The sequence below is a fragment of the Pan troglodytes genome, chromosome 21 (genome assembly GCF_028858775.2).
Source record: "Pan troglodytes isolate AG18354 chromosome 21, NHGRI_mPanTro3-v2.0_pri, whole genome shotgun sequence".
NCBI classification, from domain to species: domain Eukaryota; kingdom Metazoa; phylum Chordata; class Mammalia; order Primates; family Hominidae; genus Pan; species Pan troglodytes.
This window is the reverse complement of record NC_072419.2, coordinates 44,360,755-44,430,000: the sequence shown is the minus strand read 5'-3', so window position 1 is coordinate 44,430,000 and position 69,246 is coordinate 44,360,755. Positions and strand designations below refer to the sequence as shown.

The following is a 69,246-nucleotide window of genomic DNA, read 5'->3' as shown; positions in this document are numbered from 1 at the left end:
CCAGAGGGTAGAGATTATGTTCTTAGGTCTGAAGCACAGAGCATCTGGGGGCTCTGTCCGTCACTCTGTCCCAGAAGCCTGAGTAGGCAGCTGCTGGTGCCTCTAATCAGATGGGTCCGCTCAACCCACCCTCTCTGCAGAGCACTGGCCCCCTGCCCATTCTCCAGAGTCAGACCAGATGCCAAAATAGGCTAATGGACACTGTGTGCTTGGCTGGGGCAGGCCCTCGGATTCCACCCCTTTTTAGGCTAGATCAGAGCAGTGCATGGTCCACTCTGAGCTGCTGAGTAGCCATCAGAGGAATTTAAATCCCCTAAGCCCTGGAGTGGGTCAGCCTCAGGCAGCTTACTTTGCCCCTGCTCTGACTCTGACTTGCTGAGTGAGCCTGGGCAAGTCACTTCTCTCTTCTGAGATACACTCTTTCCGCCTGCATGGAGTTCTAACATTTAGGCACTGGAAGAACAAATTGATGGAAGCTGCGCTGTATCCCTATGATAACCAGAAGCCAGAAGATATCAACGATCAGCTTGCTATTGCCCTTGACAAAGGTCCACAGTGGAATGTCACGGGGCTCTGTCCCCAGCCCCATCCTGTTCAACAGGTCTATAAATCATTTTAAGGTGGGAAGATGGCCCAGTACAGCACAGCTAGGAGGGGCAATAAGGCATTGGATATCAGAACCAGGATGTCCAAAGACCCTGACCAGCAGGACCGATGGGCTGAATATAAGAAAATAAAATATAATAAGAATGGCTGGGCACAGTGGCTTGTGCCTGTAATCCCAGCAATTTGGGAGGCTGAGGAGGGAGGATCACCACTTCTGGCCTTGTCTTAAGGCCAGAAGCTTAAGACAACCCTGGGCAACATAGAGACACCCTGTCTCTACAAAAAACACACCAAAAAATTTAGCTGGGCATGTTGGCACGCACCCGTAGTCCTAGCTCCTCAGGAGGCTGAGGTGGGAGGATCGCTTGAGCCCCAGTGATCGAGGCTGCAGTGAGCTCTGAATGTGCCACTGCACTCCAACCCAGGTGACAAAGCAAGATCCTGTCTCTAAAAAGAAATGAAAAACGATATAATAAGAGTCACTGCCAACCCCTGACCTTGGACTCAAATGCCAACAACTTAGTGTGGGGTGAAGAGGTTAAGATTGAGATGGAGTGGGTTTAAATCAGTAGTTCTCTAGGGGACATTTTACATAATTCATGGGGGGTCGTTTTTGCACTGGGGGCTCTAGTGACATTTACAGGGCAAGAATTGGGAATGCTGGGCACCCCACAATAGATGGGACAGCCCCACACAACAGAAATTTGCCCCACATCCTTCATAGCTTTCAAACGTCTGCCAGATGCAAACCTATGACAACTATATATAGGTCAGCATTTAGTACATTGCAGTACTGAAAGGTTTCTACAAGAAGTTACGTGAAAAACTCAATAACTTAGAAAAAGGTTGTTATTGACAAGGACACATAAATGCAATGACAGTGAGTCAATTATTGAATAACATTCTCATTCCTCACAGCCTGTCTAGTCAATGTGTTAAACCATCGCCAACTACATATCTAGAGGAAAAGGGTTCCAGGGCATGAATGCAGTTACAGCAAAAACAGTGAAACCAACTGCAGATACTTATAATAGAGGAGATGTGTGACTCTTTTTTACAGTCTTAGAGACAAGTATTAGTAAATTAGTAGAGATGCAAGAAATCTCACTGAATCTCACAAAATGACCATAAGGATGATCATTTTGAATCTATGTTGTGAAAAAGATACATTGAGATGATGGGGTCACCATTTGTTTTCCAATCTTGCTCAGAAATTGTTTCCATAGGTGCCCCACATGGCTCTTTCACAGCGTTTTGGATTAAAGCTGCTTTCGTGATCTATCTGCATGTCGCCTCTGCCTCATGAGGGATCTGAAGGCAGAATGCACCCCTCCATTGCAGATGGGATTTTCAAGGAAGATGCATTTTCTGGGTGACCACACAGCTACCGTGGCCTGTGTCATAAAATGGGAATTCTTTATCACTGCACACTGAAGCTCACCTTCCTTATTTCCCCCACTGACAGGTGGCAGCGTGTCTTGGGGTACTCTCCTTACTCCAATTAAAGTCTTTCTTTCTGTTATCACATACAAATAAGTCAAGTCTGTTATGTCTTGCCCAAACAGCAGATTTTAATCTTCACCCTCACCTCCTGCCATTTCATTTTTCTGACTTCTTTTGTGTCATGGCGTCTGGTCTACTTACATCTCTGGAATCCAGACTTACTAATTATGGGCATACAGGGTTCTGGCATCTTCATTATGCCTTCTTGGGTCGTGGTGCCCAAGAATATATTGAAATACACATTATTTTATCATAAGTCACTTCCATTTTATGTCTCCTTTATATTAGAGACATTGCATTGATGTGTGTGTGCATTATCATCCATAAGTTTCATTTCGAACATTTAAATGAAAGAAAGCTTAAAATGTTTGATAGAGAAAGGGGGCTTGGGTAATCACACTTGTGGGTTTAAACCCAGCTACAATGTGTTCACGTGTTCATCAAAAGATATGTGGCCAGGTGCAGGGGCTCATGGCTGTAACCCCAACATTTTTGGAGGCCGAGGTGGTAGATTGCTTGAGCCCAGGAGTTTGAGACCAGCCTGGGCAACGTGACGAAACCTCGTCTCTACCAAAAAATACAAAAATTAGCCAGGTATAGTGGCACGCACCTGTAGTCCCAGCTACCTGGGAGGCTGAGGTGGGAGGATCGCTGGAGCCTAGGGAGGTAGAGGCTGCAGTGAGCCCTGATGGCGGCACACCACTCCAGCCTGGGTGACAGAGTGAGACCCTGTCTGGAAAAAAAAAAAAGATATGTGCAAGAATGTTTACAGCAGCACCATTTGTAATAGTTCCAAACTGGAAACAACATGAATATCTTGAATATCTCGAAGCTGAATGGATGCATAAACTGAGGTGAGCCACACAATGGAGCACCCACAGAAGGAAGAATCAGCCACTCACAACTACACTCGGCAGTACAGATGGGTCTCACACGAGCATAAGGTTGAGTGAGAGAAGCCAGCCACAAAAGAGTGCGTGCTGAGTGACACCACTTATAGAAAGTTCTAGAATCAGCACAACTCATCCATGCTATTAAAAGGCAGGAGAGTGATTACCTGTGGGGGATGGAGGGTGGATGGAAGCACAAGGGGAACTTCCGGGGTGATGGTCATGTTCCTGTTTCGTGATCTGATGGGTTCAGTTTGTAAAAATGTATCAAGTTATACAGTGATGTGCACTCTTCTGTATATAGGCTCGTATTAGGGTTCTCCAGAGAAACAGGGGGCAGAACCAATAGGGTGTGTGTGTGTGTGTGTGTGTGTGTGTGTGTGTAGAGAGAGACAGAGAGAGACAGAGAGACAGAGAGAGCAGAGAAGAGGGGAGAGATTTATTTTATTTCAAGGAATTGGCTTACATGACTGGAGGCTGGCAAGTCCCAAATCTGCAGGCTAGGCTGGCAGGCCGGAGACCCAGAAAAAAGCTGACATTGCAGTTCAAGTCTGAAGGCCGCCTGCTGGCAGAACTCAGTCCTTTCCTATGAAGGCTTTCAATGGATTGACCAAGGCCCACCCACACGGTAGACAGATTGCTTCACTCTGTCTGCTGCTTTACCTTCGTGATCTGCTTTACTCAATTGGGCTGATTTAAATACTAATTTCATCTTTAAAAAGATGGTGGCCTAGCCAAGTTGACACATAGAATCAACCGTCACAATGCTATACCTCAATTAAAAAGTGATTAAAGTCGGGGGTGCTTTGGACTGAGGGTTGAGAACCACTAATTTAGTTGAAAGCTCAAAAAGGGACCCACATTTTTTTTTGAGATGGAGTCTCGTTCTGTCTCCCAGTCTGGAGTGCAGTGGCGCGATCTGCCTCCCGGCTTCAAGCAATTCTCCTATCTCAGCCTCCTGAGTAGCTGGGACTACAGGCGCATCCTGCCACACCCAGCTAATTTTTTTGTGTTTTTAGTAGAGACAGGGTTTTGCCATGTTGGCCAGGCTGGTCTTGAACTCCTGATCTCAGGTGATCTGTGCGCCTCAGCCTCCCAAAGTGCTGGGGATTACAGGCATGAGCCACTGTGCCCAGCCAGGGACCCACATTTTAATTACAGTCACCAAAGGGCCAGTTCTGTATTTGGTTGCACAAGCAGGAGTATTGTAATTGGATCAAGGAAGAGGATGTGTGTTCCCCCGTCCTCCCCCCTCCCTTCTCCACCCCTCCTCCGGCTTTCTGCTGATTTTTCATCACCTGGAGAATTTTGGTCATTTCTGAAGGATATTCCTTTGTAGTGACCCAGCTTGTCATGGGAATTATGTGGCCAAGGGAGTAGCCAAGAAAGAATGACTGGTATCTCAAAGAAGCATGATTCACACAACAAAACAAAAGCCTTCAAAAAAATAGGTGCCCTTAACCTGATAAAGGGCATAGATGAAAAACCTACGGCTAACATCATACTTCCTGGCAAAAGATTAGATGTTTCCCTCCCAAAGATCAGGAACAAGACAGCGATGCCCATTCTTGCCACTTCTATTCAACATCGTACTGGAGGTTCTAACCAGAGCAATTAGTTAAGAATACGAAATAAAAGACATCCAGATGGGAAAGAAATAAAACCATATTTGCAGATGATATAATCTTTTATATACAAGAAAATGGTAAGGAATCAACTAGAAAATTACTAAAACTAATAAATTCAGCAAGGTTGTGCAACCTGTATGTAAAATCAATACATAAAAAGCAATTATATTTCTATACACCAGCAGTGCACAATCTAAAATCAAATTAAGAAAACAATTTAATTTACAATAGCATCAACAAGAATAAATTCTTAAGCATAAATTTAACAAAAGGTATACAAGACTTGTATACATAAACCTACCAAATATTGTTGAAAGAAATGAAAGATCTAAATAAATAGACAGACTCCATGTTCATGGATCAAAGGACTTAATATTATTAAGATGGCAATACTCTTGGAATTCGTCTAAAGGTTCAATGCAGTCTCTGTCAAAATTCCAGCTGGTTTTTTTTTTTTTTTTTTGCAGAAATTGACAAGATGATCCTAAAATTCATATGGAATTGCAAGAGACCCCAAATAAACTCACTACAATGCTCAGGTAATCAAGACAGTTTGGTACCAGCCTAAGGATAGACATATAGATTAAGGGAATAAAATTGAGCATCCAGAGATAAACCTTTATGCTTATGGCCAATTGCCTTTCAACAATGGTACCAAGACCATTCATTCAACAGGGGAAAGAAGAGTCTTTCAACAAATGGTGCTAGGACAACTAGATATTCACATCCACACCATACACAAAAATCAACTCAAAATGGATCATAGACCTAAATGTAAGTTAAAAGTATAAAACTCTTAGAAAAAAACACAGGATTAAACTTTCATGACCTTGGGTTAATCTAAGTCTTCTTATATATAACACTAAAGGCACAAATGGCTAAAGAAAAAAAGACTGAACTTCATTACAATTAAAAAGTTTTCTGCTGCAAACAATATCATCAAGAAAGTGGAAAGACAACACACATAAACTAAAAGAAAAAGGAAAATCACATATCTTATTAAGGGATTTGTATCCAGAGTATATAAGGAAGCTTTGTAACTCATATAAATAATAAAATGTAAGGGGCCAGGTGCAGTGGCTTACACCTGTAATCCCAGCACTTTGGGAGGCCAAGGCAGGTGGATCACTTGAGGTCAGGAGTTTGAGACCAACCTGGCCAACATGGTGAAACCCTATCTCTACCAAAAATACAAAAATTAGCTGGGCATGGTGGCTGGCACCTGTAGTCCCAGCTACTGGGTAGGCTGAGGCATGAGAATCACCTGAACTCGGGAGGTGGAAGTTGCAGTGAGCCGAGGGTGTGCCACTGCACTCCAGCCTGGGCAACAGAGTGAGACTCTGTCTCTAAATAAATAAATAAAAGTCAAATAACCTAAAAATGGGCAAAGGATTTGAAGAGATATTTCTCCAAAGAAGACATGCAAATGGCCAGTAAGCACATGAAAAGATGTTCAGCATCTTCAGTCATTAGGGAAATGTCTATCTAAACCATGAAATATGACTTCATACCCACTAGACTGGCTCTAATGAAAATGAGAGACAACATTAAGTGTTGGCAAGGATATGGAACAATTGGAAATTCATACATTGCTAGTGGGAATGTGAAATCGTGCAACAACTTTGGAAGGCGGTTCGGTAGTCCCTGAAAAAGTTAAACATTGAGTTACCATGTGATCCAGCAATTCCACTTCTAGGTGTATAGATCCAAGAGAAATGTTTTTTTCTCTGCTAAAAATTCCTTTATTAAGAAGAGGAAGACAAGTACCAGGAGATAACCAACAATAACTCCCACCACCACCCTTTTCTTTTTTTTTTTCTTTTGTTCTTTTTTTTTTTGTATTGATATGGAGTCTCACTCTGTCACCCAGGCTGTAGTGCAGTGGCGTGACCTTGGCTCACTGCATCCTCCGCCTCCTGGATTCAAGCAATTCTCATACTTCAGCCTCCTGAGTGTCTGGGATTGACTACAGGCATGTGCCACCATGTCCAGCTAATTTTTTTGTATTTTTAGTAAAGACGGGGTTTCACCATGTTGGCCAGGCTGGTCTCGAACTCCTGACCTCAGGTGATCCACCCGACTCGGCCTCCCAAAGTGCTGGGATTACAGGCATGAGCCACCACGCCCGGCCTCTTTTTCAAACAGAAGTAGTCCAATCCGGCAAAAATATCAATCCTTGGATTTGGAGACCAAACTCGTAACAGGCTTCTCTGACTTTCCCAGACATCTTCCATCCACACATAGACGGAGCCAGGGACTGTAATAAATCAACGTCAGGGGGCGGAAACTCCAAGATTGATGACACATGTGTCAGAATGTCTGAGTAAATTCCTGACTTTTCACCTGAGTGAGCTCTTGGAGGAGTAAACTGTTCTGCTGGCCAAAGGCAGGCGGCAATATCAAAACTCCATGTACCCGCTCCAGTTGACTGAATACCATGAAGCATTCTCAGCACAACAACACAGAAAAACTTCAAAGGAAGGATTCTTCCTCCAAATTCCACCAGTTACATCACTTGGGCCTGAAACCACCTTGTTAGACTACATGTTGAGGCTCGTCATTCTAGATTTGTTTGGTGCTGTCTTTGCATTCAAGTCTTGTTTTCCAGCAGAAATGCAGGCACAATCCAATTGCAATTTTATCATCATGCTTTTTGGATGTTACAGTAAGCCTCCATTCCCCTTCCTTCTCCTTCCCAAGTACCACTACAGCCTGCTCGGCCCCCGACCAACACCCCAACTTTCACTGACACAAGCCTCCCCAAGAGAAATTAAAATATACATCCGCACAAAAACACGTACACAAATGTTCACAGTATCATTATTCACAAGAGTTTAAAAGTGGAAACAAGCCAGGCTCAGTAGCCCACGACTGTAATCCTAACACTTTGGGAGGCTGAGGCAGGAGGATCGCTTCAGCCCAGGAGTTTGAGATCAGGTTAGGCAACATAGCGAGACCTTGTCTCTACAATAAAATAAAATAAGATAAAATTAGCCAAGTGTGGTAGCACCCATCTGTAGTCCCAGCTACTCAGGGGGCTAAGGTGGGAGGATCGCTTGAGCCCAGGAGGTTGAGACTGCAGTGAGCTGTGATTGTGCCACTGCACTGCAGCCTGGGCTACAGAACAAGACCCTGTCTCTAAAAATAAAATAAAAGTGGAGAGTACCCGAATGTCTATCAGCTGATGAATGGACAAATAAAATGCAGTATATTCATATAACGGAACATTATCCAGTAATAAAAAGAAATACAATTCTGATATGTGCCACGACATGGATGAACCTTGAAAACATTATGCTAAGTGAAAGAAGACAGCCACAAAAGATAACATATTGTATAACTTGATTTATATGAAATGCCCAGAATAAGTAAACCTATAAAGATAGGAAATAGGTTCACGGTTGCCTAGGACTGGGGAGAGAGGTAAGGAATTGACTCCTAATGGGCATGAAATTTCTTTTTGGGGTGAAGAAATGTTCCAAAATTAGATGATGATGATAGATCTACAACTTTGTGAATACACTAAACGTCAAATTGTACACTTTAAACATGGTACGTTCATTATGTCTCAGTAAAACTATTTAAATAAACAAAAAAAATGAATTCTTGACTTATAAGTTCCATGGTAGAGATTTAGTCTAAGGAAATAGTTGCCAACAGGCTCAAAGATGTAGCTTATATCACCCAGAGTGCAGGTGCAGGACACAGAAACCACATTCACTACTTTCAACATAGGGAGATTTAATGCGAGAAGTTGTGTTCTTGCAAAATCACGGAAAATTCTGAAGCAAGGGACCTGGGCTCCTAGGAGCGATTCTTAGAATGTCACCACTAAACTGGCCTGCCCAGGAAAGCTGCTGCCTCTGCCACCACCCAGAAGCTTGGGAACTATTGTCTTCAGGAGTTTGTCACCTTAGCTTCACTCCAGCCATCAGATGCGGCTGATGCCCCATCGCCACTTCTCAACACCCAAGAGTTGGTGACCAGGCACTGTAGACACACCTGTGGGAGGTCTCAATGCCTTCACAACCAGCAAAAGAAGGAGGATGACCTCTCTCTTACTTTTGCCTTCAAAACCTCACACAAGTGCATTTAATGGGAACTACTTAATTGGTCTCTAAACCCTAGCTGCAAGGGAGTTGGGAAATGCAATCTTCACCCTTCCAGCCCCTGCAGTTGAGGAAGGCATATAAGAGGGGGTTGAAATTGATATGGAATAAGCCAATCCACCTTATGAGCCCAAGGCTACAGGGATGGCACTGTTTGCAGTAGTGAAAAAATGGGAAGCAACCTAAATGTGTAAGAAAAGTGGGGCCTGATAAATTCAGCCATGTGATGAAATTCTTGATAACCAATAAATATGTTGTAGAAATACATGTGATTTGAAAATGTTAGGCACACAGTGAAAAAAGGCAAGGGACAAAAGAGTGCTTAGTGGCAACTTTCATGACAGTAAGAATCGCATCCTCTGGTCCACTGCCTGCCACATGCTTGGCACAGGGTGAATGTTCAACAAACATTTCCTGGACAATTGAGTGATTCCATTTTTAGAAACTAAATACATAATTATATGAGTTTGTATCTACACATACACTTAAATATGATATAGCAACACTGAACAAGATAAAACAAAATGTTAACAGTTGTTCTCTTTGTTGGTGATATTTGGATTGACTTTAACTTTCATCTTTTGGCTGTTCTGTATTTTATAAATTTTAAACAGTGAACATGTATTACGATTAATTAGGGGGAAACCACAGATGTTCTGTTGAAGCCACAGAAAGAAAACAGGCCTGCCTCATTTCTTCATCTCCCCCAGGGCCTGGCACAGAGCTGGGTCCAGAGTGGGCACCAAGCCACGCTTGGTGACCAAGTTGACCTCCGTTTGCTGCCTGAGAGATTTCAGGGTCTTTCTTCAGGAACTCCTGGGTAGAGTTGGGTTTCTAAGATAATCTAGACTCTAACATAGTAGTGCTTCTCCCCATCTAAAACTGGCCAAGCCTCAAAGCCATGTGACCTTTCCCAAGTGCCAGCCTTGAGCGCTTGCTGAGGCTGTCCCAGGGTGACTTCAAGCTCAAGGATCTTTAAGAGCTAGATCAACTACTCAGCCCTGCCCCTCCCGTGCACCCATCAGGCCCTGGGGCCATTGCTGCTTTGATCTACCAAGCCAGGCCTGACATCACTGCTCCCAGCTGTGCTCAGTCAGGCAGAGGCTTTTTAGGGATTGAGAGGAGCATTGGTCTCTCCTCTGGGGCTGCCCCTTGGTATCATGAGAAGTCTCTCAGTGGGTGCTTTGTTTGTTCCACTTTCACTTACACAGCTGTTAAGGTCTCAGGTCACACGAAGAAGGGAGTAGGGACCAGAATGAGAAAAACGAGAGTCCCAGTTGGCTCTGTGCCATCCAGAACCACACAGGCTAGTGAGGTAAATTATGAGCCTTGCTTTCCACAATGAGCTCTGCCTCATACTTTCTGCCGGTGGACAGGGCACTGATAATGGCAGACCCTCTTCTTCCTCGGGGCCTTTGGGAGAATTGGAGGAGATGCCCGAGTGCTTGATAATCAGTGCCAGCCATCACTCCATTTATCACTCCCATTAGCCAGATGGGGAAACCAAAGCTCCAGAGAGGAAGGACACAGCCAGGGTCACACAACTGGAAAAGGAATGTGTAACAGGAGAGTTTCCATATCAACCATGATATTTGGAGCCTGCAGGGCAGGTCCGAAGGGGAGGAGCAGAGAGAGGGATGTCACAGATGACTGGGAACTGGTCCCACTGAGAACAGCTCACCTCACAGGATCTGCAAACATACCCCAGCCTCAGGCTCAGCTCCACCTACACAGACCAAGGTGGGGGCAAATGCTTCTACCCCTGATGAACGGTGGGTGCCATTTCCCTTTCTGGCCTCAATTTGCTCTTCTTTTAAAAAGGGCCCAGGGATGATGATAATCACTAAATTCAAGATCTAAAATTCTAGCCAGGCATGGTGGCTCACACCTGTAATCCCAGCACTTTGGGAGGTCAAGGTGGATGGATCACATGAGGTCAGGAGTTCAAGACCAGCCTGGCCAATATAGTGAAATGTACTAAAAATACAAAATAATTGGCTGGGCGTGGTGGCGCAGACCTGTAGTCCCAGCTACTCAGGAGGCTGAGGAAGGAGAATGGCTCGAACCTAGGAGGCAGAGGTTGCAGTGAGCCGAGATTGCACCATTGCACTCCAGCCTGGGCAATAAAGCAAGACTCTGCCTCAAAAAAAAACAAAAACAAAAACAAAAACCACTAAAATTCCATGATGAACAATTCCAGCACTATCTTCCCAGAATGCAGCCTTGACTATGCCACTTCCCTGCTTTAAACTTTCCCATGGCTTTCCGTGTCCTAAACTGAGCCTGGTAGAGACGTTTGTTGTCCGAGCCCCACTAACCACTCCAGCCTTGACATTCCTTCCAAGTACCCCCAAAACCCCAGCCATACTGTTTGACTCCTTCTTCCTGTGAATTCTCTACACCATTCCTCACTTCTGTAACTTTACCCCTGTGTGCACAGACAAGTCTGTTTGCATGTCCGTTAGGCTGTTCTTACGTTGCTGTAAAGGAATGTCTGAAGCTGGGTAATTTATAAAGAAAAGAGGTTTAATTGGCTCAGGGTTCTGCAGGCTATACAAGCATGGTGCTGACATCCACTTGGCTTCTAGGGAGGCCTCAGGGAGCTTTTACTCATGGCAGAAGGTGAAGGTGAAGTGGGAGCAGGTATATCACATAGTGGGAGCAGGTGCAAGAGAGAGAGGTGGAAGATGCCGCACACCTTTAAACAGCCAGATCTCGTTAGAACTCACTCACTATCATGAGGACGGTGCCAAGGGTATGATGCTAAACCATTCATGAGAAATCCACTTTTTAAAAAAATTTTACTGTAAGTTCTAGGATACATGTGCTGAACATGCAGGTTTGTTACGTAGGTATACATGTGTCATGGTGGTTTGCTGCACCTATCAACCCATCATCTAGGTTTTAAGCCCCGCATGCCTTAGGTATTTGTCCTAATGCTCTTCCTCCCCTTTCTCCCCACCCCTCAACAGGCCCCAGGGTGTGATCTTCCCCTCCCTGTGTCCATGTGTTCTCATTGTTCAACTCCCACTTATGAGTAAGAACATGCGGTGTTTGGTTTTCTGTTCCTGTGTTAGTTTGCTGAGGATGATGGTTTCCAGTTTCATCCATGTCCCTACAAAGGACATGAACTCACTCTTTTTTATGGCTGCAGAAAAATCCACTTTTCATGATCCAATCACCTCCCACCAGGCCCCACCTTCAACACTGGGGATTACAATTCAACATGAGATTTAGAGCAGACAACATCCAAAATCTATCAGTGTGAAATGCTCCTCTTTGCCTTATCTGCATAATTCATATTCATACTGCAAAACCCACATTGTCTCACCTTCTCCATGGAGGCTGTCCTGATCTGCCACACAGAGATAATCCCTTTTTTATCTGGGGGTCTCTCAGGTCCCAAGCCTTCTTCCGCTACGACCCTGAACACAGGTTGTGAAAATTAATTGTTGTTCTTGTTTTTTTGTTGTTGTTGTTGTTGTTATTGTTTTGAGACAGGGTCTCACTCTGTTGCCCAGACTGGTATGCAATGGCATGATCATGGCACACTGCAGTCTCAGCTTCCTAGGCTCAAGCAATCCTCCTGCTTCAGCCTCCCTCAAGTAGCTAGGTCTACAGGCATGTGCCACCATGCCTGGCTAATATTTTATTTTTATTTTTGTAAAGACGAAGTCTCACTGTGTTGCCCAAGCTGGTTTTGAACTCTCGGGCTCAAGTGATCTACCCAACTTGGCCTCCCAAAGTGTTGGGATTACAGGGGTTAGCCATCACACCAGGCCAGGAATTACTATTTGCATAGTGAGCACCTTGTAATCTGTTTTGTCCACTAAGCTGAGAGTTCCTTGCCAGCAGAAACTGTCTTACTCACAGTTAAGCCTACAGTAGGAACTCAATAAATGTTCAATAAAGAAATTATTCAATAAGTAAATTAATCTTTCAAAAACCCCATAGCTCTCTCTCTAACTGTTTATGGGTCTTTGGACAATGGGACTCCTCTCTGGCCTCAATGTTCCCAGCTCTACAATGGCAGTGTTGACCAGACAGTTTCTGAGGGCATGACCACTTTCTCCCCACAAGCTACAATGAGTCAGGGACCCCAGTAACATCATCAGCTCACTTAGAGCCCATTTGGCTAAAGAGGAAATTGAGACACAGTTAAGCAATCTCCAGGGTCACACAGCATCTAATGTGTGTGGGCCAAGTCTCTGTCCCTTCATCATCAAGTTCCCTCCACACTCTCCAGAGCCTGCCATGTGGATGCAGCACAGACTTCTCAGGCGCCACACTATACCCAGGCCACCAAGTCAAAGAACAGCACTCCAGGCCGAGGGAATGACCAGTGCAAAAGTTCTAAACAGAGGACATGCCTGGCAAGCTGAAGGAATGGCAGGGAGGCCAGCGTGCCGGGGCCAAGTGAGCAGGGAGTGGTCAGAGAGAAAGTCCGAGAACAACGGGATCAGATGGTGGAGGTCTTGGGGACCTGATGAGAACTTTGGCTTTAATCAGAGTGAAGCAGGGGGTTACTGCAGGCTCTTGAGCAGAGGAGTGGCAGGAACTGACTTAAGTTTTAAAGAGATTCCTTTGGCTGTTGTGTGGAATACAGATTGGAAGTGGGGAGCAAGGGGAAAAACAGGGAGACCTAGTCCAGGTGAAAGAAACTGGTGGTTTGCACCAGAATGATGGTGGCAGAGGCAGAGGTTGTGAGAAGTGGCCAGATTCTAGAGACATTTTAAAGGCAGGGCAACCAGGATTTCCTGACAAATTGAGGTGGGATCTGAGAGAGAGGAGTCAAGGCTGACCCTGGGGACTGAGCATAGGGAATGGTGGTGTTGCTTCCACTGAGATGGGGATACTGCGGGGGAGTGAATAGCGGGTGGGGCACAGCAGGAATTTTGAGGAGGTGATTGGAAACCTGGACCTGGGATTTAAGAGTGAGGACAGGACTGAAGATGCAAATGTGGGAGCCTTCAGCACATAGATGGCATTTAAAGTCAGGGCTGGTGAGTAGACTGAAGATGATGCATGTAAATTTCAGGGCCCCTGCACTCAGTAAGCCCTTGGCAAATGATGGCCAAGCGGCCGTTGATGAGGCGGCTGTTGTCGAGACGTGATCCTGGGGTTAAGCTGTGAAGGATAAAAAAGCACAAGAAACAGTATGCACAAAGGGGTTGTGAGCAGGGTCCTCCCACCTCCCAGCCCAGCCTCCGTCCTCTTCCACCTGGACAACAATACCACCCACCTCCTCCTGCTGCTCTTCTCATCCTTACTCCCTCCCTAGCTAATGCTGGTATTTTGCAAAAAGTGGGGGCTTGGCACCTGGGCAGATCCGGTCCTGGGCAAGTGCCTCATTTTCCCCATCTGTAGTCTGTGCCAGAGCATGGGACCAGGACCCACAGGGAAGGGATCAGATCCAGTATGAATCCACCCAGACAGATCACAGGGCCCACCCCAGCTCAAGAAGTTCCCCCAGTGACCAGAGGCATGCTCCTTGCTCTCCCTGACCCCTACTCTTTCTTTCTTTTTTTTTTTTTTTTTGAGATGGAGTCTCATTCTGTTGCCCAGACTGGAGTGCAGTAGTGCAATCTCGGCTCACTGCAAGCTCCACCTCCCGGGTTCATGCCATTCTCCTGCCTCAGCCTCCCGAGTAGCTGAGACCACAGGCATCCGCCACCATACTCGGCTAATTTTTTGTATTTTTGGTAGAGATGGAATTTCACCGTGTTAGCCAGGATGGTCTTGATCTCCTGAGCTCATGATCTGCCCGCCTCGGCCTCCCAAAGTGCTGGGATTACAGGCGTGAGCCACCGCACCCGGCCTCTGACCCCTACTCTTTACATCTGGAAATTGGGTGATGGAGCCATTCATCATCTAGACATAGAACTACCTGAAAGAAGGATTAACTTACGGTCCTTGTGTGGCCAGATGCGGCTGAGAACAAACAATCAAAAGGCAATCATAGCCAGGCGCTGTGGCTCACGCCTGTAATCCTAGCACTTTGGGAGGCCAAGGCGGGCAGATCACCTGAGGTCAGGAGTTCGAACCCAGGCTGGCCAACATGGTGAAACCCCATCTCTATGAAAAATACAAAAATTAGCCGAGCATGGTGGCTCATGCCTGTAATCTCAGCTACTCAGGAGGCTGAGGCAGGAGAATTGCTTGAATCCAGGAGGTGGAGGTTGCAGTGAGCTGAGATCACGCCAATGCACTCCAGCCTGGGCGATAGAGCAAAAGTCTCCATCTCAAAAAAAAAAAAGAAAAGAAAAGAAAAAAAAGGGGGCGGAGGGCAATCACATGCATAAAGCTTCTTCACACAGAGCCTGGCACACAGGAGGTGAACAATGACCATGCTCTCTCACCTACCCTCAGAGCTGACTTGCAGGGGGGCAGTTGGAATCGAGGTCCTCAAAGCCCATAGAAGTAATTATAAGAGTACTAAAAACAGTCAACATCTGCAGCTTTTCCCTGCGCCAAACACTAAACCCTGCAATAACTCATTTATTCTTAACTACTCTGTGAGCTTGGTCCTCTCGTTACCCCCATTATCAGGGTGTGGAAACTGAGGTCAGAGACATGAAGAAATTTGCAGTAGGTTGTACAGCTAGGAGCTGTCAGGCCTTGAAACCCTCAGTCATTCTGCCTATGAGCTTCCTGATGGGCCTGGGTACTGTCCTGTGAGCCGTGGGAAGGGAGGTGACCTGGGAAGCAGGTGAGTCCGGCTCATAGGTGAGGCCCCCGTCGCTTCCTTCCTCCTACCTCTCTGTGCCTACATCTGGCTGCTGCTTAGGAAACCATAGGGTTAGTCTAATTGGAGGTTCCAGGATCGTGCACAGGGTGATTTATTTTATTTTAAAAAGCTTAAAAAAGAAACCACCCTGTCAAGTCTTGTTTAGAAAACTGGACATTCTGAAAATACTGGTGAAGAGAGGGGGCTGCACCCCTTAGAAGATTCTCAGCAGAGGGGGTGATGTTAATCCAAGGTGACAGGGGCTTTTTCTTTTCTTTTCGTTTTTTAGGCCAGAAAGGCAGGAAGTGCAAATTGCTCTTCTAGGGGTCAACCAGCCCTGGGCACAAGCTCAGGAGGCCGCCTGTGGGAACTGATTGGGGAGTAAGTGCTGGGCTCCCCCTCCCCCTCCCCCACCAGCTCCTTTTTGCTGGAATTCTTCATCCGAAAAGAAGGCCCTGATGACTCCACTTTCACAGCCACCGCATGTGAGCATCACGGACACTAGGGGCATCAGAAATTCATTACTTGGTCCAAACATGTCATTTCACAAATGGGAAACTGAGGCCCAGAGAATAAACTCCTTTGAGTGAGGCATTTATTCGATCACCCATCAGTCAATAAAAACTTGTTAGAACCTTCCTTGTGAAAGTTCCCCTCCCACCAAGGTGACTAGGAAATTAGAAAGGTGGCTGTGGCTTCCTTTGTGACTTTGATTTAGATTCGAGTACCCGATGTGTGGTCTGAGGCAGGTTATTTAGGCTCTCCAAGCCTCCGTTTCCTTGGTAAAATGAGGTCAATAATCCATAAACCCCATAGAGTCACTGGGAGAATTAGACGAGGGAGATGTCACTGTCCCATTCTTTTCCATGGGTTTGTTGATACTGTCAAACTGTCAATCAAGTGGCCCCACCCAACTCTAGTTAAGGGCAGGTCTGGGACCCAAACCTGGTTTGGGTTGCATGAATGAAAAGAGGCTCAGTGCAGCTTAACCACAACCAAAAAATTAGCTGGAAGGATATGGGGATGGCTCACAGGTATTTGCCCAAGAGAAGTGAAGACATCTGTCCACACAATGAGTGGTACCTCTATGTGCATGGCAGCTCCATTCATAATCACCTAGAACAACCCCAGGGTCCTTCAACTGGTTAATGTACAAATAAATTGTGGTATATTCATGCGACAGAATAGTACTCAGTAATAAAAAGGAATGAACCGCTGATACCTGCAACAACAGGGATGAATCAAATACATTACCGTAAGCGAAGGAATCCAGACACAAAAGGCTGTATACTGCGTGATTTCATGCCTATGACATTCTGGAAAGACAAAACCATCGGCGCAGTAACCAGATCAGTAGTTGCCAGGGGCGGAGGGTAGGGGGAGAGAATTGCCTGCAAAAGGGCATGAGGGGAATTTGGGGGGGTGACGGAAATGTTCTATATCATGATTGTGGTGTAGTAACACGACTATATATGTTTGTCGAGTCACAGAACTGTATTGCATGATATGGGAGAATTGCACTGTATGTAATACAACATGGGTGAATTGTATTGTATGTAATACAACATGGGTGAATTGTATTGTATGTAAATTTTAACTCCATAAATATGACTTTTAAAAAATCAAATAAACAGCTAAAAAGCCCAACTTTAGAAAAGATGAGAGCTGACGTAGTTCTAGACATGAACCAGCAAATTTCAACCATTATTTAGAACTTGTGTCAGAGTTGTAAGAGTCAAAGTCCCAGAAGAGCGTCTGATAGGCTGAGTTTGGGTCCCAGACCTGTCCTTAACTAGAGTTGGGTGGGGCCACTTGATTGACAGTTTGACAGTATCAACAAACCTATAGAAAAGAGCAGTCAGCCAGAGGCAAAACAAAGGACTCGCTGTGCCTACAAAGAGGACACCACCAACTAGAGATGCCTGTACATGTGTGTGGGGTTTATTATTCTGGAGACTGAGCCCTGCCCTTCCAGGACTGAGGCCAAACCTCCCGTCTCCTGTGATGCTGGCACGAGGTGACGGCAGCCCCTCTGCAGGTGCGAAGACAGGGATTTAAACTAACTGGGTCAAGCTGAATGTTCCTTCAGACCTACAAGCACTCAGTTCAGCCAGACGTCACTCAAGCAGCTCATCAGACAGGCAGGAGAAACAAGTGGTCAGTTTAGCCAAACTTGTGTTCAATTTAGTCAAACGAGCTCCGCCACTGCCCCCAAAGGGTCATTTATTTCCATGAATGAAAGTGTGTTTGACTCTTATTGACTGAACTGGGTGTGCCAGGCAGACACAGCCAATGACTCAGCCTTGTGGGAGGGATGTAGGGGAATGCTGTAGTATGCTGGTGCTTCATCCCTCCGTGTCTCCAGCAGCCCCACATGGCCATGGGAGCTTGGCCAGGCACCCACGACGCAGGCTTAATTCCCCTTGCATGATATTCCAGCAAGCACTTCTCGGCACCCCTGCTTCACCCTTTCTGAGCTGTGTGACCTTGGGCAATACACTGCACCTCTCTGAACCTTCATTGACACAAAATCACAAAATAGAAGATTTTCAAGCACTTTCCAGGGTGGTGCTGCAGGAGCACTTTGAGACATAAACAGTTTGTGAAGTAAACAGAAACTTGGTGTAGCCCTCAAAATTACGTTTCTTAGATGTGATTCAATTCTCATCTTGAATTTCTTATTTATTCATGTGCTTGTTTTTGGGTTTGGTTCTGCAAGACTGTGCCAATATTAACAAAAGTATTTTAGGGGTTGATTGTGGGCTTTGTGGGGGGCACATTCACTTTCTCCTTTATCTTCGACTTTACTTTTTTCTACCTACTTTGCCAGAATTTATTTATTTTGGAGTATCTCCTTTTTTAATAAAAGCTTAATTCTAAATGTAAAACAGGTTATTCTTTTTTGTAAAATTAATCTTTAATTACCTAAGTGATAGATAACATTATTTCTTCACAGAAGACTTTTCTCACCTTCCAGGGAATACTGAAATCACCTTTCATTACCACCGTCTGTCCCCTGGTTATGGCCCCCAATATCCCCTCCCACCCTGCCAGCAATTTGGAGTGGATTTTTCCAAACCTTCTCCTGTATGTTTACATTTATGTACTGTATCTGTTCCCATAGAAATTGAACAGTCTGGTGGAATCGTACTTCATGCAATGTCCTGCAATGTGCTTTCTTCGCTCTACATTATGACTTGGAATTCTTTTCATGTCCACACACAGGAGACTGTCTCTTCTTTCTTTCAACTGCTGAGTAATATTTCCAGGCATGGCTGCTTTATCCAACCCCGTCTACTGGGCACTTAGGTTGTGATGGGTTTTTGCCATAACAGACAATGCTGTAAAGACCCCTCCTAGAGACATCTCCTTGGGCACATACATGTGCAGCTTCTCTTAGATTTTTTTTTTTATTTGAGAGTGAGACAATATTGCAAAGACTTTCAGAGCTTTATTCCTGGCTTTTTTATTTTAAATCTTTCAAACATTTTTGAAAACCACGTTTTGAGATATATTTCACATACCATAAAAATCATGCATTTAAGTGTACAATTCAATGGCTTTTAGTCTATTTGCGGATTTGTGCAAACATCACCACCATCCAATTTTAGAATGTTTTCTTTACTCCCGAAAAGAAACCCTGTACCCATTAGCAGTTACTCCTCATTCCTCCCTCTTCCTTTCTCCCTTCCCTTGGCTCCTGACAACCCCTGATGTACCCTCCATATCTATGCATTTGCCTATTCTGGGTGTTTTGTATAAATGGAATCAGATGATATGTGGTCTTTTGTGACTGGCTGTGTTCACTTAGCGTGATGGTTTGGAAGTTCATCCTTGTTGTAGCATGTGTCAATCCATCTTTCCTTTTTATTGCTGAGTAATCAACCACCTTTATTTGAATGCTTACTGTCTGCCAAGAATGGTGATAACCTTCACAAAAATCCTGTAATGTAGGCACTGTTTTTATCACCCCCATTTCACAGAGGGGAAAACTGAGGCTTGGAGATGTGCTGTGATTCATTCAAGATCACACAGGACAGTCGATGGCAGAGCTGGATTTGAACCCAGGCCCGTGTCCTTGTAGTTGAACCTTGCTACTGCTAGAAGAACCCAGAAGGGAGTTAAAAGTGTCTTGTGGGCTTAATGTGCAAGTCACAAAGTCTCTCTACTCATAGGATGGCTCTGGGTCACCACGGCAATCATTGACAATTGCCCTGCTCTATCTGCACAGAATGAGCAGGATTGTTTATCCCAACACCAAATGACGCCATCTGTTGTCAATGTCAGAGCTCCGGTCCTGCTTGTGTGGTTTTTCTGACCCTCTCAGCACCTCCCACCTCTAGTGTTTCCTGAGCCCTAATGTCTCCTCATCTTTTGGAGTTGTCATATCAGATGACCATCTTTGTTAGGGTCGTGTGCTAGGGAAGGGATAATCGGATTGTCAGTTTGAGTCCTATGAGAAAAGCAAATCTTGCTGCCAGAGATGGCCAGAACTCTGTTCTCCAAAAAAATCCTAAAACTCCCCGTTCCCTCGGGTGTCTGGATTGCTAGGAACTGGAGCCACATCATAATAACAATAATAGAATTGACTTATTTTCCTTATCTCCCGTTTCTTCTGATCTCATCCTTTGAGCCCAGCAGGATGGCGTGTTGTGTTGAGTCCTTTTTGTAGAAGAGGAGGCCACAGCCAATAAGAGGAGGGCAAGTTGGAGCCTGGAGCTGTGGCCCCTGCCACAGGGACTCACTGCCGGTTCCAGCATCTGAGCCTCATCTTCCTTCCCACTCCTTGTTAAATGCAACACCCAATTCCAAGCTACATAAAAACAGCTTTCTCAAATTTCAAAACTTACCACTGCCTGTCCCCCAGTCATAGACTCCCATATCTCCTCCCACCACTGCCAGCAATTTGGACTGGAGTTTTCCAAACCTTCTTCTGTATGTTTATATGTATGTACTGTATGTATATTTACTTATCTGTTCCCATAGAAATTGAACAGTCTTGTGGAATCATACCTCATGCAATGTCCTGGCTGGTACAGGGCCACTACTTACTTCTATAGTGTTTGGAGCCCCACCCTGACTCTGCCCTGACTTGCTGTGTGGCCTGGGGAAAGGCTGTTGCCCCCTCTGAGGCCCAGCAGTGGGTATTCCTACTCTGCTACCCACACATCCCCAGGTCTGTCCTTTGTTTATCTCCCAATGGTTGTCCTGGGATTGTAGAAGATATGATTGGAGGGTAAGTCAGACCCAGATCTTTCATCTCTGGTGCAGACAACAAAGGCTGCGAGAGGCCCTAGCACCTCACCCTGATTCCTGGTCCTACCAGGGGCAACTGGCACCACAAATCCTATCAGAGCTCCCGGGCTAACCCCAAGAACCTGTCTTGGGCTTGAACAAGTTATCTCTCTCTCCTCCTTAGAACCCCTGGTACGGTCATTAATTCATTCAACAAGCCTTTATTGAGCAGCTACTGAGAGCCAGGTGGATGGAGGGAGACAGAGATACACAAACACTAGAACTTATACAAGTTAGGCTGTGACTATGTCCTGTGGGTGTGGGGCCAATAGAGCAAGAAGGAAGTCTCTGGGTGGGTTTCCGGAGGGTGGGTAAAGCCTAGGTTAAACTTCAATAGGTGAAGAGGGAAGGCCATCCTGGGTAGAGGGCACAGCTGGAGCAAAGCCCTAGAGGTGGGTGTTTGCAGGGCTCATTTGAGGGCAAGTACCATGCCTGGTGAGGCTGGAAGGGATGAATGTGGAAGATGTGATTGAAGGGTAAGCTGGGTCAGCCCTGCAGGGCCTTCAGTGCCTCATGAGGTCTGGGATGTGATTCTCACTTTTACAGAAGCAGAAACTGACGCTTCGGAGAAGTGAATAAAAGCGCCTGCCCATGGCCCATCAAGCTCAAGGGGCTGGGACCCCATGCCGGCTGCAGGGACGGTGGAAGGGGGATGCGCTACACCTGGAGGGTGGTACATTGTGGAGTCAGAGCTGAGGACAAGACGACCAGGTCAGTTTCTCCATCTGCAAAGTGGACACACTGGAAGAATCCTCCCTCCCTCGACAGATGCCCTGTTCTCTGTCCCCCACAGCTTGGGAGACCCAGATCCTGCCCCAGACAGGCCATTCTCTCAAAGGGCTTGAAAGGTCACGCCTGCCTCCTGACATTTTCCTTAAGTCCGCAACCTAACACCCCTACCCCACCCCATCCCACCTCAGGAGAGCCTGCCACCCTCCCTGTGCTCCCTCACACCAGACACTGCTCATCCCGGTTAGTCAGTAGTTGGTAGAAAAGCCTCCAGATGCCCTGGCACACTCCTGCCCACCCCACCCTCCCTCCCTGTCACATCAGCTGTCTACGTCTGTCTCTGGCCTGGAGGCACCTTGTCCTTGAGGAGTGGCTGAGCTGAGCCAGGGCCTGAGAGCCTGGTTATGCTGTGTGACCTTAGGCAGTTTCTCCAACCTTTCTGAACTTTAATCTTGTTTCTGTATTTCCTTCCTTCCTTCTATTCTTTCTCCAGCTGTGGGTAACTCATTCCTCCCTCAGGCCATAAACATTTATCAAGCACCCAGTGTATACCACATGCCATGTGTTAGGAGCACAGGCTGCAGTCCTTGGAGGCCTCACTTGCTGAAAGCTGTAGAACTGGACATGGCCCAGGCCCCTGAGGACTGCCCTGCAGGGCACGGGGAGACAGGACTGACCTCTGAACCTCGGCGGAGCCAGCACAGGCCCTGCTTTCCCACTTCTTGACTGTGTGGCCTTGGGTGAGGCACTTCCCCTCTCTGAACCCAGGGTTCCTCATTTAACAAATGATAAGAATCATACTGTGAGGTTTAAATGGAATATCTGGCTGGTAGTGGGTTATTCCAAAGTTTCTAAATATTCACCTTTGTCTCCACCTTGAGGCTTGAGAATCCTTGTGGAAGGGACTGAATCTCTCTAACGCTGGGATTCTAGGCATCAGTGGCTGTGAGAACAAGATTTATTTGTGAGACAGAGAGTCTTTCTGAGCAACACCCACCAAATAAATATGCTACATTGACTGCAGCCTGCTTCACCCACACACGGGGACTCTCCCTTTTCTGGAGAGGGTCCTGACTCTTGATGACATCATCATAAAGCTTAGGTGACATTTACTGAGTACTTACTATGTGACCTGTAAGCACTGTAGAAACATTATCTCTAATCCCCAGTGGCAGGGACTCTTACGATACCAATTTTATAGAGGAGGAAACTGAAGCTCAGAGAGGCCTAGCAACTTACCCAGAGTCACACAGCCAAGAGTGACCTCACAGCCCTCCTGCTCTAAGCATTGCACAACACTTCCCCTGAATAGATGACAAAGGGCCCTGATTGCAGTGTCCGGGGATCTTGAGGCCATGATCACCCTCTCTGGGACTCAGTGGAGTTTTGAAACCTTTACAGCCCCGGTGAGGTAAGACAGGGCACGGTTTCCCAGTCCCTTTGAACAAATGGGAAAACTGAAGCCCAGAGAGGGGCAAGGGTGCCTGGTCACTGGGACTGGAATCCAGGTCTCTGGGCCAAGCCTGGGTTCTGGCCTTTGTCTGCCACCTTCCTAGAAGCCAGTCCTGACCCCGGCTGGCCACATCCTGGGGTTGCTCAACGCCATGCGTCACTCAGGTGGCCATAGTTCTGTGGAATGTGGGAGAGGAAGTGGGGGCAGCTGGCTGGGTGCGGGACAGGCCTGGAATTCTGTGCTAAGCCCTGTGCTGGGATCCAGGAATAATCTAATGGGATTCTTCTCACAGCCAGCATCCATTGAGGGCTGACTGTTTGGCTGCTGCTGTACAAACTCTCCATGAATTAGCTCACTCAGTCCTCATGACACTGTGGAGTGGGTACCAATACTGCCCCCATTTTACAAATGAGGAAACTGAGGCACAGAGGTTAAGTGACTTGCTGTGTAGTGGACATGGCTACACAGTGAGGAGGCCAAAATTTAAACCCAGAGCTGCGTGACATACCCACTCTGTGTAATGAACTAAGTCCAGGCCTGCAGGAAGAGGGAATAACAATGTTCAGAATGGGGCTGGTGCTGCTGCTGATAGAACTGATGATTTCTCAAATCAAACACTTTTGGGGGCTGGTGGTGAGCCAGGCACCATGCTGGACACTGTGGTCAAGAAGAGTTTAAAAATCTCTCCTGGGCTGGGCACAGTGGTTCATGACTATAATTCCAGCACTTTGGGAGGTCGAGGCGTGCAGATCACTAGAGCTCAGGAGTTTGAGACCAGCCTGGGCAACATAGTGAGACCTCCATCTCTACAAAAATTAGAAATATTAACTGGGCGTGGTGGCGCACTCCTGTAGTCCCAGCTACTCAGGGAAGCTGAGGCAGGAGGATCGCTTGAGCCCGAGGGATGGAGGCCGCAGTGAGCAAAGATCACACCACTGCACGATCTGGGTGACAGAGTGGGACCCTGTCTCAAAAAAATAAAATACTTAGGTGGCTCCCTGTCTTCTAGGGAGCTCCCAGGCTGAGGGTTTTAAAGGAAAAAATACCTGGTAGAAAAGGCCAAACCCATCCTTTCATCTGGGGCAGGGCTAACGCCTGTGGAAACACAGCCTTTGTTCTGCAGAACTGACTGTCCCCATGCCTCCCGTCTCTCCTTGAGGTCCCGAAATAGCCAGGTGCTGGGATACTTGATATTTCCATGCCAAATCTCAGGGCCCCAGTTATTGCATGCTCACCACGTATAAGGCACCCAACCTTGGTCATTTAGATTGAGTCTTACTCAGGCCTGTGAGGGAGGGATTCTTTCCCCCATTTTGCAGAGGAGGAAACTGAGGCAAAATCCTGCCCATGGCCACACAGCTGGTCAGGGGCAGAGTGGGAACTTGAACCCCGGCCTCTTGGCCGACTTCCCTCTCGGTCGGGTGATTCTCCTCACGCTGCTCTTTCCTCCAAGCTTTCACCAGCTGCAGGGAGCAGTTTCTGCAACAATCTCTGTAAAATGGGGCAATTACGGGTCAGCTGGGCCCAACACTCTTTGTGGGTTTGTTCACTAAGACTCCAGCCAGAGCCCGTTTGACCCAGGGAGAAATATCCACTGAAGCAACACGGGTTGTTTTCCCTGAGCCATGTGTCACCTAGGAATGGAGACGGGGGCTACTTCTATCTTCCAAATTCATCAATAGATGTAGAGCTTGTTCCGGAATGTACAGCTTGTTCTGGAATGTAGAGCTTGCTCTGGAATGTAGAGCTTGTTTTGGAAAAAGTGCCAGGGAAGCCCCGTGGGCCTCTGTCTCTCCAGGAACCCTTCCCGCTCAGGGCTCACAGTGGATCCGGAAGCACAGGAGACCAAGAGACCAGAGATACCAGGATGAGAGATAGGACCCCTGGTTGCCAGGTTCGAGAAGTCCTAGGCTGAGTCCCTGGAAAGTTAGTCTTGCTCCTTTCTGGCACACAGTGGGGCCTCAAGAAAGCTCAGTGGATGGATGGATTGAGGGAGGGAGGGAAGAGAAGGCAGAGGGAGGGATGGGTGAAGGGATGAGTGGATGGATAGGTGGGGGGGTAGGTGATGCATGGGTGAGTGGATGGATGGGTAGATGGATGGCTGATTAGATGGATGGCTGATTAGACAGATACAAGGATGGGTGAGATCGGAGGATTATCTGGGTTTTGCTACAGGAAGGGACATGGGTGTGTCTGTTTTTGCAGGTGTGTCTGCATGTCTGTACCTGAGTCCATGCCTGCATGTGTGTCTACCTCTGAGTAGCCACATCTTTGTGTGTCTGTGGGTGCCCTCTCTGATTTTGCGTCCACATCTGACAGTGGCATTGGTGTCTGGGAGGTCTGTGTGTGTGCCAGGTGCCTCTGGACACCTGCTCATCTGTGTCCACAGCTGTGTGTGGCTCGCGGTCAAGGCTACCTGGCTGTGTCAGGCTGTATCTATGTCCTGGTGTGTGTCTGCCATTCGAATCTGAATTTGTATCCATGTCACTGTGTCTGCGTGGCCAGCCGTGTTTGGTGTATCTGTGGGAGTGTATCTGTGTTTCTGTGTGTATCTCCACAGCCCTGTCTTGGTGTGTCTGCGTCTGCTCTCCGTGTATGTATATCTGAGTATGTGTGTGAGTGTGTGCGTGTGTGTGTGTGTGTGTTGGGGGTGGGGAGGTGTTCTTGATCCCAGATCTGACCTAAGAGTCCACATCTGTGTGTCCAGGTGCACCCCGGTTCCGTTGTGTGTTTCTGTGAGGGTGTTGCGTGTGTCTGTGTCTGAGCGTGTGTGTCCAGGTGTCTGTTCTCCAAGGTCTGAGTCTGTGGGTCCAGGTGTGTCTGTATCCTGGGCTAGTTGTGTGTCCCTGTCCGCTCCCCCAGGGGGCGCCCTCGTCCGGCCGCCGTCCCTCCCTCGGGCTCCGGTCCCCTGGGTGAGCCCCAGCGCTGGCGGCGTGGGCCGGGGACTGGGCAATGGGTGGCCTCCCAGGTCGCCGCCTTCCCGCGGGGCCCCGCCCCCGGCCCGCCCCAAAGCGGGCTATAAGTTAGCGCCGCTCTCCGCCTCGGCAGTGCCAGCCGCCAGTGGTCGCACTTGGAGGGTCTCACCGCCAGTGGAAGGAGCCACCGCCCCCGCCCGACCATGGCCGAGGGTGAGTATCAGAGTCACCGCAGCCGCCACTCAGGGGCCCCGGGGCATTGGGGGTCAGGACCCGGTGGGAGCTGAATCCCTAAGTCCTGATTTGGAGAGCAACAGGCAGACCGGGCTGGGTGAGGAGGCGTCTCAATGCTGCTTGGAGCCTCAGTTTCCCCATCCACACTGCATAACCATTAACCCTTGCCTCCCTGGATCAGGTGAGGCAATGGAACGCGACGGGGTGTTGTAAACTGTAAAGTCCTGGCGGACCACTGGCACGTGTCCTCAGTCAGTCAGTGGGGGCTGGCTCTCTGATGTGTGCCTGGAGCTGTGCAGGGGGTGCTGGCCTGGCCTCAGAACACTTAGGTTTGGGTGGTTCTTGCCAGCCAGGACCAGGTGGTGTGCATGCCACGCCGGTGGTGTGCAAGCCAAGCCTGGCTGAGTCCTTGGCTCCAGCGGCCAGAGAGGAGCTTTCGGCATCCTATCCAGGAGCCTTCGGAAATCAGGCTTGTTCTTCCCGCCCTCACGTTCTGCAACCCTAGACCTTGGCCAATTGTTGAGTCTCGCCTATAAAATAAGGACAACAGTGTCCTTATTTTATAGGACAAGGTTTATGAGATTTGTTTTCCCCCAAGACCCCCACCCATCTGTCACCCTGACCATGCCCTGGTCCTCTGCTCCAGCCTTTGGTGCATCTGTGAGGAACGAGAGGAGTGGAACAGAGGCTTAACTAATTTCATACTGGTGCCCCTGACTCCCCCCCACACACACAAGCAGCACTGTCGTAGGTCCCAGCTGGAGGGATTTCTACAATGGAGGATGTCACTGCTGGACCCAGAATCCCAGCTGGCTCTTGGGTCAAGTTCATCTGGGGATGGCTTCTGCACCCATTGCAACCCCCAGGAAGTGGTGTGGGACAGGGACATGGGGCAGGTGGAGCAGGAATGGGTGGCAGGAACTGTGGACCCACCTGACCCTGCTGTGTGATCTCAGCCACCTGCCTCCCTCGGACCCAGCTCCCAACACACTGTGATGTGTCGCCTCGGTGGCCGCTTGTCCTCAATGCATCTTCTCACCCCCATGCTCAAAAGCAGGGCTCAGTGGGGCTGGGAGATCCTGGAGATGCCAGTTATGATGAGCCTCCAGCCCCATGTCACAGTGGCCACTTCTGACAGAGGTCTCACTGGCCTAGAAGACCTAGGCCCTTTCTAAGTGCAGAAATCCTATAAATCCTACAATTCTAGACCTGCATCTTTGGAGCTGGGCATGATTTCTGGAAACCCTTCTTCGGACAACAGATGGAGAAAATGCCCCAGCTCCCACAGCCCAGGGACTGGCCGTATCTCCAGGGTCTTCCATGGGAACAACAATGGCCTCTTTCCTGCTCAAGCTCCCTGGGTCTGAAGTTTCCAAAAACAACATGTCCTCGCCGCAATAGGCCAGCAGGAAGTTTTTCCTTCTGGCCACTGAGGTCTCTTCTGTTGTGATTACACGGGGACCGACATCCCTGATACTTCAGTGGCGCAGAACTATCTGCCCCCAGGTTTGAGAACAACACAGGACATGGTGGCGAAGGAGTGGTCATAAGAGGGGCTGGAGAACAAACTGAGCTGTAGTGAGGTGGTTCCCAGGGCAGAATCCTACAGAATCCTACAGAATCCTACAGCTCTGGATTCCAATCCCAAAGCAGCCACTTGCTCTGGGACCTGGAGCCACCTGGTGTCTTTGTCTACAAAATGGGAATCATGATAGCATCTATGTAAGTGGAGTTGTTTTGGGATTTAAGTTGAGATAATTCACACACAAGGCACTTCGCATCTCATTTTTGGAATAGTCAATGGTGAGCAGGAGACCTGGGCTCTCCCACTGCAAGGACCAACTTGCGGCGTGACTTTGAACAAATTCCTGCCCCTGGGCCTCACTTGGACCACATGCTGTCCAGTGGCTCCACACTCAGAGAGTCTGTCTTGCCCACTCCTCCCACCTTAAGGGCTTCCCAATCTTGACCTTGAGCTTGCCAAGGTTTATGAGATTTGTTTTCCCCCAAGACCCCCACCCATCTGTCACCCTGACCGTGCCCTGGTCCTCTGCTCCATCTGAAACTGTAAATGGAACTTTCGCATATCAAGCTTCTGTCCTGGGCTGGGCCCTGGGGAAGGGGGTTCCCAACACATCTTCTAGACTCACAGCAGCCCCTTGAGACTTCAGAGGAGGAGTCACAGAGAGGGAGAGACACTTATCCAGGCTCACACAGCAACACAGCAGAACTAAAACCTACCTCTGGAAGTCTCCAAAGCGCCTATCATGTTAAAAATGTTTTGTTTTGGAGAATATTGAACATACACAAAAATAGACAGAATTGTTTAATAAATTCCTATGTCCTCATCACCCAGCCCTGACCTCCGTGGTGTCTCCTGCCCCTGCGCACCTTCATCTCAGACATCACATCATGTCATCTGTCAATGTTTCAGTATATGCCTTTAAAGGATAAGGACTCTCTTTTTTTTAACACAAACAAATTAACAAAAATTCTTTGATATCACCATTATGCCATCGGTATTTAAATTTCCAGTTGTCTCATACATGTAATAAATGTTTTAAAATACTTTTTTGAAATCAAGATCCAAATAGATCAATACATCACAACGGGTTTAAGTTTCTCTTTATAGGTTCTCTCTTCAATGTTTTTTTCATTTTCTTTCTTGCAATCTATTTATTAAAGAAACCGGACCCTTTGTCAATAGTTTCCCAGTATATGAAGTTTGTCAACTGCATCCTGGTTCTGTGTTTAACTTCTTCCTCAGCCCTGGGTATTTCCTGTAAATTGAACATTGGATCTAAAGGCAAAGGCCATGTAATTGACCTGTACCAAATACTGCCCCTGCTTAAACCAAAAGAACCCTCTGATAGCAATAGAATAGCTCGTGTTTATTGAGTATTTATTACACAACAGACATTGTACTAAGTGTTTTACATGCATTAATTCATTTCTTGCTCACACCAGCCCTGGGAGGTAGATACTGCTGGTCCCATGGCTGCTGGAGGTCACACAGCTAGGAAGTGCCACAGGGGGTCACAACCTTGTGATTAAAAGATTTAGGCAAAGCTGGGCACTGTGGCTCGCACCTGCACTTTGGTAGGTCAAGGCAGGAGCCATCACTTGGCCCAGGAGTTCGAGAGCAGCCTGGGCAACATGGCAAAACCAAAAATGAAAAAATTAGCTGGGCACATACCTATAGTCCCAGCTCACTGATAAATGAAAAATTAGTGGTGCACGCCTGTCCTCTCAGCTACTCAGAAGGCTGGGGTGGGAGGATCCCTTGAGCCCAGGAATTCAAGGCTACAGTGAGCTATGATCACACCACTGCACTCCAGCCTGGGCAACAAAGCAAGACCTTTTCTCAATTAAATTAAAAAGAAAAAAAAGGGTTAGAGAGATTGGGCCCCACCCAGCCCCTGTGTGACCAGGGCTGGGGAGAGAGGTCAGTCGAAACAATGGCTGTGCTTTGTGGGGAGTAAGAGGGCACAAGGCCCCCATGTCTAGGGAGGGCAGGTGCATCACTGGGGGTCTGAAGGATGCCCCCGAGGCTCATGCGTCTCCTTCTGTTTCCATAGAGCTGGTCTTAGAGAGGTGTGATCTGGAGCTGGAGACCAATGGCCGAGACCACCACACAGCCGACCTGTGCCGGGAGAAGCTGGTGGTGCGACGGGGCCAGCCCTTCTGGCTGACCCTGCACTTTGAGGGCCGCAACTACGAGGCCAGTGTAGACAGTCTCACCTTCAGTGTCGTGACCGGTGAGTACCTGCAACCCCACTCCACCACCACCACCACCACCACTTCCTCTCCACCCTGACATGCCCCAGAACCCTGACAGAGAACAGGACAAATAATAACTTTACCTTCTTTGTTCCCTGGGAGATTGCCACCTGTCATCAGCCCCATTTTAGAGATGAGGGAACTGAGGCCCAGAAAGGAAGGAGATGTCACGGCAGACCACCAGCTTTGTGAGCAAGTCTGTGCCTCTGGACCCCTGAGCTCCTGAAAGCCTATTATCACCAGGGTTGCAGGTCAGCCTTCAACCAGGAAAGTTGATCAGGATCCCATCCACAGGCTGGGCGTGGTGGCTCACACCTGTAATCCCAGCACTTTGGGAGGCTGAGGAGGGCGGATCACCTGAGTTTGGGAGTTGGAGACCAGCCTGACCAACGTGGAGAAACCCTGTCTCTAGTAAAAAAATTCCTATCCACAAGCCAGGCATGGTGGTACATGTCTGTAATCCCAGCTATTTGGGAGGCTGAGGTGAGAGGATCATTTGAGCCTAGGACTTTGAATCCAGCCTGGACAACATAGCAAGACACCACCTTAAAAGAAAAAAGAAAAAGAACCTGTCTGCCCTTTCCCATATCAAAACAACTTTCTAATCTCTCTGCTGCCTGAAATCCACGCAACCCAGCCAGGCACTGGGATCAGGCCCAAATCAGGCCTGGGTGGCAGAGAAAGAGCCCAGCTAGCTTCAGCCTTCTATGTGGGCAGTTCTGGGTCCCAGCAGTTCATTCTCCAAGCATTAGGAGGCTGCCTCAATCTCCGGGGCTGGACAGAAAGACCAGGATTCTAGCGCAGGCTGGGCTGCCTACCTGCTGTGTGACCTTAGGCAAATTACTTAACCTCTCTGAGCCTGAGTTTCATCATCTGAAAGCCCTCACATTGGAAGGTTGTTAAGTGTCTGCTATGGGGGAGGGCCTGCAGATATTTGCAGCTGTTGCTTATCTTTGTACTGGGGCCCCAGGGATAGGTAAAGGGACACCATGTCCCCAGGCATCTCATCCCCAGATGCGTGATGCGCAATTTTCTTTGTTGGCCATTCCTGGGAAAATGGCCTCAAATGCCAAATCAGTGGGGCTGGTTTCCGGTGGCAGCCACTCCCTTGAGGTCAGTGAGGGGCCACCTGGCTAGGACTCGGGTTGGGAAAGGCCAGCTGTTTCTGAAGTCTCCGAGGGCAGAGATGGCAGCAAGCATTCCTTGGCTGAGGCCTGCATTGAACTAGAAGGCCGTTGATAAGGCTTATCATGGGGACTGCAGCTTAGCCTCGGATAGCTCCTCCATCCTTCTCCTCCCTGCCTCTGCCCTCCTGGTGGAGACACACCCACTGCCCAGGGGCTCCCCCACAAGCACACTGGCCCCCAAAGATCTCTTGCTAACAGAGCCAAGGAGCCCCCAGCAAGTCTCTGACCCTCCAGCCTCAGTTTCCCCCTCTATGAAGTGAAAAGTTAGGGTACATGGCAGTTAAGGGCTGGGTCTGGTGGCCTGAGAAGAGTCAGACTTATGATAGTGAAAATCACTACATCTGTGGGGCACCCACCGAACGGATGCTTGTCTTGAATCCTCGCAGCTTAGAAGTTATAAAGGACTCCATTTTGCAGATGGGAAAGCTGAGGCTCAGAAAGGTCAACTCACTGGCTCAGGAGGGTCAGTCACACAGTGAGTCAGGGACACAGAAGGCTTCAAACCCCGACTGCAGAGTGAGGCTTTTCATCCCTATGTCCCTGCAGCAGGCGCATTTATCACAAGTGCCTGCCAGGGCTCAGTGTGTTCCTCTGTGAAATGGAATGGTAGATGAGCTGCTGGCTTGGGCAGCCTGTGATTTCTACTTTCTTTTTTATTTATTTTTCTTTCTTTCTTTCTTTTTTAAAACTTTTATTTTAGGTTCATGGGTACATGTGCAGGTTTGTTATATAGGTAAACTCGTGTCACAGGGGTTTGTGGTACAGATTATTTTGTCACCCAGGTGCTAAGTCTAGTACCCAAGCGTTATTTTTTCTGCTCCTCTCCCTCCTCTCACCCTCCACCCTCAAGGAGGCCCCAGTGTGTGTTGTTTCCCTCTATGCGTCCATACGTTCTCGTCATTTCTCTCCCACTTATAAGTGAGAACATGGGGGATTTGCTTTTCTGCTCCTGCGTTCGTTCGCTGAGGATAAGGCTGCCTTCTTTCCTCTTCTTTCACTCTCCAGATGTCCCCTTTCTTATTTCTCCTCCAATTGTCTGGGCAGCGTAGTGTTAGGTAATTAGGGCCCTGAGTTTGGGGTTGGGTGAAGGGCCGCTGCTGACCTTCCCACCTCAGCAAGCTAATCTCTGTCCTCCAGTCTCCACCAACTTATCTCAAACCATGACCAACCTGCCCTGGTCACTTCCGCAGCCCCTGTAGGCAGCCACGGAAGAGCCCAGACCTCTGAGTACAGAGTGCACACAGCTTCCCTGTCCAAGCAACCAAGAAATTCCCGGGGCCTGGGGAAGCCTGAGAGACAATACCAGGAAACCGGCCCTCCCCCAACTCCAGGCCTGGCCTGGGTCAGCGCCCGGCTCAAGGCCTGGCCAGCTGACTCTGCTCCTGTGTGGGAACATTCTAGCTTGTGATGGGAAACTGAGGCCCAGAGAAGCAGGAGAGCTGGCTAAGGTCACTCAGCAAATGGAGCATGTGGCCTGACCCCACACATTCTTAGATGTTGTGTGTTTTCACCCAGACAGTTTGAGACCCGACAGACTCTGTTATGGGGTCCAGGCCACACTAGACAAATGCCATCCTTGTCAGAGGGATAAAGTTCCCTCCAAGGTGGGGTCGGGGTTTGAGGGGGTGTGGCAGTCACAGTGGGAGTGAAGTCAGCCTGGAGGAGTGAAAGGAACCCTTATGAGGCTGATAGAAGGCTTTACTCTGGAAGGTTCTGCCCACCCACCCCATCCCAGCCCGGCCACCAAGGTCTGGGATAGTGGCCAGGACCCCTAGGCTCCCTGTGGTCATTTGGGCCCAGAGTGGCCCTCATGGTGCCTCTGGTCCCACAAAGAGGATGGTGTAGAACCGCAGCCAAGAAATTTGTGAAGTCAGCTTACGTGAGCAGCGGGTGGACCGTGGGGCAGCCTGTCCTTCTCCTGTTCCCCCAGGATCTGGGAAGAAAGGAGTGTGTGAGTGTGTGTGCATGGCTGCCCCAAGATAGAGAGAAAGGGAAATGCGTTTCCTGACTTGTCCCCAAGGGTGACATGTCAACAGCGACAGTGGTGATGGGATCTGGCCCAGGCCTGTTGCCACAGAGACCAGATCATTGATCTCCGAGCAGGGACATTTCTGAGATTGGAAGGAGCACCCTTAAGAATTATGCTGGGACCACAGGCGTAAACTGAGGCTGTCCTGAGCAAACTGTGATGCTTGGTCACCCCAGCACCACCCCTCTCAACCTCAGTTTCCATATCTGTGAAGTTCTTCAATCGAACTAGACAATTTCTACGTTCCACTCCAGTCCTCACGATCTGCTATTTGGCCTGAGAATTCAGACTTTTAATGGCCCCTTTTAATAACACTGACGATAGCTCACATTTCCTGCATGATTACTGTGAGCTGGTCACTGTTCAAAATGCTTTCTATGAACTCTCTCACGGAACCCTCTAAACAGAGCCAGGAGGCGTTCATGAAAACTGAACAAGACTAACTATGATTTCCTGAGCACTTACTATATACCAGGTGCCTTGTGGGATGCTTTGCATGCCTGTCCTCTTTAAGCTTCACAACAACCTTATAGGGAGGTACTGCCACTGGCCTCATTTTACAGATGAGAAAACTGTGGCATAGAGAAGCTAAGTAACTTGTCGAAGTTCATAGAGCCAGTTTCGAACCTGAGATTGGACCCTCCCAGGCATGTGGCCTAAGCCTGTTTTCTTCTTGGATAACAAAGCAGATCAGAGAGGCCTGGTGATGTGGCCCAGGTCACACAGCGCTCAGGGGCAGAGTCCGGGAGCCAGACCTAGGGTGGGTCTGGGACCCCAGGCCTGCACGGCTCCTCCCCAAATGCCAGCTCTGGAAGTCAGGGAGCATTCAAAGGCTTCCAGTCGGCCCCTGGCACTTGGACAGGGCCTGAGAGGCCTGTGTCGTGCCTGTTAGTTCATGGTTACATTTGAGCTGGGTGTGGGTGGGGCTGGCTGGCAGGGAGGAGGGGGCTGGGGGGCTGGGAGGGAGCCCCTGGGTGAGCAGGCCCCAATAATGTCCACAGTGGGTGGGCAGAGCTGCAAGGAGGGAGATGGAAGAATAAAAATAAACTTTCCTGGGCACCCGCCCAGCCAGGCAGAGAGCGTCCTCTGTCTTCTCTCCACCACCCATGTCCAGAAAGTGACCAGCCCCTCCTCGCCCTGCCCATGACTCAGACCTGCCTGTGGGGGCGGGCCCTCCCCTCCACCTGGAAAAGCAGCTGCTTTGAGAGTGTGCCCATCACTGTGCCTTTGAGAACCCGGCTGGGGAGTGTCCTCTTTGGGAAGAAGAGGCACCGTAGAAGATAACTGAGAGCTAAAGACCCACTTCAGATGCGACCTTTGCCACAAACTCCTAAGATATCCTTGGGAGACCGCTTCGCTCTGAGCCTCAGTTTTCTCACCTGGGCAAGGGGTCTCAAAGGAAGCAGGTGCTTCATGAAGTGTAAAAGGCTGTAGGAAGGTGAGGGGTCGTTATGACCAGCATCTCGGAACTGCCTGTGGAGATGTGGGGGACAGCAGATGGGGGGCCTGGGGAGACAGACACCTTGAGGCTGTGTGGGCCAGCCAGCATCCCCCGCTGGCCTACAGCAAGGGGCTCTCAGAGGACCGAGGTCCCTTCCTGCTCAGCGTCTGGGCTTCCTTCTCTGAGAGAAAAAGCGGGACGCTAGCAGGTAGAGCATGTAGGCAGGAAAGGAGGGCCCTGGGGCATGTTGCCTAATCCTTGTCTATGCTACACAAATGGGGCCAGGTGATCCCAGAGAGAGGGATGGGCTTGTCCCGAGTCACATCATTGCAGAGCAGTGGAACTGAGCCTTGGCTCTGGGCCGCATGGCCCCTCTCTCAGGAGGACTCTTTAGTTGAGGACATGCTGTATGCCTGTGGCTTTTTATGCATTCCCACAAAACCACCCCGAAAGGCTGGGGTTCTGAGCCCCCCTTTACAGATGAGGAAACTGAGGCTCAGGGAGACAAACTTCTTGCCAAACTTATTTCAGTGGTTAGTGGCAGAACTAGGCCTGGAGCCCAAGCCGGGGGACCCCACGTAGGTGCCCTGCCCTGCCAGCCCTGCCACCCCTAGCTCACGGCTACTGCTTCTCCCTCCACAGGCCCAGCCGCTAGCCAGGAGGCCGGGACCAAGGCCCGTTTTCCACTAAGAGATGCTGTGGACGAGGGTGACTGGACAGCCACCGTGGTGGACCAGCAAGATTGCACCCTCTCGCTGCAGCTCACCACCCCGGCCAACGCCCCCATCGGCCTGTATCGCCTCAGCCTGGAGGCCTCCACTGGCTACCAGGGATCCAGCTTTGTGCTGGGCCACTTCATCTTGCTCTTCAACGCCTGGTGCCCAGGTGAGCCACACGCCATCCACTCACAGCGTTGGGGTGGGCAGGGCTGGATCCGCCCGTGGACGAGGCTACCGGAGGTGGGAAGAACAGGGGATAAGAGACACACATCAAAGTGGACTGAGTGAGGCCCACTGTGCTCCAGCCTCACAAAACCCTCAAGACATGAGTACTCCTGTTATCCCTGTTTATAGAAACAAAATGAGGCCGGGCTCAGTGATCCATGCCTGTAATCTCGGTTCTTTGGGAGGCTGAGGAGGGAGAATCACTTGAGCGAGCCAGGAGTTAAAGACCAGCCTGGGCAACAGAGCAAGACCCTGTCTCTACAAAAAAAAATTTTAACAGTAGCTGGGTGTGGTAGTGCACGCCTGTGGTCCCAGCTAATTGGGAGGTTGAGGTGGGAGGATCACTTGTGTCCAGGAAGTCGAGGCTGCAGTGAGCTATGATTACACCACTGCACTCCAGACTGGATATCAGGGTGAGACCCTGTCTCTAAAAAAATAAAAATAAAAAGAAGCAGAATGATATGCCCAATTCCACATATTTACCAAGGGACTTCACTCGCTGTTTGAGGCCTGTATATTCCCAGACCACTATGAACTGGGGCTTGGCGGTGACTTGGTTTCAAAAGCCCCACATCAGGAATAGGGTGCCCAGCTGATGCCTAGGCCCGGGCACTGTGTCCTGGTTCTGTTTCATGGGGCCCTGTTTTTTGTGTGTTTTTTGTTTTGTTTTGCTTTGTTTTGTTTTTGAGATGGAGTTTTGCTCTTGTTGCCTGGGCTGGAGTGCAATGGTACAATCTCAGCTCACTGCAACCTCTGCCCACCAGGTTCAAGCAATCCTCCTGCCTCAGCCTCCCCAGTAGCTGGGATTACAGGCATGTGCCACCACGCCTGGCTAATTTTTGTATTTTTAGTAGAAACGGAGTTTCACCACATTGGCCAGGCTGGTCCCGAGCTACCGACCTCAGGTGATCCACCCACCTCGGCCTGCCAAAGTGCTGGGATTACAGGCGTGAGCCACCGTGCCCGGCTGAGGTGGAAGGCCCTGTTTTAAATCTCACCCAGACTGGTTTGAGGAAGGGAAACCCGGAGGTGAGGTTGGGGGGAGGGCTGGGGGAGGGGGGTGAGTAGGAGCAGTTTGACCATCCAGCTGCCTCCTTATACACTATCTCAGTCGGGCCTCTCAACAATCCCAAGGGGGAGATGACATGTCCCCACTTCACACACAGGAAACTGAGGCTCAGAGTGGTGAAGTGGCCTTTGGAATCTCTTTGAATAAATAAGTGGACAACCTTGGACAAAACTAGAAAGTCAGAGGGGAGAGCTGAAACAAAGGAAACTGACTTGAGCAAGGGGGAGGAGGCAGGGGTTGCCAGTCACCTCCCCAGGCCTCGATTTTCCCATCTAACTAGCAAGGCAGTCAGATCTAATGATCTGTTTCCTTCCCGCTCTAATGAAACAAAGCAGGGAAAGAAGCATCATGGGCCAGGCCCCTCCTGGGAATCGGGTGTCCCTCTTCAAAAGGGCAGAAATTCTGGCCTCCTGGCTGTTAGACAACCACCTTCTTGCTGGCCCACTGCTTTATCTTTTTTCTTCTCTATTTTGAAGCATTTTATATTTGAGCAGAAAGCTTTTAAAATTTTTCGCCTTTCCATATTTTGATTTTTATTTCCCAGTATAACAGTAAACCATGACAGCATTCTCTGTAGAAAAGCTTCAAGCCCAGGTGCAGTGTAATCCCACACCTGTAATCCCGGCACTTTGGGAGGCTGAGGCAGGGGGATCACTTGAGGCAGGAGTTCAAGACCAGCCTGGCCAACATGGCGAAACCCACCGTCTCTATAAAAAATACAAAAATTAGCCCGATGTGATGACACACATCTGTAGTCCCAACTACTCAGGAGGTTAAGGTGGGAGGATCGCTTGAGTCCAGGAGGTTGAGGCTGCAGTTAGCTGGGATTGTGCCACTGCACTCCAGCCTGGATGACAGAGCAAGACTCTGTCTCAAAAAAAGGGGAGAGAAGGGGAGGGCTTCAAGACTACAGAGAAATGGCCTCCCCCTTTGACCCCTCCTCCTTGGGGGACACCATTGTTAGATATTTTGCGGGGGCTCACCTCCTTAGGTCAGTCTGTGTGTGCCTGGAGAAATTGCTGTATTTTATAGGTCTCTGTCTCTCTATCACAAACATAAAAGGATCCCACTGTATACATTAACCTACAACTTGGTTTTTTCCCCTCACAATACACCGTGAGGCTCTGTCCACATTGGTCTGCATACATCTGCTCATTCATTCTTTTTTTTTTTTCTTTTCTTTTTTCTTTTTTTTTTTTTTGAGACCAAGGCTCTCTCTGTCACCCAGGCTGGAGTGCAGTGGTGCAATCTCGCCTCACTCCAACCTCTGCCTCCCGGGTTGAAATGATTCTCATGCCTCAGCCTCCCGAGTAGCTGGGATTACAGGCATGCACCACCACGCCGGGCTAATTTTTGTATTTTTAGTAGAGACAGAGTTTCACCATGTTGGCCAGGCTGGTCTCAAACTCCTGACCTCAGGTGATCCGCCCACCTCAGCCTCCCAAAGTGCTAGGATTACAGGCGTGAGCCACCAGGCCCGGCCACATCTGCTCATTCTTTCTAAGGGCGTTGAGTGTCCTGTTTCTTGCCCATGTGGATGGTCCAGCCCCCACTGATGGACATGAGGTTGTGCCTGGAGGCTCATGGCACGCAGGGACCATGCGTCAACGAGCACCCTTGCTTCATACCCTGTGGCCAATGGAATGATTTCTCAGGACAGAAGTGGCCTTACTGGATCCCCCCCGCCCCATAGGTTTGTTTTGAATTTTAGTCAATCTGCAGAGGGTAGCAACTAGTTGGCAGCTCTGCCAACAGGACAGGAACACGCTGGTGTCCCCACCCTCGTCCACACCACAAGGTTTCAGAGTTCAGGGAATGGGAAGCGTGGTTCTGGGGGATGGCCCCCTTCCTCCTGCTTGGCCTCACCCGGCGGCGGGTTGGAGTGGCGGTCAGCCAAGCGGCACAGTGACTAAAGTGACCCACATCCCGGGGCGGGAGCTGTGGAGCTGGTGATGCAGAGGCAGGAAGTTGGGCTGGGGTGAGCGCAGGGGTGCTGCGGGAGGAAATCAGTCTGATGGGTGGGAAAGGGCCGGGTCTGCCTGGCAAATGGGACCCTCCTGTATGTCAGTTCCAAGACCAATATGATCGAGTGCCAGTTATATGCAAGGCTTCACGTCCCCAGTGCCCCCACCTTTACCAGATGGGGACCTGAGCTGGGGATGTCACAGTCTTGGCATCCTGAGCTGGGGTGGGGACAATTCAAGAAGTGCTGACACTCATTCTAATGTTGAAACACTGTGGGTTCTTCTTTCTCTTTCAGTCTTTATCCCACATCCCCCGGCTGCTGCAGAGCCATTATAGTTCATTGACTTCAAGGTTAATTTTTATAGAAGTTTCCAGAGCCAAAGATCAGAATACACAAGAGACTTGGCCTCTTTCCCATTTTTCCTCACTACGATGAAAGTCAGGGCTGCTGGTCGCTGCAGATGGGCATGACAAAGCCCAGGGGTCTGAGGGGCCAGCAGCTGCTTCCTTCCCAGGCCAGCTTCTCCATTAGACCCGGCAGGCACTGTGCCTGGGGCCTGAGAAACTCTTAGGGGCCCGTGAACATGTTTTAATGTAATTTAAAATCAGGAGAAAAAAATGAACATTTAAGTTGAACAATAGGTTTTAATATGTAATATTGAGATAGCTGTAATTAACCAAGGCAGTCATAACATTCAATTACTTTTTTTCTAATGGAGGAAGGAACGCATGAAGTCAAGAGTGCCTGGGGCTCACCAAAGTCATAATGGGGCTCCAGATGGCCCCTTCTTGGCCTCAGTTTCTTCACCGGTTAAGTGGAGTCAGTAAAGCCAGCCTGACCTTTGGGCTCCTACCATCTTGCCCCAACTTCCTCAGCTCCTTCTTCTCCCCTCACTGGCCACAGACAACTAAATGCCCTGCATTTTCCAGAAAGCTTTGTACTTTCTGGTCCTCTGCTTAGAATGCTACCCTCCAGGTTCCAACTCTCTAAACCTTAACCATTTTTCAAGACAATATTCAGATGCCACCTCCTCCAGGGAGCCCTCTGTAACTCTCTCAAGCTGGACAGGACCCCACCTCTCCTGAGCTGCAGGAACCCTTTCTTGGCCTTCCCCTCTGCTACTGAGTTCTCTCTGCCTTGAATCATACGCCTCCCTCAGGCTACCTCAGGGCTTTCGTTTCCAAAGCACCTTTCAGATCTGCATTTTGGGCTGACACAGTGAGGTGTTAAGGTGGGCAGAGAAGGCAAAGTAGCCTACCCAGGGTCACACAGCAAGTGAGAATCAGGAGTTTCCTGACTCCCGGTCCAGTGCTCCTGTGTCCTTAGTCTCAGTTTTCCTAGCTACAAAATATTCCTGAGCCTTAGTTTTCCGGTCTTTAAAATGGGGCTTTCAAGGATCCCTTCCTCATAAGGCTCTTCTGGAGATTAAATTTATTAATACAGGTCATACATTTATCGCAGGTCCTGGCACACAGCGAGTGTTGAAGAAATGGCAGCCTTTGTTGTCACTAACCGATAACACCTTATCTCATTGATGTGGGATTATTCATTAATGGTTACTTTTTCTAATTAAAAGAAGGATGGATCCCTGAGACGCTGGCTTGGCCTAGGGAATTGGCACCCTTGACTCCAGATTTGCAGGGACCCTGGGCCTCCGCAGACCCAGAGCTGAGGTCCCTTTCTTCCTGCCTGCAGCGGATGCTGTGTACCTGGACTCGGAAGAGGAGCGGCAGGAGTACGTCCTCACCCAGCAGGGCTTTATCTACCAGGGCTCGGCCAAGTTCATCAAGAACATACCTTGGAATTTTGGGCAGGTAAGGGCCACACCCTGTCTCTCCCAACCATCTCAGGCCCTTCTGTGTGCCCGGCCCTGTGTCTGGGGGCAGCCAAAGCTGCACAGGTGGGAGTGACTCACAGAGTCACCCACTTCATGCTGTCAGGGATGCAAAGGCCCTGAAAGAGCTGAAGGTTCAGAGAGGGCCAAGGCTGCCCTGAGGTCACACAGCAAAGGCGGCGGCCTTGGATTCAAGGTGGAGAAAGAACTAGGAGAGCCTTTGGGAGCTGTGAAGTTGGTTGGTATCCTGGGAGGGGGAAGAGGGAACAGTAAAGCTCATGTATTGAAACAATAGGCAGTACTTGGAGTTGTGCTGGGGTAAGCCCTGTGTGCTAGGCATGTGCTAAGAAGAGGCTTTAAACCCTCACCCAGATCAGTGGTTCTCAGGATCACTGAGAGTCTTAAAACGCTAGGGGTTGAGAATTTGCTCTTCAAACAAGTTCCCAGGTGATGCTGATGCCGCTTGTCTAATAACCATACTTTGGGAACTGCTGATCTGGTTGTATCTGCTAGCTGCTGCTGCACAACAAGCCTGAAATTTAGGGGCTAAAAACAACAATCACTTATTATTTCTCACAAGTCTGTGGGTCAGCCATGCATGGCTGTCTAGGCTGGGCTTGGCTGGAGTCAGTAAAGCCAGCCTGACCTTTAGGCTCCTACCATCTGGCTCAGCCAATGGCTCATCTGTTTCACGTGGTTTCTCACTCCCCAGCCGGCCAGCCTGGGCTGGTTCTCTAAACCGGTGATGATAAATTTCATTTATCATCCAGCCACCTGTAAAAATTCTTGAGTCTCTGCTGGGAAAACTCACAAAGCAAGAACCATTGCACCCCTGGCCCCTCAACCTCCTGGTGTGTTAGGAGGTATTGGCCTCCTGGGGTGGGGTTCACCCTGAGGCTTCCCCCAGCAGCCTCTGGGTCAGGTTTCAATGTTCAATGACCCTCTAGGGAGGGTCCTACCCTGAAACCATAGGGAAATCTTCCCTGTATGATCTCAGGCTTTGACCAAAGTTTTCTCATCTGAATATCATGATGATAATTGCAAAACTATCTGCTCAGCAACCCTGTAGCCTGCTGTGGGATATAAATGAAATGGTGGTATGACCGTGATGCATAAAATACATCAGAAAATGAATTGGCTCTGATTTTTCATGGCTTTTTATTCTCTCCTGAGAAGGAGAACAAAGTCAAGTTCTTCCTTTATTTCCCAGGGTCCTGTTTTTTTTTGTTTTTTTTGTTTTTGTTTTTTTTGAGGCGGAGTCTCGCTCTGTCGCCCAGGCTGGAGTGCAGTGGTGCAATCTCGGCTCACTACAAGATCCGCCTCCTGGGTTCTCGCCATTCTCCTGCCTCAGCCTCCCGAGTAGCTGGGACTACAGACGCCCGCCACCACACCCGGCTAATTTTTTGTATTTTTTTAGTAGAGACGGGGTTTCACCGTGTTAACCAGGATGGTCTCAATCTCCTGACCTCGTGATCCGCCTGCCTCGGCCTCCCAAAGTGCTGGGATTACAGGCATGAGCCACCGCGCCCCGCCCACAGGGTCTTATTTTGTATCCGGGCTTGTGCTGGGCTGTGGAACATGGTCTTTGCAAAGCTTCTAGAGGTGATCACAGTCCAGGAAGATGAGACCTAGAGGAAGGAAGGAATAACAGCCTATGGGGATCAGGGGGTACTTCTTGAAGTAGGGAATATTTGAGCTAGGCTTTGAAGAACAAATGGGAGTTTGCCATGCAAGGAGGTGTGTGCACGACATACTAGGCCAAGGGAACTATGCAAGTGAAAGCTCAGAGGTTGGAAAGTTTATGTCGTGCCTGTGAGGTATATTGTAGCTTGGGGCATACCTTGTGTGTGAAGGAGCCCCAAGAGATGAGGTGGGAGAAGCCAGCAGTGCCCAGGTTGTGGAACAGCCCTGAACATCAGGCCGATGGCAATAGGGAGCCACAGAGGGTTCACACCATGGAAGGCTGTTGTGCAGCTTGGAGGGAGATCTGGCCCAGGAAAGGACCACAGAGGTGGGGGGAAAAGAGCAGACAGAAGGGCCCCTGGAGGTGGGTGGTCCAGTGGAAGGTGGCAAGAAGGGGTCCTGCTTTTGAGAAAGATGACATTTGAATGGCAAGGATGAGGAGGTGTGAGCCCTGCAGAGAGCAGCAGGAAGAGCATTCTGAACAGAGAAATAGCACATGCAAGGGCCCTGGGGCAGTGAGCCTGGGCAGAGTGAGTGTGGGTGTGAGTGGTGAGAGATGAGGTCAAAAAGGGGATGGGAGCAGATCGTGAAGGGCCTTGAAGGTTGCACGGTGAAGTCTAGGTTTTACTGTGGATACGGTTGAAACAGAAGAGTGATGGGACTGGATTTCTGTATTTAGAATCTGTCTCAGTTCCCATCAGAGCAGCATGTGTGGGCTGGGTTGGAGGGGGACGAGGGGGCTGACATCAGCTCTGCAGGGTGGGTCACGCCTTGGGGAAGTGGGAGATTTGGCTGAGCAAGAGGAGAAAGGGACAGTGACAGGGCCCAAGATGACTCTGAGGGGGAGCCCCAGGGACACCGGGCTGCCCACTCCATGGGCTCCTGCTCCAGATTCCCAGGTCTCCCCAACCAGGCCCTGGATGAAAATTGTTACCCTCTTCGTCACACACTCATGGCTCACCCAGTCATTGTCCCACTCCATTCCCTCCTGGGCCAAGAGAAGCTGCCACCAGAGAGATTTGGTAGACTCGGCCAGAGTGTCCCAGTCTGCTGTGTGGGACAGAGCGGGAAACAGCTGCTGGAGGCTTCAACGCAGGCTTCCTGGAGGAGGTGCTTTCCCAGCTCCCTCTTTCTCCTCTTGTTTCCTCTGACACAGTTTGAAGATGGGATCCTAGACATCTGCCTGATCCTTCTAGATGTCAACCCCAAGTTCCTGAAGAACGCGGGCCGTGACTGCTCCCGCCGCAGCAGCCCCGTCTACGTGGGCCGGGTGGTGAGCGGCATGGTGAGTGAGTGGCATGGCCCATCCAGGGGCGGGGCCTTCAGGGGGCTCCCGCAGGCCCCTCCCTCGCAGTGGAGACACAGGCTAGGCGTGGTGGGGGACCCGGGAGATGGGTAAGTCTTGGGGAAAAGACCTTATATTGGAAAGATAGGATTTGCACAGATGAGGGTGATGCTATGGGGTCCCCCAGAGCAATTAGTTTATTCATTTCTTCAGTAAATATTTATCAAGTACCACTTATGTCCTAAGCACTGGGGAGACAGCGGTATACAAGTCCTGTGTGATCTCTAGCTTTATGGAGACTGTGTTATAGAGGGGAGGGGAGGGGAGACAGACACTAACCAAACTACCATATGAACGAGCAGGCAGTTCACATGGTTCATAAATGATGGTGCACGCTCTGAAGGAACCCGAGGTGTGAGAGCGTCGGACTGCAGGGCCAGGCTCAGGGAGGGGCTGAGGGGCTCCCTAAGGTGGTACCCAGGAGAAGGGCATTCCAGGCAGAGGGCACAGCTGTGCAAAGGCCCTGAGAAGGGAGCGACTTTGGCAGGTTTGAGGAAGGAAGAGAAGCCAGTGTGCCTGGAGTGCAGTGAGCAGGGCCCGTGGGTGCAGAGGAAGCTGCAGAGGTGGGCAGGGGTGAGACCAGAAGGGCCTCTTGGATCATGGTCAGGAGGCTGATTTTATTCTCGAGGTAATGGGAATTTAGGGGGAACGACACAATCTGGGGTGGGGGGCCCAAGCGGGTCTTTGTAAAACTTAGATCACACCATGTCACTCCCGAGCAATCCTGTGTTCATAGGACAGAGTCACATCCCCAGTATCGCGTTCAAGACCTTGACACTGCCCCACCTCCTTCTTCCCCATCTCCCTCCTGTCCCCCGGCTCCAGCCCCCACCATCTGCCGCACACCACAGTCTGTCACACGATGGCCCCTTTGCACCCTTTCCTCACCCTGGAGCTCCCCTCCCCAGCTTTCACCCCCTGCTGTACTCAGGCTCACCCAGGCGGCACAGCCGTCACCCCATCCCAGGCTCAGTCCCCGTGCTGCCCCACTGGTTGCAGGTCAACTGCAACGATGACCAGGGTGTGCTGCTGGGACGCTGGGACAACAACTACGGGGACGGCGTCAGCCCCATGTCCTGGATCGGCAGCGTGGACATCCTGCGGCGCTGGAAGAACCACGGCTGCCAGCGCGTCAAGTATGGCCAGTGCTGGGTCTTCGCTGCCGTGGCCTGCACAGGCGAGCTGCACGCTGGGATGTGGGTCATGAGCCCTGGGAGGGGGCACAAAGAGCACTGGAGTAGGAATCAGGACATCCCTGCCCTGGTCCTGCCCCTGCCACCAACACTCTCAATGCGCTATGTGGCCTAGAGCCTGTGACCACCCTCTCCGGTCCTTTATCCAATAGCCATCCCTCCAGTGGTTGTTAGGATCAAGGGCTATCATTGGAGAGACTGCATGGGCTCAGGGCTGAGAACTTGGGCACTGGAGCCCACGTTCTCAAAAACTCAGGATTTTTAACCTGAGTTAAAAACCCCCTCCCTCCCACCACTTGCTCTGTGACCTCGAGCAAATGACTTCTTTCTGAACCTCAGTTTCCTCGTTTGGAAAATGGGGACAACATCAAGACCTTCCTCCTAGAGTGGGTGTGACATGAAGCTACTCAGCACAGAACCTGGCCCAGTGTCACTCTTGGCAAATATTAGCCAGTAATAACTGGATCCTAACAGTAATATCAGTGTCAAGAAAGAAAGCATGTTCTAAAATGTAGAGGGGGAATATCGAGCAATTTAAAACCAAAAAAGTAAAATAAATCTAAAACAAAAATCTTCAAAATTTAAGGCCAGAAAATGTCGATGATTGTTGCCAGGCTGATGATGGTGCTTATGAGAATGGGTTAGCATCACACGCTGGCTAAGAATGTAGACTCAAGACATAAGGATTGCTTGAGGCCGGGAGTTTGAGACCAGCCTGGGCAATATAGTGAGACCTTGTCTCTACAAAAAATAAAATAAAATAAAAATTAGCAGGCATGGTTGTGTGTCTGGAGTCTTGGCTACTCAGAAGGCTGAGGCAGGAAGATCGCTTGACCCCTGGAGGTTGGCTGCAATGAGCTATGATTGCACCATTGCACTCCAGCCTGGGCAACGGAGCAAGATCCTCTCTCAAAAAAAAAAAAAAAAAAAGAGAGAGAGCACAAATTCTGAAGTCAAGGCCTGGGTTCAAATCCTAGCTCTGCTTCTTACCAGCTCTGTGTCCTTAGGTAAATCACTTAACTCCTCTGAACCACAGTTCCATTGTATGTAAAATGGGCACAACGGTAGTACCTTTATACTGGGATGGTTGTGAGGATTAAATGAGTTAATATGTGTGAGGTAGCTGAGCGTGGTGGTGGTGCACCTGTAGTCTTAGCTGTTTGGGAGGCTGAGGCAGGGGGATCACTTGAACCCAGGAGGTCGAGGCTGCGGTGAGTCATGATTGCACCACTGTACTCCAGCCTGGGTGACAGAGCGAGACCTCATCTCTAAATAAATAAATGAATGTGGGAAGTGCTTAAAATGATTTTGGGTGCATAATAGAAAATACTTATGTGATGATATACTATTTATTGTCATGACTATTATTATTACCAAGCTCAATCTAAAAGGCTGGTCTGGGGCTTCCAGCTTTTCTGATTCCAAAACCAGTGCTAAGGCCCAGGAAAGGGTGCCTGGCAGGGCCCCCAGCACATCCTTCACACCAGCAGGCTGGGTCAGGGCAGCCTAACCTAGGTTCTCAGCTCGGCTGTCCTTGCCTTCTGACTCCTGCCTCTCTGCCTGGGACTGCCTGTTCCCCGTGACCTCTGAATTCCTTTTTCTTGTGGAAACTCCTTCATGCCAGACACTTCCCTCTGAGAGCCCTAAAACACCTCTTTTCAAAGAAGCCCATGAGTTTTCCTGGAAAAACCCCGAAATCCAAGACCTGGATCCCCAGGCTCACCGGCAGAAACCCTGGTCACCCTGGTCACCCTGGGCTGTGGCCGCCTGAAGGTTGAGCAGCAGATCCTGCCCCTCAGCTGCCCCACTGCAGGGCTGTGTTCTGGTCCCCACAGCCTCTTCCCAGGCTGTGTAGGATGGAGCCAGGGAAAACTTGGCCAAGAAAAGGGCTGTCTGACCATTGCGGCCGTGGAGTTCACGTGGGGAGCCAATGGTGAATTGGCCCATGAACTCTGGAGCTGGACTGCCTGGGTTTGAATCCAGCTCTGCCACTAACCCCTGGGTGGACTTGGGCAAGAGAATTGATGCCTCCAAGCCTCAATTTCCTCATCTATAAAATGGAGACAATGGTGACTGATCTCATTCATAGGAAGCTCTTAATACCAGGGAGAGATCACTTAGCACAGTCTCTGGCTCCGGTTAGGCTTGGGTTTGGGGATTTCCAGGGGAGCCTGGGATTCCAGCTTTCTCAGCCGGATCCCTCACTGTACTTCCTCAATGTCCATGAATCAGCCAGCATTGATGGACGACGTTTGCCGTAACGGGCACCATGACACACTGTGCTGTTCCCGAGCACCCCCTCAATGCTTGCTCTGGGAATGGGCAGACAAGGCTGTGCCCACACCCGCGGCCTCTCTCTGAATCACCACAAATCCCCACAAGCTGCTATTATTAGCTTGTCTTACTGAGGAGGAAATGGAGGCTCAGACAGGGGAGTGGCTTGCCCAAGGTCATACAGCTGGTGAGCAGCAGGGTCAGTCTCTGCTCCAGGTGTGCACGGGGCTGGGGCAGCCTCCTGTTAGACTGATGAGGAGGCCTCTCAGGACACCACCCCTGGGGCAAGAGTGGCACTTGGCTCCCTGGAAAGCAGAGACAGACCTCCCCTGTCCTCCGGTCTGTCCTCAGGCCCGCTGCATGGTGGGATAAGACCTGTGGTTAGGACACCAGCCTTCACTGAGGGCAGCCTTAGGGCTGAGCCCTGCCCAGGCCTCAGGGGGACAGAAACCGGGCAAGAGGGGGAGGTCATAGCTGTTCCTTCCTCCTTCCTCGCAGCTCCTACAAGTCTCCTGGCAGGAATCCAGGGCCAACCAGTAAGCTCTTACCCTGGCCTATCGATGGTGGCCCCAGGGCAAAGGTCGCATCCGTTCTCCCCCACTCCCAAACTCAACTTCAATCAAAACTAAAAGTAAAACAAAAGTCCCACAGATTACCTTATTACGCCTAATCTTGTTTCTCTTCATTTTTTAGATATTTTTTTCTGGGAATCTGTTACTTTTACAATACACATAAAAAGCACATTTTTAAAATGAGAGAGTAAAAGCACCCATAATTCCGTCTGCCAGGAGCACCCAGTGGGCCGCGTGGGTGAGATCCACGCCGGGATTTTCCTCCCTCCCCTGTGCTCCTGCCTCTCCGAGCTGAGCTCAGCTTGCAGATGCCAGTCAATGTCCTGTTTCTGTTTAACCTGTCATTGCAACATCAGCCCCTTTCCCAGCAAACAGGGCATTGGCAGGTATGCAGGGCCCTCCCTCCCGACAAGTCTGAGGACCCTGACCTGTGCTGCGACCTGTTTATAGGGCCACATGCATCCGTGTTCTTGTACATTGGGAATGATGATGAGTCCCCAGTGGCATCACTAATGCACAAAGAGATGGAACCAAGGCCCAGAGACATGAAGGGACTGGTCCCAGGTCACACAGCTGAAAGCAGCTGGGTCTCCCGACCTCTGTGCCCTCCTCTGCCTGTTCTGCTGTTTGAGTCTTTAAGTCCCTATCTTGGGGAGAGTCAGTCATTCAATCACTCCTCCCCTCCCTCCCTCTTTCCTCTCCTCTCTCCTTCCTCCACTCCTTCATCCCATTTGACAAAATAGTCAATGACAGGCCTGTGCTGGGCTCCAGGATCTAACATAAGACAGATCCCTCACTGTCCTTGGAGGACTAATTAAAGAATCCCTCACATGCCTGTACACTGGAAGGATGAAGGATCTCCAGCCGTGCTATGAATGCAAATGATGGGGCAACCTGAACCTGGCAGGCAGCCTTCCAGGCAGAGGGAATTGCAGACACCGATGCCTTGAAGCTGGCAGAGGCAGAGCATGCTGGAGGCCAGTGTGGAGGAGCACAGCGTGCAAGGAGGGGGTCAGGGGCCAGACCCTCCAGGGCCAAGGGCCATGGCCAGGGCTCTGGCCTTGACCTCAAGGGCCATGGGGAACCAAGGACAATTGATCACAGGAGTGGTGACATCAGATTTGTACTTTATTTCATTTTGAGATGGAGTCTCACTCTGTCGCCCAGGCTGGAGTGCAGTGGTGCAATCTTGGCTCACCACAACCTCCGCCTCCCAGGTTCAAGCAATTCTCCTGCCTCAGCCTCCTCCTGAGTAGCTGGGATTACAGGCGTGCACCACCATGCCTGGCTAATTTTTGTATTTTTAGTAGAGACGGGGTTTCACCATATTGGCCAGGCTGGTCTCAAACTCTTGACTTCAGGCCCCCCTCGGCCTCTCAAAGTGCTGGGATTATAGGCGTGAGCCACCACGCCTGGCCGGGGTTTGTATTTTAGAGTCTCCTTCTGGCAACTGTGATGTGAGGGGCATAGAATGGACATGGGGTGACCAGAGAGGTGGGCGCCATTGTCCCGGCAGGAAGGGCTGGCTCATGTTCTCAGCACTTGGACAGCAGGTACAGTGTTCCCTGGAATGCAGATGGGCAGGTGGAGGCCCAGAGCAGGGCGGATGTCTCCAGGACCTCACCCCGCTTTCCACTCCTCTCCAACAGTGCTGAGGTGCCTGGGCATCCCCACCCGCGTCGTGACCAACTACAACTCGGCCCATGACCAGAACAGCAACCTTCTCATCGAGTACTTCCGCAATGAGTTTGGGGAGATCCAGGGTGACAAGAGCGAGATGATCTGGTGAGGTGGGGGCCAGGGTGGGATCGGAGCCCAGTAGGGAGGGCCCCATGGAGAGGAAACCTTGGAGGGCTTCTTGGAGGAGGTCACATTTGAATTGGGCCTTAGAAGTTCAGCAGTATTTGAGCAGGCTTGGGGAAGGCCTAGAGGGAAAGTCAACCACATACATGATGGGGCCTCAGGAAGAATCATGCTGCAAATGTTGTCGGGAGTCTGGAATGCCACATTAGGGGGCCCAGGCTTGATTCCAAAAGCAATAGGTTGTCACTCAAGGATTCAGAGTGGGAGAGGGCGGGGCTGACAACTGCCAGGAGGGCTAGAGGGGAAGAGATGGGCGGGGGCTGGGGCGTGGTCCAGGTGGGGAGTGATAAGCCCTGAACGGACAGAAAAGAAGGGATGGAGCCAAGAAATTAGGAGGTCAAAGGGGCCACTGAGAGGGGCAAGGAGGGGAGAGGAGTTGAGAAGGGCTCTGAGGTGTAGGAGTGGGCGCCTGGCTAGAGAGGGTGCTGTGAGATGGGCCCCCGTGGGAGGAAGAACAAGGCAGTGGGGAGACACGCTGGGCTCAGTTTGGGACGAGGCAAGCTTGCATCTGGGGACATGAATGCATGGTCTGCCCATGGGAGGTGGCGATGAATGTTGCTCATGTTCTGCTTCATTCCCGCCCCCCTATCCCCCTCAGGAACTTCCACTGCTGGGTAGAGTCGTGGATGACCAGGCCGGACCTGCAGCCGGGGTACGAGGGCTGGCAGGCCCTGGACCCAACGCCCCAGGAGAAGAGCGGAGGTGCATGGGCGGGCACTGTCGCGTCAAACAGATGGGGAAGACGAGGCTTGGGGAGTTAAAATGACTCAGCTGGAGGGCGGCAGAACTAGGAGCTCACCCGGAGACCACTGATGGGTCCACAGAAGGGTGGGGGACCTCACTTACATCTTAATAACACACTACTTGATAAATCTCAAAAATAATTCACGTGCATTGCGGAAAGCAGGAAATACAGAGAAGCTCAAAGAAAAAAATCAAATAGCATCTTTGTCTCCTCCCTCTAAAATAAGCAGCATTAACATTCACACGAGCTTCCACTGATTTCAAATCGTGTATTTGTATGCGGGTGTATATGTGTGTGTTTATATATGTATGTATATAAACACACACATATATATGTAGTACCTGTGTGTTTGAAAGAGAGAGTACACTAAGGCACAATTTTGTGGTGCATATGGACACTTTCTAGGAATATTTTTAAATGTATAAAATATAATACATAGCGTTACAAAGAAAACCAATTACATTAAAATACAGTTGTCACAAGTTTTAAAAAATGAATTTATGATATAATAACATATACTTCTTTATAGAACAAGATCTAGCGGTAGAGTCAGTAAGTTCCATAATATAGTTGTAGAGATAATTTATGAGCATAAATTAATTTCCTCCCATCTGGGACAGCTGTAAGTTTGTAATGACCACGCCTGTGGTTCTTATGAGTGACAAGTCCTAAGTGCTCCTCAGGCTGCTATGGTCGTTTCCTGCTTTTGCAACTGAAGAAAGTGCTATAGTGAAAACAAAGATACCCTTTTTTCCCCATCATAGGGTTCATAGGCCCCTGAATTCTGTTGGTAGTGCCTTGGTGGGGGTCCGTGGGCCCTGGCTTAAGACCTCCAGCGGCATGGAACATTTTTTCCCAGCTCTGTCCACTTCTGGATAAAGCATTGGCATTTCTCCAGCAGATAGTTTTCTGTGATTTGAATTTTTATTTAATGTGACCGTGGTCCATCACATGGATGTGCTAGACTGTATCTATCCAGCCGCTAGTCCTCAGCATTGGAAGTCTGCGGACAGTGTGGGGCGGTTATCAACCACACTTATGTAAACATCAGGCACCCGTATTCACTTGGAGAACACACACGCCCTGGGGCTGGCCCCATGCGGGGCACTGAGCTCCACTCTCAGTACGAGCAGGAAATGAGACAGATGTCCTCCTTGCTAACATGTTGCCTGTCCTTGGCTCCATAATTTCCTTAGGATGTCTGGGATACATTTCCATTTTATTTATCAAATACTTGCATAGCATTTAGTATAGGCTATGAGCTTTACATCTATAATTCAGGAATGCTCATTAGGTGGGTCCAGATCTTATCTCCACATGAAACTGCCGCTTCGAGAAGTTAGTGACTGGCCCAAAGTCACCAGCTAATAAGAGGCTGAGCTGGGATTTGAACCTTAAAAGTTGTGCTCCAGAGCCCCTATTCTGAACCCTCGCCCTGTGGTGCCCTCCTGGAAGTGGAGTCCTTCCGTCAGAGGGCCGCGTGGTCTTGAGGTTTTTGGCTACATGCGGTTGAATTGTGGAGGGTTTTAGAGGACACCACCCAACCTTCACCCAGGCCCATCCCTTCCCCTTTCTACCCCTGCCAGGGACGTACTGCTGTGGCCCAGTTCCAGTTCGTGCCATCAAGGAGGGCGACCTGAGCACCAAGTACGATGCGCCCTTTGTCTTTGCGGAGGTCAATGCTGACGTGGTAGACTGGATCCAGCAGGACGATGGGTCTGTGCACAAATCCATCAACCGTTCCCTGATCGTTGGGCTAAAGATCAGCACTAAGAGCGTGGGCCGAGACGAGCGGGAGGATATCACTCACACCTACAAATACCCAGAGGGTATGTGCCCTCAGAGTCTTTAATGTGGCCTTGAAGATAAGCATCCGGTTTTCCCAGCCCGGCAGGCTCGTGTATGTGTGTGCGTGTGTTTTAATTGTTAGCCTACGTACAGCAATGGCCCCGTAGGCTATACTCCATCTTCAGCAATGCCTTAGAAACAGGAGCAAACATGTTGAGGGACAGTGGTAGAGGATTATTCATTTAGGGAAGGAGTTCTCTGCTACTGATGTTAAATCAGTTGCAGGGGAAAGGACTTGATTTATTTTTAAAAATTGGATTTGAGCACATCGAACAGCCAATTCAATATGGTATCTAATTTCTAAGCAAATACTAAGCATAGCAAAGCTCACAGAGGGGACTAAGAAACCATAGTTCCTGCCTTGGCCTGACCCTCACTGACTTTCCAGGGGTGCCTGGCCATACTCTAGCTGAAAGGGGTAACACAGAATGAAATGATGCTCTCCCCATCCCCTGAAAGGTCTAGAGCTGATAGTTTCATAGAAGAAATAGATATGCACCCAACAACACTGGGAGAAAAAAATCAAAGGAGCATAGGAGAGAGGCAAATGGAATATAAGGAAGGGAGCAATCAGAGACAGGGAGGGAAAGGATTTTAGGTAGAAGTAATCCCTGTGTAATTGCTTGAAGGTAAGAAAGATTGCACTGTATTCGTGCCTAGTATGCACCAAGCACTGTTGTAGGCACTGGATAAGTAAAACACAGCCTTAGCCCTCGAGCAGCTCAAGAAGGTAAGTTTGAAACAGAAAACAACACAGGGGAAGGAGTGGTCAGAGAGGGCTTCCTGGAGGAGGGGTTATTTGGGGTTGAGTCTTGAGGGATGTATAGGAGTTCACTAGTGGAAAATAAATGAAATGATGTGTCCTCCTGGCCCAGAAATGTAGAGAAGGGGCTCCTTCAGGGCTGCCCTGAGTCATCAGGCCTCTGCGAAGACAGCTTGCCCTGTTGCAGCCCCCTTCCTGTGATCTATTCCAGCTGTGATTGAGGCTCTCTTCCCAACCCCTACAGGGTCCTCAGAGGAGAGGGAGGCCTTCACAAGGGCGAACCACCTGAACAAACTGGCCGAGAAGGAGGAGACAGGGATGGCCATGCGGATCCGTGTGGGCCAGAGCATGAACATGGGCAGTGACTTTGACGTCTTTGCCCACATCACCAACAACACCGCTGAGGAGTACGTCTGCCGCCTCCTGCTCTGTGCCCGCACCGTCAGCTACAATGGGATCTTGGGGCCCGAGTGTGGCACCAAGTACCTGCTCAACCTCAACCTGGAGCCTTTCTCTGGTAAGGCCCTGTGTTCCTGGAGCATTTGTTGACCGCCAACTGACAACATGCTAGGTAGTGACCTAACCATTTAGCATGTGTGATTTCACCCCACAGACACTTACATGGCGCTGACTCTGGGGCAGGCCCTGTCCTAAGCACTTTATAAATATCAACCCACTTAATTCTTATTGCAAGAGTGAGGGGATGGATTCTAACATGGCTCCGTTTTCCAGATGAGTAGACTGAGGCACAGAGAGGTTAAGTAATTTTCTTAAGGTTGCACAGTTGGGGAGTAAACCTGTCCTCACAGCAGCTATACTGTTTGGTTTCACCTCATCTTCGTGTGACCCCTGACTGCTTTCGCAGACCCTCTGCTGCCCTCTCCCAGTGAATTCCACTGTCTCCAGCCCCTCATGCCTCAGCAGCCTCTCTCCATGGGCCCTTCGAGAACCTCTCCTGTGCCTCTGGTTGCTCTCGGCCTCAAAGAAAAGTCTCTAACCCAGCGCCTTGGAAAGTGCCTGTTGCACTTTCCACAGTGATGGAGACGTGCTGAGTCTGCACCGCCTATCCAGCATGGCTGCCACCAGCTACACGTGGCTGCTAAGCGCTTGAAATGTGGCTGGTGCAACTGTAGAACTAAAGTTTTTTTGTTTGTTTGCTTGTTTTTTTATTTTTATTTTTTGAGATGGAGTCTTACTCTGTTGCCCAGTCTGCAGTGCAGTGGCACGATCTCAGCTCACTGCAATCTCAGCCTCCCAAGTAGCTGGGATTACAGGCGTGCACCACCGTGCCCAGCTAATTTTTGTATTTTTAGTAGAGATGGGATTTCACCATGTTGGCCAGGCTGGTCTTGGACTCCTGGCCTCAAGTGATCTACCTGTCTCGGCCTCCCAAAGTGCTGGGATTATAGGTGTGAGCCACCGCACCTGGCCAAAACTAAAGTTTTAATTGTGTTGAAAGTTAGACAGCCACAGGTGGCCAGAAGCTGCTATGCTGGGCAGAGCAGATCGGCGAGCCAAAGGTGGGAGCGTCCAGCCTCTGCAGGGAGAAGTGCTTTCTTCCTGGACTTGATTGTCCCTCTCCAGTGTCCCCAGCACCAGCCTGGTTGCCTTTTTAGGCAGATCCCCTTCGCAGTGACATGGTGTCATTAGACCACCCAACCCAGCCCCGAGCCAAGACTTTGTCACCAGGCTTCCTGCATGGAGACCTGCACAGTGGTTGTCCTCTGGGTCCCTTACACTGTCTGGCTTTGTCACTGTGCCTGGTTATCTTCCTAAATATAAGCCTGAGGCCCTCAGAGGAGCCGTGGCCACTGAGGTCACATAGCGAGGCAGTGCGGGACCAGGATTCAAGCCCAGGGCTCCGCCCAGCAGCCCCACCACCACCCAGCAGCCCCATCCCACTTTCTGCCACTTGGAGCCCTGCAGGTGTGAGGAGGGCAGAGGGGTTTCCAGGCTAGGAGAGGAGCTGGGAGCTGCAGAATGAGACATTGGCCATCCTCTGAGGGGCAGCGGAATCAAGTAGGACATCGTCTTTGGGCAGCATCTTGCTGTGTCACCAGAGCAAATGGCCACCCCCCTGCACCTTAGCGTCCCCATCAGGTTCCTGGGGGTCATGATCCAACAGTGCAGGACCATCGGGGGTAAGAGAGTGTGCACACAGTAGGCACTCATGCCTGGGATTCAGTGTGGCCACACCTGGAGATGCTGGAGAGCCCTCGGGTGGGGCATGGTTTGTGTTTACAGAGTTTGTTTCCCCGTCTCTTTTCCCCGGACTCCTGCCTGTCAAACCAGTGGTCGTCCCTCTCCTCTATGATAGTGCCTGGACCCTTGGCGCCCATGGGCTGGCGTCTGGGGCACAGCTTTCACCCTCCTAAGAAAGCAGGTCTGTGTTGCGGGCGGGGCGTCTGCAGTGTTGACAGTTGCTGCCTCCTGGTTTTTCTATCTTGGGCCCACCGTGGGCACTCCTGGAGCTGCACCCCCTGGGCACACCCACTGTCAGGCCCTGGGCAGACTCCTCAGCAGGGGCCAGGCCCTCAGAGGGCAGATCCTCTTGGTACCAGGACAGGGCCCAACACTGAAGCTGTTGAAAGACATTTCCCGAGGCCAGGAATACCTGGCTTTGAATCTCAGCTCTGCTGCCCTCTGAATGCACCACGTTGGGCGCGGTGAACATGCTCTCTGAGTCTTAGGTCATGCTCGCCTGTTACATGGGGTGATGACATGCCTGCCTGATGCGCCCGCAGCCGTGAGGACTGAGGGAGAGGATGCGTGCTCAGGAGGTATCTGGAAAGGGCACAGCAGCACCAGCACACGGTGGGGCCCTCACTCCTCCCTGAGTGCGAGTGCTAAGAGGCGTGGGGAGGCGAGAAGCCCGTGGACCTTTCCTGAACACCTTCTGTCCCAGGCAGTGGTGTCAGCCCTGGGCTCGGGGGTTCCTGTGTCCCTGACACCTCGGTGGTGTAGAAAGGACCCGGCCCTCGCTGCTCATCCAGGCCCCAAGTGTCCGGGACAGGATCCATCTCTACAGGTGTGTAGGGGTTCAGGACACAAGGACACCCAAGTTCTAGTTCCTGCTGCCTGCTGCCTGGCTGTGGGCTCCTGGGTGTTCCTCTCCTCCAGCAAGGCTATGGGTTCCCCATTCACACAAAGGGGAAGGTGCGTTCCTCTTTTAAGAGCCCTTCCAGCCCTGTTTTGTGTGTGTGTGTGTGTGTGTGTGTGTGTATGTGTGTGTGTATACATTTAGGAGGTCCAAGTGCGGTTTTGTTACACAGATATATTGAGCAGTGGTGAAGTCTTGGGCTTGACATTGGAGACCCAGTCCCATCGTTTCAGTGCACACCCACCAGCTCCTTCTTGTGCTCAGAGCTGCTCCAAGGGGAGAAAGTGTCTGTCCTAGAATGAGTGGCATGAGGTGAACTCCAGGCCTGGGCCAGACGCACCAAAATCACTTCCTCCCAGGCCCCTGTGGAGTCAGCCCTCACCTCTAAGTCACCATCGGGACCCTGAGAGCATTGTTCTGCACTGGCATCAGCCAAGCATGCTGACTTTTCTCATCCTCCCAGGAACATGCTCACCACAGAGGGTGAGCAGCAGGTCCCTCCTATTGGGGACCCACTGGAGACATAGCCTTCAGGGAGAGGAAGGGGAGGATAGAAGGTCCTGGGCATTGGCCTCTGGCTGGAAAGTGAGGCTGGTCCAAGTCCCCTGTTGGAACCTCCAATGCCAAGCTCAAGCTGAGATGCGTTCCCTCTAAGCCCCCATACTGTGGTTGAGTTACTTGTTATTCTTTGATGATAAGATCTGGGGAATTTCCGTGTGCTGGTGGACAGGAAGCCAGGCCCTGGACGGCTGAAAGGAATCCAGTTGCCCCCACCCCTGCCTCCTTTCTTTGCTGCTTCTTTCTCTTCTCCTTCCTGCCTCCACCCTTTCATGCTCTCTCCTCCCTCATCCCTCCAGGTGGGTCACAGGAATGCAGCCAATGTGGCCTCGGTGACTGTCCCCAGAGTAACCTTCTAGAACAGGGCAAATTGTCTAAAGAATGGTTGAGACTGACCATACAGGTTTCCTCTTCCCAGCCAGCATCTGGCCCAAGACCAAGGCCATGGCCACTGGCTTGTGGACGGAGACTTTCAAAGGTCCAGCCCTGCCCTGGCCTCCACCTCCTAGAATAGTCGACAGTTGGGCCACATCCTCCAAGCCCCCGGAGGATGATGTTTTTCTTCTTTCCTGTGGAGCTAGCTAGAATTTCCACTCTGCACCACCAGGTCTTGACCTAGTAATTTTCACCCTCTTTTGTCCTTTTTGGCACAAAAGTTTGGTTTTCTTCCCCAGATCACGTCATCTGATGAAAGGTTGGAGCAGATCCACCCAGGGAATGAAAGGCCAAAGGGGTGGGCAGGCCGGGGCGGCATTTTCCAAAGAGGGGGATGCGGACCACCAGTGTTCACGGTCAAAGGTTCAAGGTCAAAGCCTGAACCTTGATTCCCACAGTGAGAAAGTGACTGTCTCCTCGGGTCTCAATCCGTCCTTCTGGTGACCTCCTGGGGAAAGTCTCCGAGGGTGCTGATTTGCCTCTGGCCTCCTAAGCCTTGCCAATCTCCCTCTTTAGCAGTAGACTCAGGTCTGAAACTCAGAGTCCACAGCACATCACTGTATCTGGCCAGAACTGAATATGCATGACTTTGTTTGTATTTTCTCTCTTTTTTTTTCCCCCTTGAGACAGGGTCTCACTCTGTTGCCCAGGCTGGAGTGCAATGGTGCAATCACGGCTCACTGCAGCCTCGACCTTCCAGGCCCAAGCGATCCTCCCACCTCAGCCTCCCAAGTAGCTGGAACTATAGGCTCACCCCACCACTCCCGGCTTGAATTTTTGTATTTTTTATAGAGACGGGGTCTCACTATATTGCTCAGGCTGGTCTCAAACTCCTGGGCTCAAGCAATCCTCCTGCCTCAGCCTCCCAAAGTGCTGGGATTACAGGCGCGAGCCACTACACCCGACTACTTGTATTTATTTACTGCTCCTCCCTGCCTCCTACAAACAGACCCCAGGTCTGTTTTCTTAAATGCTAAACTACATGAATCCTTAAAATGCTAAACTGCTAAGGTCCTCTAGCCTCAGTGTTCTTTTCAGAAACATGGGGCTAAGAACCACACTTCAGTGGGTAGCTTTGTTCCTGCCAGCTTCTTTCTCATCCCCATATCACTGTGCGGCTTTCGCTCTGCAACGACCCTTGGTCTTACCTCTGCCCAGCAGGTGATAAGATCTGGGAACAGAGAGGAAACAGAGGTGAAACAGAGAGGGGAGGTCATCTCCCCGGGCTCACATGGCCAGTGAGTGGCCAGACAGGGCCTGAGGCAAGTCTCCCAATCTGAGCACTTACTGGCAGATGTGATTCTTCATCTGTGCAACGGGTACAGCATCACGAGCCTCATGGAGGGAAATGACCTTATGTCCATGAGAGGCATTCTTCAGTGAGTGTGGACCATATTGTTGGAATCTAAGATCTGGATTATTAGTCCAGATGCCTGCACAGTACATATCAGCTGTGTGACCTAGGACAATGGTATTTCACCTGCTGGAGACTCAGTTTTCTCATCTGTAAGTTGGGTGGTAATACATGTACAAGCCTTTTAGGGTTGTCATGAAGGTGAAGTAGGAGCCCGCCGTGGGAAGTGCAGTGCCTGCTGCAGCAAGCAGATGTCGGCTCTGATCCTCCCCAGGATGAAGGGCCCGCGGCTCACACACCCTGAGTCCCGAGCGCACCAGGCTCTTCCGGGACACTCGCTCAGCTCATCCTCCCACAGCCTTAGGAGTGCCTGTGCCACGCAGATCCAAACATCGAGGACCTGGGAGGTGGAGTGGCTCACGCGGGGTCACCCATTAGAAGAGGCAAAGGCAGGATTAGAACCAAGGCCCGTGGGAGTCCAAGTGCGTCCTCTACCCGCTGCTCAGTGTCCACTCTCCAGCTCCTCCCTGGGAACCCTGGAGCCACAGTGGGGAGTTCAGGGATCCGCCCAGCCATTCCCCCGCTGTGTGACCCCAAGCACATTCCTTCCCCTCTCTGTGCCTCTTGGAGTTGCAAGAGAGTTGGGAGGGGTGATTCTGCATCATGAGCACCCTCCTTTCTCCCCTTCTGCAGAGAAGAGCGTTCCTCTTTGCATCCTCTATGAGAAATACCGTGACTGCCTTACGGAGTCCAACCTCATCAAGGTGCGGGCCCTCCTCGTGGAGCCAGTTATCAACAGCTACCTGCTGGCTGAGAGGGATCTCTACCTGGAGAATCCAGAAATCAAGATCCGGGTAAGGGCAAGCTGGGCAAGGGGCAGGGTCCCAGGGCAGCTCAGCGCTGGGGAGAGGGCAGATCCCTACCCCCACCCCACACACCTGCATCCCTGCAAGCTCCAGACCTTTGGTGCCTTAGCGATCCTCAAATCCTAGCCTCATCGAAGAAAGCATCATGAAGCCTAGAGAATTGGGGACTCGTAGCCTCTAGGAATGAATCTGAAAATCCCAGAGTGTTAGGGTCATGGAATTTGGGGATCTTAGAGTCATGAATCCTTCAAATGCTATACTACTAAGGCTGGAACCCCCAGGCACTGGGCACTGGTGGGGCAGGGTGGGGTGGGGGAGTGAAGGGCACAGACTAGAGTCTCACTGCCTGAATTTGTACCAGGGCAGCCCTGGGCATGTGAGTTTGCCCCTCTGTGCCTCAGTTTATTCATCTGTAACATGGGGTTAATAATAGCACTGAGGGGTGTTGTAAGAATTAAAAGCATATCCACAGGAAACACATAGAGCCATCCTCAGCACATGATAAGGGCTCACTGAAAGCTAACTATCCTTATCATCGCCATCATCATCATTATAGCCCTTCACTTAGAGGAGCCGCAGCCCACAACCCCTAAGGGCAACAATTACACTTAAATGGTAAACAGCAGAGGGAGCGGCAGTGAGCAGTGTGCCAGACATTCTGCTGGAAGCTTGCACCTATTAGCTCAGTTAATCCTCACAAGAACCCTCAGTCAGGCATTTCTCTTCCATGAAGAATCCAAGGTGTACAGAGTGGGGAGTAACTTCCCCAGGTCACACAGTGAAGAAGAGGCAGAGATCAGCCTGGCTCAAAAGCCTGTGATCTTTCCCCTCCAGACCCTGGGACAAGGGAGGCACTTTGGACATCCCCTGGGTCACGTGGAGCCTCATTGCAGCTCCATGCAGGAGACCTGGGCCGGTAGTACAATCGGTGTTTTCCCGATGAAGAAACTGAGGCACAGAGGTGGGGGGAGGGGGGGGTGATCGTGGCAGACCTGGGTACAGCTTTGTTCAGCAAATATTGGGCCAAATTGCAGTGAATGCAGACAGCCCAGCCTGGATCCCACCTGCCCTTGACATCTGCCCCATGCCCTCTTCCAGATCCTTGGGGAGCCCAAGCAGAAACGCAAGCTGGTGGCTGAGGTGTCCCTGCAGAACCCGCTCCCTGTGGCCCTAGAAGGCTGCACCTTCACTGTGGAGGGGGCCGGCCTGACTGAGGAGCAGAAGACGGTGGAGATGTAAGTGCTGGCTGCCCTAGCTTTGGGGCCTGAGGGAAGCGGGCAGATGCCGGTGGGGGTAGAGACTGTCCTTAGGCACCAAGCCCTGGCTGAAAATCCCCTCCTGTCATCTCCCACACACAGCTGTGCCCACTCCCAGACACCCTGGGGCTAGAGTTCCCACCGTCACATTCTCTGTCAATGCTGACACCACCCATGCACAGATCTGCCACAGACCTCCACAGTGACATCATCCGTCAATAGGCGCTCACCTGCAGACACATGCATCCTCACATAGACAGGCATCTGCTCTCCGAATGTCCACACATGTGCATGCACACACATATGCATGCGTGGGTGTTTCCACATAGATACGTAGCTGCACACATACATACGAGCACACACTTATTTTTTACTTTTTTACTGTAATGTAACATATACAGTAAAAAGCACAGATCACCTACGTACAGCTCAATACATTTTCACACACACGGCTACCTGAGCATATCCCCTTGTGCCCCTAAATGCACCGTCTGCTTTTATGCGCACGGACACACATGCGTGCACAGGCACTGTTCACTCTAGCAGGGCAGATTGTCCAGGCCCCGCAGAGGGCCGAGAATGAGGCCCATTCATGGACACGCTGTGCTGATCCTCGGAGGTCACGTGCCTTCCTGGCTGGACCCCAGCATGGGGGAGCCAGGCCTTGGGCCCCTTTCCTCACCACCCCCTCTCTCGCTGCAGCCCAGACCCCGTGGAGGCAGGGGAGGAAGTTAAGGTGAGAATGGACCTGCTGCCGCTCCACATGGGCCTCCACAAGCTGGTGGTGAACTTCGAGAGCGACAAGCTGAAGGCTGTGAAGGGCTTCCGGAATGTCATCATTGGCCCCGCCTAAGGGACCCCTGCTCCCAGCCTGCTGAGAGCCCCCACCTTGATCCCAATCCTTATCCCAAGCTAGTGAGCAAAATATGCCCCTTCTTGGGCCCCAGACCCCAGGGCAGGGTGGGCAGCCTATGGGGGCTCTCGGAAATGGAATGTGCCCCTGGCCCATCTCAGCCTCCTGAGCCTGTGTGTCCTCACTCACCCCCTTTGCTGTGAGGAATGCTCTGTGCCAGAAACAGTGGGAGCCCTGACCTTGGCTGACTGGGGCTGGGGTGAGAGAGGAAAGACCTACATTCCCTCTCCTGCCCAGATGCCCTTTGGAAAGCCATTGACCACCCACCATATTGTTTGATCTACTTCATAGCCCCTTGGAGCAGGCAAAAAAGGGACAGCATGCCCCTTGGCTGGATCAGGGAATCCAGCTCCCTAGACTGCATCCTGTACCTCTTCCCATGACTGCACCCAGCTCCAGGGGCCCTTGGGACAGCCAGAGCTGGGTGGGGACAGTGATAGGCCCAAGGTCCCCTCCACATCCCAGCAGCCCAAGCTTAATAGCCCTTCCCCTCAACCTCACCATTGTGAAGCACCTACTATGTGCTGGGTGCCTCCCACACTTGCTGGGGCTCACGGGGCCACCAACCCATTTAATCACCATGGGAAACTGTTGTGGGCGCTGCTTCCAGGATGAGGAGACTGAGGCTTAGAGAGAGGAGGCAGCCCCCTCCACACCAGTGGCCTCGTGGTTATTAGCAAGGCTGGGTAATGTGAAGGCCCAAGAGCAGAGTCTGGGCCTCTGACTCTGAGTCCACTGCTCCATTTATAACCCTAGCCTGACCTGAGACTGTCGGAGAGGCTGTCTGGGGCCTTTATCAAAAAAAGACTCAGCCGAGACAAGGAGGTAGAGAGGGGACTGGGGGACTGGGAGTCAGAGCCCTGGCTGGGTTCAGGCCCCACGTCTGGCCAGGCACTGCCTTCCCCTCTCTGGGCCTTTGTTTCCTTGTTGGTCAGAGGAGTGATTGAACCAGCTCATCTCCAAGGATCCTCTCCACTCCATGTTTGCAATGCTTTTATATGGCCCAGCCTTGTAAATAACCACAAGGTCCACTCCCTGCTCCACAAAGCCTTAAGCCATAGGCCCAGGATATTTCTGAGAGTGAAACCATGACTGTGACCACCTTCTGTCCCCAGCCCTGTCCTGGTTCCTTCCTATGCCCAGGTACCACCCTTCAGACCCCAGTTCTAGGGGAGAAGAGCCCTGGACACCCCTGCTCTACCCATGAGCCTGCCCGCTGCAATGCCTAGACTTCCCAACAGCCTTAGCTGCCAGTGCTGGTCACTAACCAACAAGGTTGGCACCCCAGCTACCCCTTCTTTGCAGGGCTAAGGCCCCCAAACATAGCCCCTGTGCTGGAGGAAGCTTGGGGAGCCCATGAGTTGTCAGCTCTGATTTTATCTCCTGCTCTTTCTACATGATTGGGCGCCCCTTGGGCTGGAAGAAGGGGGGATTCTCTATTGGAGGTGAGATCACAGCTTCCAGGGCCCCCCAAATCCCAGAGAAGGACTTGGAGAGAATCATGCTGTTGCATTTAGAACTTTCTGCTTTGCACAGGAAAGAGTCACACAATTAATCAACATGTATATTTTCTCTATACATAGAGCTCTATTTCTCTACGGTTTTATAAAAGCCTTGGGTTCCAAGCAGGCAGTAGATGTGCTTCTGAACCGCAAGGAGCAAACACTGAAATAAAATAGTTTATTTTTCACACTCAAACTAGGTCTGGTCTGTTCCTTTATGAGTTTGGAGAGAGATGGGTAGGTGAGCTCGCTCACACCTGGACCCCCACTTCCTGCCTAGGAGTCTTTCCTGAGCCTCAGCCCTGTCCCTGGGTTTAAACTTTACTGGCATTCAAGGTCCTACACAGGCTGGCTCCATCTCTGGCCCCTTCCACCAACAATCTGTTTTTGGGCCACAATTAACTTCCTGTATCCCCAGAACACCCTGCGTAGTTGTCTACCTCTTGGCTTTTGTGTGTGTAGTTCCCTGAGCCTGGAGTGCCCCTCCTTTTCTTTCCCTGTTTGGCAAACTCCTACTCATCCTATAATGCTTAACACCAAAGTCACCTCTTCTGTGAAACCTTCCTTGATTTCTTTTCGGGTCCCCAGATTCCTGGAATATGGACCAATTCAAACATTTATCACAGTAAATTTTACTTCCACGTTGGCCTATCTGTCCCCTTCTCCATCCTGTCTGAAGCCCTCGAGGCAGGGACCACGTATCTCTTAAATACACTAATAAATGCTGAATTGGTAAATGAATGTTTCCTAACTCAGCTCCCACAAGACCTGTGCTGTCCCATAGAAATAAAACATGAGCCACAAATGCAAGCCACATATGTAATTTAGAATTTTCTAGTGACCACATTGAAAACAGTAAAAAAGCCATAGGTGGAATTAGCTTTAATAATGTATTTTATTTAATTCAATATATCCAAAACATTATTTCAACATGTAATCAATATAAGAATTAGTAAGGTATTTGACCTTCTTATTTTTGTACTCAATCTTTGAAACGTGGTGTGTGTTTTATACTGACAGCCCGTCTCAATTTGAACTAGCTGCATTTCAAGTGCTCGGTAGCCAGTCTGGCTAGTACTGGATGAAGCAGGTCTAGACTGCGATTCCGTGGATGTGCAGACTTGGTCATTCATCTCATTCCCCACCATCGAAGCACTCATGAGTATCTGTTGAATGAATAGATGATGTGGACAGTCCCCACCCTTGGGAAGTCATGTAGAAAGACATGACATGCACATAAAAAATAAATCAAAATAAAAACATGACATCACGTGTTCTGGGTGCCGAATCCTTCTGTTCCTTGGACGCTACAACCTGGTGCTGGCTGGGTGGCTTGATAATTTTATCAGTGAGTCACCAGCTGGAAAACAGAAACCGCACTACTATTTCAGGCAGAGAGGGAGTTCATAGAGGAAGTTCATTCCAGAAGTATCCAAAGGGGCAGAGGAGCAGATGGGAGAAGGAGTGTGACCTAGAAATTGGGAAGCAGCTGCAAAGCCCACGAGCTGGCGCCCACAGCCCTAGAACCAACATAGCTGCTGGGAAATACAGAGCCTGCGGAAGCCACCTGAGGCTGCAGCCAGAGGCAGGCTGGCATCTCCCCTCCTCAGGCCTCTTTCCCACTGGAAGATCCCAACCTGAAACCGGCTGGGAAGCAGCTCTGGAAAATGTCATTTTCCAACTTCCAGCCCCCTGAAATACAGAGAGGGTAAGCAAGGGCAAGGATGGAGTAGTTGGGACCTATTGCCATTCCCTGTGCTAAAAACACTTTTACTATCCTCTCTACCTAATGAACTCTTACTCAACCTGCAAAACCCTGCCCCAAGGAGGCCTCCTTTGTGAAGCCTTCCTGGACTGCAGCCAACTGCCTTGACCTCCCCAGACCTTTACGATACTGGATACTCGGCAGCCTTAGTTAGGAATAGCAGTTTCTGTGCCTGTCCCTTCTTCCGGAGCATCCCGAGGGCAGGGTCAGGACACAGCCCCAACAAGGGCTGCCAACTCTGGCTTCCAGGCCTGACAGCCTCCCGGCTATACAGCAGGGGCAGGGCTGCTCCAGCCAGGGCTGCTGACACTGGGCAGGTGCACAGGCCTCCCTGATCAGTCCCCAAGCCTGCCCCACTCCGGGGAGCCCACTAGCCAGGAACCCAGGAAGGGGAAGGATACTGACTCTTTGGGGCACATATGTCCATTTTACAGACAGAGAAAATGAGCCTGAGGCTTTGCCCCTCAAACCCCATGTGAGGGCTGAGTCTGGGCCCCACAAGGACAGTGCTGGGCACTGCTCTTTGGCAGGTCAGGGCTGCCGATCCCCACCCAAGCTCTGCTCATAGCTTGGTGCCAGGGGCCTGGACTCCGGATCAGAGCTGGCTCTGCCACAGACTCACAGTGTGGCTTCAGGCAGGCTGTCACCCTCTCTCTGCCTCCACTTCCTTATCTGTCAAATGGGGATGACATGGTGTCTACTTCCATGACTAATGCGCAGGTTCAATAAAATAGTGCACATCAAGTACCTAGCTGTCTCTCGGCACATCATCCTCCTAACAGCCAACATTGACTGCAGGTCAGAAATCCTTTACATGCAACGAGTTATTTACTGCCTTCATTTTATAGATCAAAAAACTGAGGCATAGAGAGGTTAAGAAATTTGCCCAAAGTCACACAGCTGGTAAGTTTCAGAGCTGGGACTTGAACCCAGGCAGCTTCCCTCCCCGGGGCAGGGCCTAGCCTGGAGAAGGCCCAACCTCTACCGGCACCCTCCCCTCCTACCATGTTCCAGGGCTCTCAGGGCAGGGGCCCCATACAAGCTCTCACAGCCCTCGTGGAGAGGGCTTCTGATTGGGTCCACCCTCCCACCCCTAAAGACTTTCTTCTGTCCAGCTGCCTTTGTTTACCTAGGATGCCCGCCAGCTCACCCATTGGCCTCAAGCCAAGCTCAGAACAACAGAATGTTGATGGAGTCGGGGAAGGAGGGGCAGAGGGTGGAAGGCCAAGCCAGGGCCTCCTAGAAGCACGTTTACTTGGGGCTGGCACTGGGTCAGAACATACACTCCCCCAGCCTCCCCACCTCCCTCCCCAACAGGCCTGGGCAGAGGCACAGAGACACGTCTAGGAGTCCGAGAAGCCCTGTGTTCCATTTCAAAGGGGAAAGGCCAAAGAGACCCATCAAAAGCAAAAGTGATGAAAAAATGATGGTGCATACAGCCTTGAGAACGCAGGCTCTACGATGACAACCCCACCATGAGGGTCACAGGCAGACACAAAGGACTACACGGTTCCACCCATGTGAAGTTCACCAACAGCTGCGATCATGCTTCCTCTGGTGGGAGAGAGGCCGAAGGCAGCCTGAGGGGCTGCGGGGGCCTGGGATGGTTTTGATTTTCTTCATCTGGGTGCTGGGTAAACAAGCACGTTCAACATGGGAAGAAGTGTCAACTGCATATGCATGATCGCACTCTGTTTGTATGCATGATATACTTCAATGTGAATTTAAAAAAAATACAATACTCAAGGGTTCTAAAAGTTCAAAGGGATGGAGAAAAAGGAATCAATGTTTTTGAGTCACACTCTGCGCCAGGCACTACGCAGGGCCTTCTCGGGGACCACAGGGCGTTTTTCAGGGCAGGCTTGAGGTCAGGTGCCTCGGGCAACTCAAGTCCTGAGTCCCCTCCATACCCTTTTCTGGGAGATAGGGGTTCCAGTAGGGTACACCTCCTAGGGATATTGTGAGCCTTAAACAAGATGCTTTATATGTGAAAATAAGACCGTAAGGCCAGGTACAGTGGTTCACACCTGTAATCTCAGCACTTTGGGAGGCTGAGGTGGGAGGATCACTTGAGTCCAGGAGTTTGACAACAGCCTAAGCAACATGGCGAAACCCCATCTCTACAAAAAATACAAAAAAATTAGCCAGGCATGGTGACGCGTTCCTGTAGTCCCAGGTACTCGGGGGGCTGAAGCTGGAGGATCCCTTGAGCCTGGGAGGTGGAGGTTGTAGTGAGCCAACATTGCACCAATGCACTCCAGCCTGGGAGACAAAATGAGACCCTGTCTCTCTCTCTCTACATATATATTTTATATATAGATATAATATGTATATTTTACATATAATACATATATAATATGTATATTATATATAAGACATATGTGTATTATATATAATATGTGTATTATATATAATATGTACATATAATATGTATATTATATATAATATGTATATATAATATGTGTATTATATATAATATGTATATATAATATGTATATAATATGTGCATTATATATAATATGTATATATAATATGTGTATTATATATAATATGTATATATAATATGTGTATTATATATAATATGTATCTATAATATGAGTATTATATATAATATGTACATATCATATGTATATATGAGTATTATATATAATATGTATGTTATGTATAATATGTATATTATATATTATGTATATTATATATAATATGTATATTATATATAATATATATTATATATAATGTATATTATATATAATATTATATATTATATATAATATTATATATGTATATAATATATAACATTATATATGTATATAATATTATATATGTATATATTATATAGTATATAATATAATATTATATATTATATTGTATATATTATATAATATTATATATTATATATTATATAATATTATATATTATATATTATATAATATTATATATTATATATTATATAATATTATATATTATATATTATATAATATTATATATGTATGTAATATACAATATTATATATGCATATAACATAATATATAATAGGTACATAATATAGAATATATATAATAGGTACATAATATATAATATATAATAGGTACATAATATATAATATATAATAGGTACATTATATATAATAGGTATATTATATATAATATATAATAGGTATATTATATATAATATATAATAGGTATGTTATATATAATATATAATAGGTATGTTATATATAATATATAATAGGTATGTTATATATAATATATAATAGGTATGTTATATAAAATAGGTATATTATATATAAAATAGGCATATTATATATATATTAGGTATGTTACATATATAATAGGTATATTATATATATAAAATAGGTATATTATATATATAAAATAGGTATATTATATATATAATAGGTATATTATACATAATAGGTATATTATACATATAATAGGTATATTATACATATAATAGGTATATTATACATATAATAGGTATATTATACATATAATAGGTATATTATATATAATGGGTATATTATATATAATAGGTATATTATATATAATAGGTATATTATATATAATGGGTATATTATATATATAATAGGTATATTATATATAATAGGTATATTATATATATAATAGGTATATTATATATATAAAATAGGTATATTATATATAAAATAGGTATATTATGTATAAAATAGGTATATTATATATATAAAATAGGTATATTATATATATAAAATAGGTATATTATATATAACGGGTATATTATATATATAAAATAGGTATATTATATATATAAAATAGGTATATATAAAATAGGTATATTATATATAATAGGTATATTATATATATAATCGGTATATTATATATATAATCGGTATATTATATATAATAGGTATATTATATATATAATCGGTATATTATATATATAATAGGTATATTATATATCTAATAGGTATATTATATATCTAATAGGTATATTATATATCTAATAGGTATATTATATATCTAATAGGTATATTATATATATAATAGGTATATTATATATATAATAGGTATATTATATATATAATAGGTATATTATATATATAATAGGTATATTATATATAATAGGTATATTATATATATAATAGGTATATTATATATAATAGGTATATGATATATATATAATAGGTATATTATATACATATAATGGGTATATTATATATATAATGCATATATTATATATATATAATGGGTATATTTTATATATATAATGGGTATATTATATATATGATGGGCATATTATATATAATGGGTATATTATATATATAATGGGTATATTATATATATAATGGGTATATTATATATATATAATGGGTATATTATATATATATAATGGGTATATTATATATAATGGTTATATTATATATAATGGGTATATTATATATATAATGGGTATATTATATATAATAGGTATATTATATATAATAGGTATATTATATATAATAGGTATATGTATATTATATATAATAGTTATATTATATATAATAGGTATATGTATATTATATATACATATTATATGTATTATTATATATATTATATATTATTATATATTATATATAATTATTATTATATTTTATTATATATATATATATAGAGAGAGAGAGAGAGGTTTCTGAGGCCCAGAGAGGTTACAGGACAGGCCTGACATCACAAAGCTAGAAAATGGAGCTAGGAGGCCTACTGGGCAAGCTCCATCCACAGTAATTGCTCTAACCTTCTGCTCTGTTGCCATTGGTCACAGGCTGTGGACTTACAAATGGAGAATATCCCAGACAAGGAAGTCAGAGAAGGCCTTTCTTGGAAGCTACTATGGAAGCTGAGAGCCTGGGGAGGAAGA

General features: G+C 49.1%; 1 protein-coding gene across 2 annotated transcripts; it reads left to right on the top strand.

Moving 5' to 3' along the window:
• Positions 1-25,857: 25,857 nt before the first annotated feature.
• On the top strand, positions 25,858-62,805 carry TGM2 (transglutaminase 2). 2 transcript variants are annotated; one of them, XM_016937902.3, is made up of 13 exons: positions 25,858-26,068; positions 29,668-29,847; positions 35,169-35,411; positions 40,201-40,319; positions 43,179-43,307; positions 44,367-44,544; positions 49,056-49,191; positions 49,868-49,971; positions 51,601-51,843; positions 52,870-53,142; positions 58,766-58,926; positions 60,037-60,173; positions 60,897-62,805. In XM_016937902.3, exons 1-13 carry the CDS (start codon positions 26,059-26,061, stop codon positions 61,045-61,047), a joined length of 2,064 nt encoding a protein of 687 aa, XP_016793391.2. In that variant the 5' UTR covers positions 25,858-26,058; the 3' UTR covers positions 61,048-62,805. The 2 variants fall into 2 exon arrangements, with proteins under 2 accessions (XP_016793391.2, XP_054530617.1); XM_054674642.2 differs by lacking the exons at positions 58,766-58,926; positions 60,037-60,173; positions 60,897-62,805 and adding an exon at positions 57,349-58,759 and having other exon boundaries at positions 25,886-26,068.
• The last annotated feature ends 6,441 nt before the right edge of the window (positions 62,806-69,246 follow it).

Excerpts from the sequence above, each read along its gene's own strand:
- TGM2 (XM_016937902.3), top strand. Across the intron at positions 29,848-35,168 it reads CACCTTCAGTGTCGTGACCG|GCCCAGCCGCTAGCCAGGAG; the intron begins GTGAGTACCTGC and ends CTCCCTCCACAG. Across the intron at positions 49,192-49,867 it reads GACAAGAGCGAGATGATCTG|GAACTTCCACTGCTGGGTAG; the intron begins GTGAGGTGGGGG and ends TATCCCCCTCAG.